This window comes from Helianthus annuus, chromosome 9, assembly GCF_002127325.2.
Source record: "Helianthus annuus cultivar XRQ/B chromosome 9, HanXRQr2.0-SUNRISE, whole genome shotgun sequence".
Lineage (NCBI taxonomy): Eukaryota > Viridiplantae > Streptophyta > Magnoliopsida > Asterales > Asteraceae > Helianthus > Helianthus annuus.
In genome coordinates this window covers 56,439,196-56,500,143 of record NC_035441.2, presented here as the reverse complement: position 1 = coordinate 56,500,143, position 60,948 = coordinate 56,439,196, and the positions used below count along the sequence as shown (strand labels likewise).

Below are 60,948 nucleotides of genomic sequence, written 5' to 3'. Positions count from 1 at the left end.
CATGCAAATTTTGACCGTTTATGAAGATTTAGTCAGTTCAGTTTTCAGTCAGGTTTCAGGTAAACGAAGACTTGAGCTCCAACATCGTACGATCGAAAATAAAGCAGAAATAAAATCTTTTTGGCTTTTATAAAGTTTATATTAAAACACTCCTAAAATCTTTTTGGTATTTTTGAAAGTAAAAGACAACAATTTAAAATCCTTTGAGTGTTATCAAACGACATCACCGCTAATGTCGTGCTGATATGCACCAAACGACGAAACTGTTTAAAAGAAAAACAATAAAAGTTAAGCAGTAAATAAATAAATATATACAAACATTCTTTTTGCGAGTTTCGAGGGTAAGAGAATCATATCAGTATACGGTCATGCCAAAACACTCTTGTTGTTCAGTTAGTTAACATTAAGATAAGCATCCTATAACAATTATCGGTATTGTTGTCCACTTAAGCTCAACTTATCAGATGTAATCATGGCGAGGGGATACGTTAAGGTATGATTTATACTTACCGACCGGTGTTCATCCACATCACGACACATTCCCGTATCAAGGTATGCACGAGAGTTCATCTTACCGGTGAGTATACCGATTATCATCTGTTTGACCGTATAAATTGTGAGATACTCACTTATTTTGATTTGAAAACAAGCCCTATGTGATATAATCACTTATTGATGAGGAACTTGATTTTCGTATGCATGAGGGCACAGGTGCAAGTCCGTGAACAGGTCAGTACTTCCGTACAGCAGAGAGACGAACTTGACACCCGGAAAAATGTGATATTTTATCACTTATTTGATTTGGACATGTGATTGTTTATCACTTATTGAGGTCGAATGCAGTATGTATATATGTACACGTATGTATAGTATCATGGAAGATCTAGACTTGCGTCCCCGTTATTTTTCGGTAAAAGATACAACCATGATACCCAGATGATAAGCAGCATAAAGACCGAATATCTCAGAACCTCGGCAATCTATCAAACGAAATTTCGGTACTAAGACCATATGCCAATGAATGATTCTCACCTGGTCTTCAGTCGATTAAGATTTATATCACCCTGCACACTTTAAAATGATTGTGAGCCTACCGATACATCTTATATAGAGCTGCTTATCGTTTTGCATTTAAGGTTTAAAGAGGTTAGGATAGACCACTGATGTACTATCATTTTCTCTTTTGCTCGCCAGGAAACTCATTTTTTTTTTCTATTGTTTTTGTGTTTTTGAAATTTTTCGATGTTTTTGGATTTTCCGATTTTTGGATTTACTCCCCCTAAAATCAACAAACTAAGATAAATTTAAAAACACAAAGATATTTACAAAAATGATTTTCCGATGATGGTTTACTCTAGTGCTTGACCTTAATGCCGTTTACCAAAATTAAGTTTTATCCGAAAAGATTTAACAAATTTTGGAAAAATGAGTTGGCATGTCGGTAAGCGGTGCGGACCTTGACAACATTGATAAGTTTCATATTGAAACAATCACGTGTGAGGTGATATCCGAGATCAACGTGTCAGGTCAAAGAGTGCTGTTCGAGATAATAATAGTTCACAAAGTAGCTTAAATATCGACAAGTATAGGAGAGATTAAGAATTTAAAGGCGTATCCTGCAACTGTTCCGTGCATTGCAAGGAATCTAAGCACTCCCCCAACTTAATATTCACCCGGTGTGAACTTCAAGGTCGAATGTGCAGCTACTGAGAAATCTCTTGACAGCAACAAGCTCATAAACCTCCGGGTCCGGCTGGTCTTCCACATTGTACCAGCGAAGGTCTTTGACTTTCTCTTTCAGAAATGGTGTGCGGATGTTCAATCCATGCAAAGGCATCGGCACACATTTCACTTCATTCGTTCCTGAGGACCCGATCAAAAGCAGAATGACCAAATTTTCGGCACATTCTTCATTTGGTCGAATTTTGCAACTTCATTCAGCCACATTTTCTTTTCATTCCTCTCTCTCCATCAAAGGCAACAATTTATTCTGTCACCTATCTTGTGCAAGGACATTCCACTATCAACAATCCTAAGACTATCAATAGTTCCTCCTGGAACTTCCTGCACACTCATTCAGAGATTAGTTGGAGAGAGGGACCCAAGCCATTGTGGTCTTGGGTCTTCCATTTTCATCAATGACAATAACTTCTTGTCTTTGATGGTTTGTAAATTGTGATGGTCCCCCTGATTCAGTAACCGATTTAGGTTTCCATGTCTGTTTTGTTTTATCAGTGTCATTCTTTAAAATTTTAACTTCATTACAGTTTGAAGTTTTTGAATTTGTTGATTTTACAGAAACAGATTGTTTTTGAACCACATCGGTTTTAATTGCTTTTTCAGTCCGTTTGACCTGTTGGCGTTTCTGCTTCTTCTCCCTTTCTTTTACAAGTCGGGGATCTTGTTTTGTGGAAACAGATGGCTTACGGTCAGTCTTGCCACGGGGATCATCAACCTTTCCTTTTTGCTTATGAAGATAAGGGCAATTTCGAATTATATGCCCAATGGTTCCACACTCAAAACATGATCTTCGTTCAACATACCTCGAAGAATCATGTATTCTCTTAGCCGATGATGTTGAACTTTGTGAACTCGAGGTACTAGGCTTTGAGCTGTTTTGTTCATTTCTTTTCAAAACAGTAGCTTTCTTGACAAAATCTAAGTTAGATTTATTTTCAAACGTTTCAATTTTGTCCGTTCCCGTCGATTTCACAAAGTTAACATTTTTCTTCTTCTTTTGATTCGGCTTCTTCTGGACTTGAGCCGGTGCCTTTCCTTTGGGCTTGGTGTGATTTTGCTGTTTTGGCATTGCTGGTAATTTCTTGTTGCCAAATTGTTTTCGAACTTCAGCCTTTGGGATTGGAGGACACTGTGTAACTATAACATGTGGTCCTTTCTTCCCCAAAAACTTACTTGTCGAATTTTCAAAGACTTTATCGATTAAGGATTGATTAACGTTCTTAATCGGAAAATCTTTGTCTGAGTAAATTTTATCATCACCAACCAAAGTGTACAGCAAGTTCACACTCTCCGACTCCTTCTCAGACGAGGACTCAGTTGCAACAGTCTTAGCGGGTGTGGCAGGGGGATCACATAGAATGTGATTCTCAAGAGGTATGTCCTCATTTTTGACTACCGCATCAGACTTTGCTCGAGCAACATCATCAGATTCATCATCTGAAGAATCAGCATCCTCAACCTCAACCGGAGGATCCTGTTTCTGTTCAGCAGTTACAGATGTATCTGCTAACACATCTGAATCTGAGGATACTTCTTTCTGGTATCCGAGTCCTGCTGCAAACTCCTTCACATCAAGAGGAACAGATGGTTCGAAGAACACTCTATCCTCCTCATCAGGCATGGCATCATAATTGTGTCTGACTGGTGGTGGACATTTTTTGTATCCTATGCATGTGACATCCTTCTTTTCTTTCTGAACGTCAATGATGTGATCCAACACATAGCTAGAGCTCAAATAACTGTCTAGCTTGAGTTGGATTGCCTCACTTTCCGTTTTTACACAGACCATTTCTTTTTGCATTGCCTCAAGACGTGAGATGTACAAATTAATGTCCGTTTGTTTTCTGGAAACCATTTTAGTCAATTCAGTTTTATCTTTCTTTAATGTCTCAATCATTGACTTAAATTCCTTTTCATGGTTTTCATAAAACATATTGGCTTCTGTGCATTTTGAAAGATCCACAGTCAACTTCTGATTGTGGATGAATGTCACATCATATTTTTCTTGCAAAGCCTCGTGTTTGCTTTGCAATGCACACCACTCATCATTCAAGGAACCATGTTTGTCTTGCAAGTCAAACAAACTAGCCTGTAAAGCATCATGTTTGGCTTGCAACTCAGACATGCTTGCCTCAAACTCAGCACATTTAGCCTGCAAGCTATCACAGTTATCACAGTTTACAGCAATGGGTTCATCGACACATACCTGACTTGAAGAACTGTCGACATTAGCCATAGAGGCTGAATGGAGAGAAGACGAAGTACAAGCAGCTTGATCCATCAGAACAGATCTTCTTTGAGTTTCTGCTGCAGCTTCCTCCAAAAGTTCATCAAAGTCAACATCATTCGAAACATTAAATGTCTCACCCACATGATCATCACCTGACCCAGATGAATCTTCATCAACACTCCTGCTGTACCCAGAAGAGTCTTCATCCTCAGAAGATTCACCACCATTGGCGGAAGATTCTCCACCACTGGTGTTAACTACATCCTTCACAACTTGAGCAAAGCAAGCTGTACCATTAGGAGCATCACCACCAAACTGGATTGACCAGTCGCAACCTTCATCCATCTGAACTACAAGTGCCCGGTTGGCTTGATTGTTGACAGGCACTAATGTACGTTCATTATTTCTGTTCTGGTTCTGCTGGTTGCCCTGGTTTCTGAAGGGGTTCTGGTTTCCATGCTGTGCTGGCTTTGCACATTCCCGTTTAAAGTGACCCCGTTCACCACAGTTGAAGCACTTTACAGCTTGCTTATCGAACCCATACTTGGTGTCTCGCTTACTTTCCAAGCTGGTTCTGCCAGTACTTTCCATCCAATCCTTTGCTCTTCTCACAGCACTCGCAAAGGCCCACTTGATATCCATCAAGTCCATCTCTTCTTTATCTATCTGCCGATAGTCTTCCTGTGTCAGATTAATGTTGCCAATCTGACCTTCTATCAACCCACAGTACGCGCTCACTATAGTGTTAAGTAGCTCCATGTGTTCCTTGGCTACTTCTACACTGACTTTGGAAAAGCTTGAAGTGTCGAGCTGTACTGTATTTGGCTTTGATTGTTGACCAGCAGATGATGTTCCTCCATAACATGCACGTTGTTGTTGAGCAGGAGGAGGTGGAGGTGGTTGGATTGGATTTCCAAATATGTCTGTGGTGGGAGGTGGCTTAACAGGAACTTGTATTGGATTGCCAAAACAATCTGTACTTGTGACAAACGCCGTTTGAATTGGAGCATGTGAACCAGTTCTTGCAGACGAAGAGCTGGAAGTTCCATAATACATTTCTGGATTCTGTGGCAATGGAACTCTCTTCGCCTTCAATGTTTCCTCCTGATCCTTGTTTTCCAAAAGCTGCACGAAGTCGTTAAAACTTGTAGTTCTCAACGCTCCGTTATACTTAAGGATTTCCAAGAAACTACTCCATTGCGGAGGTAAGGCATCAGCAAACTTCTTTACCACCTCTGCTTGAGTTGTTGTAACTCCAAAATTGTTCAATTCAGTAAGCAGGTGATAGAAACGACTTGTCATGTCTCCCAGAGACTCCTTATCCATGCAAGCGAAGCTGTCAAATTCTTTCTTGAGTAGATCATGACGCAGCTGACGTGTTGCTTCATTCCCTACTCCTCTTGTTTTCAACCCGTCCCACAACTTCTTAGTTGTCTTGAAGCTGACAAACTGGTGATAAATATCCTTGCTCAAAGCCTGGGTGAGAATGGCGTATGCTTTCTTTTCCAGATCATACGTTTTCTTTTTATCTTCGGGAAGATCAGCAAATGACGCAGTCTCTGAAGCAGCAACCTCTATGGCTTGATCGAAATCTGTGGTGAAACGTATCCACAGTTCCGTATTTTGACCAAGAACATATGTTTTAAACCTCTCAGCCCATCCTGGATATTCATTCAAACTCATCAGTTTTGGGGTCGATTCAAACTTCCTGTTTCGCTTTCGCTTAATAAGATACTTTGTACACTCGGAGTTTGACCCGTTACTAATGCCCATTGATTTGATGGTAAAGCATTTGCTTGTGAAGATGTAGATACTGGAGATTCGGCCCATGATGGTGATAGACTTGTACACGTGTATTTTCCACTATCAGGAGCCGGTGTACCCCACCATGAAGGAGTAACTCCTGAACTTGTATATTTACCACTATCTGGAGCAGGATTCCACCAACTCGGATTCATGATTAATGAGCAAAATAAATGCTAAGTGAGTAATCCGAAAGATATCACGGCCGAAGGATCCTGTTCCGAAAGATCTGAAATCACAGAAACTTGTTAACAATAACCTGACCACAATCGAAAGATCAACACTTGTTCGAAGGATCAACAGTACTCGAAAGATTACTGTTGAATCTCGAACAATGATGTCGAAAGATTCAAGAACTCGAAGGATTCTCCTTTGAAAGATCCTTATCTTTCGAGTTAAATCCCTATCTTTCGGACACTTATCTTTCGAATAGCTAACTTCCGAAGGATCACACTTGTTCGAATGATAAACAGTGTTCGAAGGATCACTGTTGACTTTCGAGCACTGGCTTCGAAAGACTCAAAATCTCGAAAGATTCACACTTGAAAGATCCTTATCTTTCGAGATAAAACAACTATCTTTCGAAAAGATTCCCTGATCGAAAGATATGTTTCAGACTTCGAAGGATGGGTCGAAGGATGATAATCTTTCGAGCCTTCCTTGATCGAAAGATGATCTTTCGAAGTCGAAGGATATCTTTCGAGAGGTTCTGACACAACTGACGTTGATGTGATAGGTTGGTGAAAAGGTGATGGGTTGGTGAAGGTCAACTTTCGGCAAAAGGGTATGGCAGACTGTACTATCTTACCAACCACGATTTTGAAAGATAATTTGCCCAAAAAGGAAACCTTATCTTCAAACCAGTCACCGGAGCTTTAACCGGAATAATCGCCGGAAAACACAAAGTCACCTAAAAACAAGTTTTAAGTTACCCAACCCACTTATGAACACTCCCGGTAAGTTTAAAACACGTTTTCCAGTTTAAAAGTGTAGAAAAACCAACAAAAACGGGTGTTAAACCAAGTGTTCAAACACACACCAAGAGCTTGAAAAACCCGGTTTTAAACAAGGTAAAGAGCCAAGCTCTGATACCACTTGTAGGTCCCTTTTCGCGGAGGATTACGAACCTAAACCTTGTTATACAAACCTACTAGCGAGTGCGGAATCCAAGCTAGCAAGCAAACCGAGTTAGTAGCAAGTAGAGAAACAAACACACAAGTTCACCGATTAACACAACTTGTATTAATGCAATGAGGGTTCGGTTACAAGCTCAATGTTTACAGAAATGTTCTATAAACTCTCAAAGTGTGTGTGTGAGTTCCGGACAGAATGCTCTCAAGAAGACTCTCTATCTCTCGGTATCTTTCTGTCTGTGTGTCTGTCTAACAAGTCTACTGAACTCAACACATTGCATGGGTATATATACCCAAACACAGCAGGTCTGCTCGAAGGATCCGATAGATGGTCCGAAGGATCATCTATCGATGACAACATGTTCGAAAGATGAGCATGGACCTCGAAGGATGATCCTTCGAGGTCTAATATTCGAAGCATATCTTTCGAGCACCTCGAAGGATCAACAGTATCCTTCGAGGCTATCCTTCGATACAGACAAACATCTTTCAACTGTTGACTAAGTCAAACCAGGAGGACGGTTGACTTTGTCAACTTACAGGACTGACAAGGACATCGTTTACATACAGACCGAATACAGACAAAGTACAGACACAAGTGCACCAACAAGAGGGGTCAATATCGTAATTATCAATAATAAAATAAAATATATTCAAATTCAAACTTGGTGACCGTTTCAAGATCCATCCATATTTCATTTCCTTATTTTATTGTTGCATTAATCACCGAAAGTTCAGTTTCTTCTCCTCAAAAATCGACGAAACGGTTAAAAGGTAAACACTCACAAACCTAATCGATCAATGATAGAGCCAGATTCACGGATGATCACCAAACTTCTCAATGGTTTTCCAGATTTTGTTACATCGCATTATATAAAATATCGACTGGTTAGCCAAATATGCCAAACGGCGATGCAAGGTAAACCTTTTGTTTGTTCTTCGTACGAATTCTTAGAAAAACGTTTAAAACAAGTCAAATAATCAAGTTGGAAAAGTTTGCCGGGAAGTGATTTTGAAGCAATAAGTGTACAACCCATATTATAGTCTATTTGTTTAATGACATATAGCCCCTGAGAGAACCAAAATGTTGTGGGTAAAAGGGGTTCCGGAGGTAGTTATGTAATGTAATTTGACAGCTACACTTGTATTTTTGTTCATAACCAACTCACACATATGTAAAACTTGTTTAAGAGTTACTGAACCATGTCGCTAGCTCTACCCTGTGGCTGGTTCACGCCCTTGATTTCTTGCTCCTAGAATATAGGCATTCAGATTCTGTGAACGCAACTCTGCACGTGTATCACTATCACGGTAAGGTTGAGTCATTAGCGAGCCATAAGAGGCGAGACCTCTAGTGGAAGAACTGCAACAACACAGAATAAAAATATCGATACACATATAACATTATTGGGTCAAAACAAAGTAACCAAAGTGTCAAAACAACAAACTACGTCCAGCACTATCAGGATAACCGTAAGGGTAAAAATCATTCAGTATCGAGCCAAGGAGGGAGTAGAGACCTTGGCCCGAAGTAGATAAATAAGTCAATGCATAATTTGGGGTATGTATCTTATCTCATGTAAAGAAATACCTTAAAATAACATGTCTGAGAATTTGTTGAGAATCACCCAAAGTGATATTTAGTTCATACTTTTCATATTTCATACAAAAATACTCATAACTTGGTTTTGACACAAATTAGAGGACCCACAATATGGGTAAATCCTCACGTCTGGATTACGTGGAGGGGAGCGGACGAGCACCCTATGTCCAGCCACATTGCAAGGTTTGTCGGGTTTATGTCTGGACTTACCGACTGTGGTCCACAACTTGAAGTGGGCCCCCTCAAGGGCTATATGTCATTAAAAAAAAACAACCTTCTCAAAACCTAAACTAACCGCGATTTCTATGTTCATTATAAATATACACACTCACAATCTCTCAACCATTTTGCTCTCCACACCCTTCCATTTTCATCTCAACAATTAATCTCGTCTTTGTTATCATTCAAAAATGGATGATAACAGTCGTGTTTTTCAAGATCTTTTAAGCAATGACACAAAACCAAACCAACATAATCAAAACTTCAGTTTCAAGAATTTATTCAACCGTGTGCCTCCAAACCCGAGTCTCAACTATGGTTATGCACAACTTCAGGGGGCACAAGTAAAGCAACAAATTCAACAAGACAGTTAGGGCACACATTCAATTGTATGTTATTTTTAACTAATTTAGCTTTTATATTTATTTTATGTGTGTTTTTATTTCGTTTTAAGCTTTTTATATATATGTTAAACTTTCTATTTCATTCTGTCAGATTAATTTAAATATATTGAATTACTTAAGCATATAATTTTAAATGAAATACGTACAAAATATAAATAATATAAAAGTAAGTTGATATATATGCATATATACAATATAAATATAAAAGCAGGTGGTGATGATGTGGAAGGTGAGGTGGAGTTTAAGGAGCTTTGTACATTGTGTGAAAAGTTGGGGGTGGGAAATCTGATGTGCCAGTTTGTGGAAGTATGAAATCTAATAACATTGTGGGTGCTCTTATTGTTAAATAGATATTAGAAACAAACACTGCAGGTTCTGGGTAGGAGTGAAGTGGTTCATTGTGTGAAAAAGTCGGGGGTCTGAAATCTAATGTGCCAGTTTGTGTAAGTCTGAAATATGATAACATTGTGGACGCTCTTATTGCTAAATAGATATAAAACTTACACTGCATGTTCAGGGTAGTCATAAGGAGGATTTGTGGAAGAACTGCAATGATCAGCAAAATAGAATGTGTTAGAACCTGTTAGATAATTTGGGTTATGCTATGACAGTCTAAAACATAGCACAATATAGAATGTGTTAGAACATGTCGAACATCATCAAGCGTATTTTTAATACGTTACATTTCTTATAAAAACTAACATTGCAGGTACTTCAAGGGAAGGCTGATGACGTGGATTTGTAAGCGAGCCACCAGAGTTGAGAAAACTGGTGAAAGATCTGCAACAACCAAACAAAAATAAAGAAATCATTACATATATCACTTAATTGGGGTATGTTATAATACAACGTCAGAATAGGTCCACGTTCACTAAAAGTGTAGTTTTAGTGCATACTGTTCATATGCAAAAGTAACAGTGCAGGTTCAAGGTCTGGTAAGGGTAACGGGAAGGATGATTTGTTTGCGAGCCACGTCTCCTTTAAACCTCTTTTCGCCAGGCCCATTAGGCTGTTCATCCGATAGTTGGCCATTAGCCTTCTCTATCCTGGGACTCATCAATATATAGGTACAATTAGATTAGATGTAGCATCCAACCTCTTTCCGCCAGGCCTATTAGGCTGTTCATCCGATCTAGGTACAATTAAGTGATATATTGATGTATCACTGGAACGGTATTCAGATCTAAAACATAATTCCTAAATGATGATAAGTCAAATCACATAACATTCACTAATGTAATGCTAACAGTAAAGCAAGAAAATTAATAGATAACGAAAAGCAAAGATGCCAAAGGTAAGTCCGCCCCTGATATATGACCCACAGCAGTTGATAGAGTCATTATGTCAAATATCAACATCGAATCAAAATCAGAGGATAACAGCTAGGTATCAATGGTTTATGCAACTGTAAGAATAGGCAGACTGAAAAAAAGTGCTTACTCTAAAGCAGCAGCAGCAGGATCACCCGGACTAAATCCCGCAAATTGGAACTGTGGCTGGTTAGAAGACCAACCCACATGCCCTTCTGCATGTGTAGTGCTATAAGGGTAAGGTTGATTCGTTAGCCAGGCATAAGAACCGAGACCTTCAGTAGGAGAACTGCAACCACCAGAAAATAAATATATTTAGCTATGTTATCTCTGGTAAAAATATAGTTTAAAATAGAATGTTTTAGAACGGGTTGAATATCACCCAGACTTTCTTTTTAATGCATGCATTAAAAACTAATAACTGGGTATTTACACACAACTTATATAAAAACTAAAATTGCAAGTTCTTCAATACTCAGGTTGATTCGTTAGCGAGTCTTGAGAGCTGAACTACAAGTTACAACAACCAAACTAAAATAAATAATTAATCACTTTAACATAATTTTGGAATTCTTATAACAAAAATGTCAGAATAGGTCAAAAATCGTTAAAAGTGTATTTTTAATGGACACGTTTCATATAAAAATCTTAGTAAGCCACGTATCCGCTAGGCCCATTAGATTGTTCACTGGATAGTTGGCCATTATCTATCCTGGGACCCATCAACGTTTATAGGTACAATTAGATTCGATGCAACATCCAACCTGGCTAGGGATGACGTGTCAGTGTAACGGTCATCTATGCAAATTATCAACATAGGCATCGATAAAGGAAAGTGACGCAACTGAAGGAACAGGCAGAATGAACACAAATAAGCAGGGTCGTACCCACCCCAAGCCGTGGTTGGGCGGGCACACCCTTTAAAAAAATCAGTTTTACTTTTCGTCGGAAATTCCGACCGCACCTCTTGTAAATTTTCACCTGCACCTCTTAAAAATTTTCAACCGCTCTACTTAGAAAAAAATATTATGAATTTATAAAAAAAATAAACACTGATTATTATTTAATCTATACTACCTTATTAAGAGAAATAGGTTTTTTACCCTTTTGTTAATTTTACATTGGGCACACATTTTGAAGCAACATGTACAAGAGAGTCAAACTATTTTAAAGGGGGTAAACTTATGCATTTTCCAAAAAAATAAGACACTTTAGAGGCATTTTAGTGATTTCAGCTTCTTTGTAACCTATAATTAAAATGACATGTGAAGAGTCTAATAATTATATAAAGCAAATGTTATGAATTACTATCTTTAATGTGTGACTATCCATATGTGTTCATTATAATATAATATAGTGACTCTCCATGTACTTAACTCTCATATTTGTAAGCCTATAAATAAAGGCTTATGTAGTTCATGCTTTACATTAATATAAGAAAACTATTCCCCATTCTCTCTTCCTTGTCTCTTTCTATTGTGCTAATAGGAGTAGTTGTTTTACTACACGTTATCAACACGACTTACTTTTGAAGTTGAGGCATATTTTCGTATGGTAAGTTAACACCATCTAATTAACTTGTTTTTGTTCATTCCCTCAAAGAAAACTTATATTGTAATTCATACGATTTTGGGCTGCATTAAGATTCATATACATTAATTTTGTCTGGATTCTCTTAAAACATTCACAATATCATAAATCCTATAATTTTGGGTTATGTGAGATTTACTACTACATCAAAAGAGTAAAGTATTTCTTACTATAATTTAACTTATTATTATTACTTTTGTAAATGTAAATTTTTCCATAAGTTTGATTTAACATCACACCTCAACATTATGAATTTCAATTGTTATGTACAAATAAAGTGTGGTAATTTATCGTCTTACAATGGTTGTGTTAGTTGTGACTTATTAATATTTGATGGTTATTACCTACAAAATACATGATTATTTCAAATGTGATAAATAATAATTCAAATACTTAACTAATTTTAAAGCAATTGTAACATATTATTGGATAAACATATTCCTGTTTATGAATGATTTGTTAAAAATAGGAAAAAAAAACTATTCATTACCTCATTTTATAGTAGGAAAGTAGTTAAAGAGAATTATTTTGATTATTTATGTCAGTTTTTTTATGATACTTATTATATACTATCTAAAAAAAATGTTATAAAGTTGGTTTACTGTGTTTTACCTATGAACACAATATAACTTGATTCATCATTATTTTGTTGGGGAACATCATGTTATATTTTTTATTCGATATCACATAAATTACTAATAAGGTGGAGGAGCTAGATATTTTGATATTGACTTAGAAATTGTTACTGTGGATTTTTGTTTGCTAACCATCAATTGAATATAGATAACGAAAAGCAAAGATGCCAAAGGTAAGTCCGCCCCCGATAGACGATCGAATCAAAATCAGAGGTCAATGGTTTACGCAACTGTAAGAGTAGGCAGACTGAAAAAGTGCTTACTCTAAAGCAGCAGCAGCATCACCCGGACTAAATCCGGCAAATTGGAACTGTGGCTGGTTAGAGGACCAACCCACATGCCCTTCTGCATGTGTACTGCTATAAGGGTAAGGTTGATTCGTTAGCCAGGCATAAGAACCGAGACCTTCAGTAGGAGAACTGCAACCACCAGAAAATAAATATATTTAGCTATGTTATCTCTGATAAAAAATATGGCCCTAACTATCTGCACACCCAGTTTGCCTATCTGCACACTTAGGGTTTACCTACGCAGCGTATTGGTCAATACGCAGCGTATAGGGTTAACCCTATACGCTGCGTATTGACCAATACTCAGCGTATATAAACCATGGATCTCAGTGCCTAATTACCAATCATTGCACAGAAAACAAGGTTTATATACGCTGCGTATAGCTCTCTACGCAGCGTATATAAACCATTAGACTTTTTTGGGTCATTTTGGTAGGTTTGAGGGATCATTTTTTCACAAAGTTTATATACGCTGCGTATTGACCAATACTCAGCGTATGTAAAGGTCTGAAAATGTCATTTATGCCCTTGTATTAAGGCTATACGAAGCCAAATACAAGGGTAGTTGTGTCATTTTCGTCTTATAGGCTGCGTAGTGATCTCTAAGGAGCGTATATAAAGCTCTATTTTTGTTTTTTTTTTTTTTTGTATTCCTTTGTTTATTTATAAAAAAAAAGGAAAATAACACCCGATACGATACTATACGATACGATATAACACCCGTATAAGCATATAGGTGTGATTTAGTTCCCGTATTGACCTCGTATAAGCCTATAAGTGTGATATCGTATCGTATAGGTGTGGTTTAGGTCACGTATTGACCTCGTATAAGACTATAAGTGTGATATCGTATCGTATAGCATAGTATATGTCCCGTATTGACCTCGTATAAGCCTATAAGTGTGATATCGTATCGTATAGCATAGTATATGTCCCGTATTGACCTCGTATAAGCCTATAAGTGTGATATTGTATGGTATAACGTAGTATATGTCATGTATTGACTTCGTATAAGCCTATAAGTGTGATATCGTATCGTATAGCGTCGTATAGGTCACGTATTGACCTCGTATAAGCCTATAAGTGTGATATCGTATCGTATAGGTGTGGTATAGGTCACGTATTTACCTCGTATAACCCTATAAGTGTGATATCGTATCATATAACGTAGTATAGGTCACGTATTGACCTCGTATAAGCCTATAAGTGTGATATTGTATCGTATTGCGTCGTATAGGTCACGTATTGACCTCGTATAAGCCTATAAGTGTGATATCGTATCGTATAGGTGTGGTTTAGGTCACGTATTAACCTCGTATAAGCCTATAAGTGTGATACCGTAGTATCGTATAGGTGTGGTTTAAGTCCCGTCTAATCCTATATGCATATACAAGACCTATAGGAAACCTATACGAGACTTATACTACACTATACGATACGATACGATACTAAACAATAACACCCGTATAGGCCTCTATACGAGACTTATATACTATACACTATACGATACGATATGATGCAATACGATACGATACGATACGATACGATGCAATACGATAAGATAATTTAATTTAAACGATAACAATATAATATATTTGTATTATTTACGAATAATATTCTTTTTTTATAAATAATTTTCTTTTTTAATAAATAAACAAAGGAATACGATAATTTAATTTAAACGATAACAAAACAATATATTAGTATTATTTACCAATAATATTGTTTTTTTTATTAATAATTTTCTTTTTTAATTTTTATAATTCATAATATTTATATTATTTTTTATTTTTATAATTTATATTTGTATTATTTACTAATAATATTGTTTTTTATAAATAATTTTCTTTTTTTTATAAATAAACAAAGGAATACATGATAAAAAAAATACAAAAATGGAGCTTTATATACGCTCCTTAGAGGTCACTACGCAGCGTATGAGACCAAAATGACACAACTACCCTTGTATTTGGCTTCCTATAGCCTCAAAACAAGGGTATAAAAGACATTTTCAGACCTTTATATACGCTGCGTATAGGTCAATACGCAGCGTATTTAAAGGGTGGTAAAATTATTTTTAACCCCAAACCTGTGGTAAAATTATCTTTTTAACCCTTATAGTTTATATATGTTGCGTATTGACCAATACTCAGCGTATGTAAAGGTCTGAAAATGTCATTTATGCCCTTGTATTAAGGCTATACGAAGCCAAATACAAGGGTAGTTGTGTCATTTTCGTCTTATAGGCTGCGTAGTGATCTCTAAGGAGCGTATATAAAGCTCTATTTTTGTTTTTTTTTTTTGTATTCCTTTGTTTATTTATAAAAAAAAAAGGAAAATAACACCCGATACGATACTATACGATACGATATAACACCCGTATAAGCATATAGGTGTGATTTAGTTCCCGTATTGACCTCGTATAACCCTATAAGTGTGATATCGTATCGTATAGGTGTGGTTTAGGTCACGTATTGACCTCGTATAAGACTATAAGTGTGATATCGTATCGTATAGCATAGTATATGTCCCGTAGTGACCTCGTATAAGCCTATAAGTGTGATATCGTATCGTATAGCATAGTATATGTCCCGTATTGACCTCGTATAAGCCTATAAGTGTGATATTGTATGGTATAACGTAGTATATGTCATGTATTGACTTCGTATAAGCCTATAAGTGTGATATCGTATCGTATAGCGTCGTATAGGTCACGTATTGACCTCGTATAAGCCTATAAGTGTGATATCGTATCGTATAGGTGTGGTATAGGTCACGTATTTACCTCGTATAACCCTATAAGTGTGATATCGTATCATATAACGTAGTATAGGTCACGTATTGACCTCGTATAAGCCTATAAGTGTGATATTGTATCGTATAGCGTCGTATAGGTCACGTATTGACCTCGTATAAGCCTATAAGTGTGATATCGTATCGTATAGGTGTGGTTTAGGTCACGTATTAACCTCGTATAAGCCTATAAGTGTGATATCGTAGTATCGTATAGGTGTGGTTTAAGTCCCGTCTAATCCTATATGCATATACAAGACCTATAGGAAACCTATATGAGACTTATACTACACTATACGATACGATACGATACTAAACAATAACACCCGTATAGGCCTCTATACGAGACTTATATACTATACACTATACGATACGATATGATGCAATACGATACGATACGATACGATACGATGCAATACGATAAGATAATTTAATTTAAACGATAACAATATAATATATTTGTATTATTTACGAATAATATTCTTTTTTTATAAATAATTTTCTTTTTTTTATAAATAAACAAAGGAATACGATAATTTAATTTAAACGATAACAAAACAATATATTAGTATTATTTACCAATAATATTGTTTTTTTTATAAATAATTTTCTTTTTTAATTTTTATAATTCTTAATATTTATATTATTTTTTATTTTTATAATTTATATTTGTATTATTTACTAATAATATTGTTTTTTATAAATAATTTTCTTTTTTTTATAAATAAACAAAGGAATACATGATAAAAAAAATACAAAAATGGAGCTTTATATACGCTCCTTAGAGGTCCCTACGCAGCGTATGAGACCAAAATGACACAACTACCCTTGTATTTGGCTTCCTATAGCCTCAAAACAAGGGTATAAAAGACATTTTCAGACCTTTATATACGCTCCTTAGAGGTCAATACGCAGCGTATTTAAACTTTGTGAAAAAATATCCCTCAAACCTACCAAAATGACCCAAAAAATCTAATGGTTTATATACGCTGCGTATTGACCAATACGCAACGTATATAACCCTTGTTTTCTGTGCAATGATTGGTTGTCAGGCACTGAAATCCATGGTTTATATACGCTGAGTATTGGTCAATACGCAGCGTAGAGGGTTAACCCTATACGCTGCGTATTGACCAATACGCTGCGTAGATAAACCCTAAATTTGCTAGGGTTTGGTGTGCCAATAGGCACTTTAGTGTGCCAATAGGCACACCCAAAAATATAGTTTAAAATAAAGGTATCAAAATGTATTGAAAAAAGACACGAAGTGTATTTTCATTCATACGTTTCATATAAAAACAATAAACTTGGTTTTTGACAAAAATTATAGTTAGGCAAATATAAAAAAACTAACATTGCACGTGCAGCACTATCAGGGTAAAGGTAAGGATCATTCACTAGCCAGCCAGAAGAGTACAGACCTCCACTTGAAGAACTGCAACAACCACAAAAATAAAAAATAAACCCATCAATCAATTCATATTATGTGTTATGTTATCTCAGGTAAAGAAAAACAAGCTTAAAATATATAAACTGTTCTAAAATGGGTCGAAAATCACCCAAAGTATATTTTTAATGCATACTATAATACTAATACTGGATTTTTACATATTTTATTGTTAAAAAAATACAAAAACTAACAATGCAGGTTCTTCTTGGTAAGGGTAAGTTTGATTCTCTAGCGAGCTATGATAGCTGAAACCTCCAGATAGCAACAACCAGATAAAATAAATATATCACTTTATGACTGAACATAACTTGGTTTATGCTATCTTAAGTAAAAACATAGCTTAAAATAGAATGTGTTAGAACGGGTTGAATATCACCCAGACTTTATTTTTAGTGCATGCATTAAAAACTAATAACTGGGTATTTACACACAAGTTATATAAAAACTAAAATTGCAAGTTGTTCAATACTCAGATTGATTCGTTAGCGAGTCTTGGGAGCTGAACTACAAGTTGCAACAACCAAACGAAAATAAATAATTATCACTTCAACATAATTTTTGAATTCTTATAACAAAATTGTCAGAATAGGTAAAAAATCGTTAAAAGTGTATTTTTAATGGACACGTTTGATATAAAAAACTTAGTAAGCCACGTATCCGCTAGGCCCATTAGATTGTTCATTGGATGTATAGATGGCCATTTTATATCCTGGGACCCATCAACGTTTATAGGTACAATTAGATTCGATGCAACATCCAACCTGGCTAGGATGACGTGTCAGTGTAACGGTCATGTATGCAAATTATCAACATAGAATCAACGTCAAAGGAAGATAGCTAGGCATCCAAAAAGGAAAGTATCGCAACTGAAGGAACAGGCAGAATGAACACAAATCAGAAAACATAAGAGAAATTAATGCTTACTCTAAAACAGCATAAGCAAGACCCCGACCAACTCCTTCAGATTGGAACTGTGGCTGCAAAAGAAATCATGGACACTGCATTAGTCGAAAACGATCTCAGCCATTGCAAAAAACACTAGCACTAGCACTAACACTAACGCGAACGCTAACGCTAACAATAACAATAACAAAGTGAGGATCCTTTTTACAGGTATAAGAAGTTGGTTCTATATCTGTTTACTCAATTTTCAAAGTAAAAGTGGTTTATGGTATTGAATATGAGAATGAATTGTATTGTATTGATACATAATACCCTATATATAGGGAAGAGATACAAACAACCCTAGCACTATTTTAGAAAACAATATATACAATCATAAATAAATATAAGATCATCATCATACTCAGTAAATCTCACCAATAGCAAAGCTAAGGTAGGGTCTGAGGAGGGTAGATGTAGACAGCCTTACCTCTACCCCGTAGGAATAGAGAGGCTACTTCCAGTGAGACCCCCGGCTCGATTGTAGTTTTGTATCAAGCCTTGGACCTAAGAAACATAACACTCAAACAATCGGGACAAAGACTGATTGGTGCATGTACCCCGTGTCTTTCAGCTATCAACGTCACCACATGACGCATGATTAACCGTCCGTCGGTTTTAACGTTATTTTCACGAAATTAGTAAAATAATGTTAATGTTAGTACCATTTCACTTTTGCCCCCGAGCGCTCACACATATATACATTATATGTGCACACCGCAAGCGGGGCATAAATAAATATAAGATAATCCTAAATAATATAATGTTACTATAAGGGGACCCGGGGTGGGAGAAAATCTCCCCGTGATAAACCTGTTTCACGCGTGATACATGCAAACAAACCACCGCCACTGCTCAAATTCCACGCGTGGATTTCAATTTGCGTGATATATTTCACGCGTGATGGAAGAAATGATGTGTGGGGGTGTGAGGGTTTATTGTTGGGTGTTGTGAGTGATGGGCATTTCCACTAAAAAGGGTTGTGAGTGATAGAATAATAGTTGATGACATGGCGGAACTTGATTGGATGTTGTGAGTGATGAGTGAGTGATGAGTGATCACCACCCTCTCCCCCTAAAGGTTACCGTTTATCAGCAATAAGAACACTACCCTAATTATAAAAATGTGCATGTAGTAAATTTATAACTAGAAAGTTCAAGTAATTAGTAAGGCAACAGCCAACAAGAAAGAAGATTTATAAAGCTTACTGCTTCAGGATAAATACGTTGAGACATTACGTCGCCACGATTGAGCAAGCCGTCAACGTTGAGCTCGTTAGATGGTCTGGGACTGTTTAGGAAAAGCCATTGACTCGTCTCAACGTTTCTACAGTTGGGACATCGCATCTCTCCCTTCGCACTAAATTCGTGATGAATGCAATCTATACCAAACACAATAGAAACACAAGTTACATTGACATAAATGAAGCATGTAGACATTTCAAAATCCCTAGATCTATGTTTGGCATGAATTCATTCATCTAATTCTTGAAATGATCAAAAACTACTAAAAAAGCGTTTTGGGCAAGTAAATGATTTTGTTTTTTTATAGATGTTTATCCAGGGGTTTGGCAATAAGACCATTACTATTTTTCCATTTTGTTAATCTCTAAACACCTGAAAGAAGGTAATTAAATCATGTTAAATATCTTTTTCAATTGAATTTTAGTTGCTAAACAAATCAAATCCTTAGCGGGTTGTGATACAATTAATAAACATAAAGATAATAATTACAATAAGCCAAAAAAAAAAAAAACAAAAAACAAAAAACCCACGTGCAGTATTATATTATATATTGGATTAATTTGGAAAACTCAAACCCCAATTAAACCGACCCAGATGAAAATGATGTCCGCATTGAAGCGTTGCTCGGCCACGATCGCCAGTAACATTCTCCCAGCAAATCGTACAAATATATGCATCCTGCAACCTCATGGATATATAATAATTAACAGCAACTCGAATCTGATGTTATCTAACAGCTGATTCAAACAGAAGAAAACTCTGTTTGATTGCCCAAAACCCCGCTTTTGAGGTCTGTTGTGCTTTAATTGAAAAGGGAAAATTGATGAAATGAAAGGTGAAATTGATGCAGAGAGAATCGAAAGAGATAAAGCTGGGATTGGGTCTGGTGCAACAGGAGTTGAAGGAAGAAAGGGTGATGGCGTTGTATGTCTACTCCAGTGGAGAGTTGAAGGAAGAAAGGGTGATGGCGTAGTAATAATTAACTTCTATATTTCACCAAACCTGATATTACAAAGTGTTATGTTATTAATAAATTTATGTTTGATTAATATAAAATATTTTTTATATGCTTTGATTATATAGACTATATACTTTCAAAAACATTTTAAAACTGAAAAAAAAAAAAAGAATAAAACTTGATATTACAAATTGTTATGTTATACCAAATTTATTTTAAGTTAAATATGATTATACCTACACATTTATCGCCTTTAATAAATACTTTCGAATTAAGAAATAAAATAGAATAGCAAGTGGTGAAATAAAAGAAGCTAAATAAGAATATTGCGGTCACACAAAACAATTGTGATATGTGATGAAACGAATTAAATATTGATTTTTAGAATAATTAAACCTGTCAAGAATTGGGATGTGGAGACACCTGAATGAATTGAAATGTGGAGAGATTTAGTTGACAACCGTGAGGAATGATTCTAAAAAAAATCAAGGGACCTTAAGCGATATTACTGAAACTTTAGGGACTGTTTTGGTCAAAGTCAATTGAGAGAGAGAGAGAGAGAGAGAGAGAGAGAGAGAGAGAGAGAGAGCGGAAGAGATCATCTTGGAGTAGCTGAATTTAGTTTCGACTTTAGAAAAATTCATTGAAACTGGATGTAAATCTAGTTTAGAATTAAGGATGAAATGGTTCGTATATTGATCTCAACTGCAACGTTTAGTGTAGGCATATCAACGCATAATATATAGATGATTGATTTTGATCCCACAATAAAAGAAAAAAGAAACATTTTACTCAAAACAAAAACATTGATCGAGTTGGATTTGCAAACAAACTTCATGAATATGTTACAATCAAATTAAGTATCCTAAAAACAAAACACAAGTAACTGACCTAGATGAAACCTGCTGCGCCGAACCACCATGAAATGAAACCTTCAGGCAAATCAAACAACAAACCTTTGGATTGCCTGACCCCTTCAACCCCATGTCTCATGCAAGAATCTCAAATACGATGTGTTATCTAATGGCACGACTTCCACATCCGTAACTCATTTCCATGCATGAGAAGCTCGCATATGCGGTCCAAGGCATGATAATTAATTGGCGGTGGACAACCTTGTACATGCTAATCAAAGATGAGATCGAAATAGAGAATGCTGGATTTGCTGGTCGGAGGTTTGATGGTTGTGATGCGACGACTTTGATGGATGTTGATCAAGGAAGTTAGATGTGATGTTTAAATAAAATATGACACCAAGTTAAAGTAGTCAATTCATTATATTATTTAAATTAAAGAGTCTTACTAAATCATGGATGCTTTCTTAGCTACCTACCTTGATTCCATTCACAAATAAAACAAAGGCACGTCCGAACAAATTGCTCATAAGATTGACAGAAATATGGCAATATGGGATGTAGCAAATGGATAATAATAAAGATTAGATGAAACTGAAATATGAAGTTAAAAATACGATAATGTGACCGTACCAAGTTCAAATGTCTACAATCTGAACTCTAACAACATATGCAACCTTAAGAAATTGATTGTGAAGTACCTATTACCAAATAAGAGTACTGGAAGTCGAAATAGCATGCATATAGATATTATTGAGCAGATCAAGGGTGGTACGGTTTTGAATCTCAAAGGGAGGAAGGAGGAGATCTCTATGCTAAAAGGGCGTGTTCCGAAAATATCTAAAATAGTATTATCTATTTTGTTAAGATAAGGGCCAATATTAAAATAATATATTTTAGTATGTTATAGGATAGTATAAATATAGATTCATGTTCTACGTTTGTAATTATCAGTTTATTATTAATAAAAGAGTTAATTGCCCGGTTAGTCCCTGTGGTTTGCCATTTCTTCACGTTTAGTCCCCACATTTTCAAAATAGCATGTTTGCTCCCTGTGGTTTAACAAATTGTTACTCGAATAGTCCCTGGATTGGATGACAGTAAGTTTGCTCAGTTAAAGAAGTGTGAAATGTCTTAACTACCCTTTATACATATATTAAAAAACCACAAATTAATTGATAAATAGTGTGGGGCCCAACCCCTTCTTCTTCTTCACCCAAACAAACACCTGCAAACCCACCGTCGCCAATCGCCACCGTCTCCCTCCCTTCCCACTACCCAACCCCTCATTCTCCACACCAACGCTTACTTCCACCTCCACCTCCACCTCCACCAACACTTGCAACCACTACCCACTTCTGCCTCCACCCAAACCCACACTTGCAACTGAAAATCATACTGGTCTGGTTAGGAGATATACAGAATCATAAAACTCATATTCGATTTCACAGAAATTCATCTATTATTGCAATAGGCAATTGCTCTGAATATACAGAATCTAACGAATGTGATTCCGTATTATCAACTAGTTCACCACAAAACTTATACACAATGTTAAAACTCGATGTCAATACATAACAAAACTAGGTCATCTGTATAAACGAGATATCATAATTTCAATTTCAGATATGAAAACTGTTGGTGCACTTGTGTCTGTACTTTGTCTGTATTCGGTCTGTATGTAAACGATGTCCTTGTCAGTCCTGTAAGTTGACAAAGTCAACCGTCCTCCTGGTTTGACTTAGTCAACAGTTGAAAGATGTTTGTTTGTATCGAAGGATAGCCTCGAAGGATACTGTTGATCCTTCGAGGTGCTCGAAAGATATGCTTCGAATATTAGACCTCGAAGGATCATCCTTCGAGGTCCATGCTCATCTTTCGAACATGTTGTCATCGATAGATGATCCTTCGGACCATCTATCGGATCCTTCGGACAGGACCTGCTGTGTATGGGTATATATACTCATGCAGTGTGTTAGTGTTAGACAGATGCACACAGACAATAGATAGAGAGCTTGAGAGCATTCTGCTGGAAACACACACACACACTTGAGAGTTTACATCTTTGGTTTTGTAAACATTGTGCTTGTAACCGTTACCTTCATACGTATTAATACAGTGGTGTTAATCGGTGAAATCTTGTGTGTCTGTTTCTCTACTTGCTTCATCTCGGTTTGCCTACTAGCTTGGATTCCGCACTTGCTAGTGGGTTAGTATAACAAGGTTTAGGTTGTTCTCGATCCTCCGAGAAAAGGGACCTACAAGTGGTATCAGAGCTTGGCTCTTTACCTTGTTTAAAACCGGGTTTTTTACAAGTTTTGGTGTGTTGAAACACTTGGTTTTGCACCTGTTTTTACTTGGTTTCTTGCATTTTCTTTGAGTAAAAACGTGTCTAAACTAACCGGGAGTGTTTAAAGTTGGGTTGGGTAACTTGGAAATTGGTTTTTAAGAAACTTTGTGTTTTCCGGCCAATTTCCGATGTGTTTCCGGTGACCAGACTTGGTGGATAAGGTTTGCCATTTTTGGGCATTGTTTTTGAAAGTCAAAAAGTTGGTGAAGATCTGTGTGCAGAACATACCTTTCTGCCGAAAGTACTTCACCAACCCATCACCTTTTTCACCAACCTATCACATCAGATCAGTTTGTGTCAGAACCTCTCGAAAGATATCTTTCGACATCGAAAGACTATCCTTCGACATCTGTCGATCAAGGAAGGCTCGAAAGATTGTTATCCTTCGACCCATCCTTCGAAGTCTGAATCATATCCTTCGAGAAAGGAATCTAATCGAAAGACAAGTGTCCGAAAGATAGGGATTTAGCTCGAAAGATAAGGATCTTTCAAAGGAGAATCCTTCGAGCTCTTGAATCTTTCGAAATCATTGTTCGAGACTCAACAGTAATCTTTCGAGTACTGTTGATCCTTCGAACAATAGTTGATCTTTCGATTGTGGTCAGTTTGTTGTTAACAAGTTTCTGTGATTTCAGATCCTTCGACCAGGGTCCTTCGACTGGGTGTGATCTTTCGGGTGCTCATCATCTTTCGTGACTTGGACATAGAATTTATTTTTCTTGTCAAAGATGAATCCGAGTTGGTGGGGAAATCCGACTCCAGACAGTGGAAAATACATGAATACCAGTCAATCTCCATCATGGGCCGAATCTCCGGTATCTACATCCTCACAAACAAATGCCACTCAAGCTGGTCAATGGGCGTTTGTTTCAAATCAAACTCCGAGTATTCAAAGTCTTCTACTAAGCGAAAGTGAAACCGGAAGTTTGAACAGGCCTCCAAAGTTGATGCATCTTAATGAATATCCGGGATGGGTTGATCGTTTCCATACATACATTCTTGGTCAAAATACAGAGTTGTGGTTGCGGTTCACTACGGAATTCGATCAATCTATCGAGGTTGCTGCTTCTTCGACAGCTACATTTGCCGATCTTCCTGATGATCAAAAGAAGACGTATGACTTAGAAAAGAAAGCATACGCTATTCTCACTCAAGCACTGAGCAAGGATATTTATCATCAGTTCGTCAGTTTCAAGACTACAAAGAAGCTGTGGGATGCATTGAAGACAAGAGGAGTAGGTAATGAAGCCACACGTCAACTACGACGAGATCTACTGAAGAAAGAATTCGATGGCTTCACATGTATGGATAAGGAGTCCTTGGGAGATATGACAAGCCGTTTCTATCACCTACTTACTGAGCTGACCAACTTTGAAGTCACAACGACTCCAACAGAGGTGGTAAAGAAGTTTGCCGATGCATTGCCTCCTCAATGGAATGACTTCCTGGAAATCTTGAAGTACAATGGAACGTTGAAAACTACAAATATCAACGATTTTGTGCAGCTTCTGGAGAACAAGGATCAGGAAGAAACGTTGAAGGCAAAGAGAGTTGCAGTGCCACAGAATCCAGAGATGTATTATGGCACCTCCACTTCTTCATCTGCAAAAGCCGGTTCACATGCTCCACTTCAAACGACGTTTGTCACTAGCACGGATATGTATGGCAATCCAGTGCAAGTTCCTGTAAAGCCGCCTCCAACCACAGATCTGTATGGAAATCCAATACAACCACCTCCTCCTCCTCCTGCTCAACAACCACAATATGCGTGTTATGGAGGAACATCATCTGCTGCAGGTCAACAATCAAAGCCAAATACAGTACAGCTTGACACTTCAAGTTTTTCTAAAATTAGTGTAGAAGTAGCTAAGGAACACATGGAGCTACTTAACACTGTAGTAAGCGCGTACTGTGGGTTGATAGAAGGTCATATTGGAAACATTAATCTGACACAAGAAGATTACAGGCAGATTGATAAGGAAGAGATGGACTTGATGGACATCAAGTGGGCCTTTGCGAGTGCTGTGAGAAGAGCAAAGGATTGGATGGAAAGTACTGGCAGAACCAGCTTGGAAAGTAAGCGAGACACCAAGTATGGGTTCGATAAGCAGGCTGTTAAATGCTTCAACTGTGGTGAACGGGGCCACTTTAAAAGGGAATGTACAAAGCCAGCACAGCACGGGAATCAAAATCCCTTCAGAAACCGAGGCAACCAGCAGAATCAGAACAGAAACACTGAGCGTTCATTGGTGCCTGCAAATAACCAAACCAACCGAGCACTTGCAGTTCAGGTGGATGAAGGTTGTGACTGGTCAATCCAGTTGGGTGGTGATGCTCCTGATGAAACAGCATGTTTTGCTCAAATTGTGAAAGAGTTAGTTCACACCAGTGGCAGAGAATCTTCTGCCAGTGGTGGTGAATCGTCTGAAGATGAAGACTCTTCTGGTTATAGCAGGAGTGCTGATGAAGAATCATCCAATTCTGGTGATGATTATGTGGGTGAGACATCGAATGCAGCAATCGATGCAGATATTGATGAACTCTTGGAGGAAGCTGCAGCAGAAACTCAAAGAAGATCTATTCTGGTGGATCAAGCTGCTTATACTTCTTCTTCTCTCCATTCAGCCTTTATGGCTAATGTCGACGGTTCATCAAGTCAGGTATGTGTCGATGAACCCACTGCTGTTAACTGTGATGAATGTGATAGATTGCATGTTAGATGTGCTGAAATGGAGAAAAGTATGTCTGAGTTGCAAAGCAAACATGATGCTTTACAAGCTAGTTTGTTTGACTTGCAAGACAAACATACTATTGTGAATGAGAATTTGAGTGACTTGCAAAGTAAGCATGACGCTTTGCAAGAGAAATATGATGTGACATTCATTCACAATCAGAAGTTGACTGTGGATCTCTCTAAATGCACAGAAGCCAACATGTTTTATGAAACCCATGAAAAAGAATTTAAGTCAGTAATTGAAACATTAAAGAAAGATAAAGCTGAACTGACTAAAATGGTTTCAAGAAAACAGACTGATATTAATTTGTATATATCTCGCCTTGAGATTATGCAAAAAGAGATGGCTTGTGTGAAAACCGAAAGTGATGCGATCCAACTCAAGCTAGACAGTTATTTGAGCTCTAGCTATGTGTTAGATCACATCATTGATGTTCAGAAGGAAAAGAGAGATGTCACATGCATAGGCTACAAGAAGTGTCCACCACCAGTGAGACATAATTATGATGCCATGCCTGATGAAGAGGACAGGGTATTCTTTGAACCTTCTGTGCCTCTGGATGTTAAGGAATTTGCTGCAGGACTCGGATATCCAAAGGAAGTATCCTCAGATTCAGTTGTGTCAGCAGATACATTTGTGAGTGCTGAACAGAATCAAGATCCTCCAGTTGTGATTGAGGATGCTGATTCGTCTGATGATGAATCTGACGATACTGTCCCAGCAAAGTCTGATGCGGTAGCCAAAAATGAGAACATACCTCTTGAGAATCACATTCTATGTGATCCCCCTGTACAACCCGCTAAGACTACTGCAACTGAGTCCTCATCTGCAGAAGAGCCGGAGAGTGTGAATTTGCTGTACACTCTAGTTGGTGATGATAAAATTTACTCAGACAAAGATTTTCCCATTAAGAATGTTAATCAATCCTTAATCTGCAAAGTCTTTGAGAATTCGACGAGTAAGTTCTTGGGAAAGGCAGGACCTAAAGTTACAGTTACACAGTGTCCTCCTATTCCAAAGGCTGAAATTCGAAAACAATTTGGTAACAAGAAATTACCAACAGTGCCAACACAGCAAAATCACACCAAACCCAAAGGTAAAACACCGGCTCAAGCTAACAAGAAGCCGAACCAAAAGAAGAAGAAGAATGTTAACTTTGTGAAATCGACGGGAACAGACAAAATTGAAAAGTTTGAAAATCAATCTAACTTAGATTTTGTCAAGAAAGCTATTGTTGAGAAAAGAAATGAACCAAGTAGTTCAAAACCTAGTACCTCGGGTTCACAAAGTTCAACATCATCGGATAGACGATCACATGATTCTTCGGGGTTTGTAGAACGAAGATCATGTTTTGAGTGTGGAACCATTGGGCACATTATTAGAAACTGCCCATATCTTCATAAGCAAAAAGGAAAGGTTGATGATCCCCGTGGCAAAACTGACCGTAAGCCAACTGTTTCCACAAAACAAGATCCCCGCCTTGTAAAAGAAAGGGAAAAGAAACAGAAAAGGCAACAGGTCAAGAAAATTGAAAAAGCAATTAAAACTGATGTGGTTCAAAAACAATCTGTTGCTGTAAAACCAGAAACTTCTACAATTTCAAACAATCAAAAAGTTAAAATTTTAAAGAAAGATACTGGTAAAACAAAACAGACATGGAAACCTAAATCGGTTACTGAATCAGGGGGACCATCACAATTCACCAACCATCAAAGACAAGAAGTGATTGTCATTGATGAAAATGGAAGACCCAAGACCACAATGGCTTGGGTCCCCATCTCCAACTAATTCATTTGAGTTCATGTGCAGGGTGCTTCAGGAGGAACTATCAGTAGTCACTGGATTGTTGATAGTGGGGCATCCAGGCACATGACAGGCGACATGAAGCTTCTCTACGACGTTAAATCTATTAGAGGAGGTTATGTTGCTTTTGCTGGAGATAAAGGTGGATATATAACGGGTGAAGGAATGATATCTAACGGGATTGTCAGCTTTGACAAGATCAATTTTGTGCAACAACTTGATCACAATCTTCTTAGTGTTTCTCAAATCTGTGACAAGAAATTTTCAGTACACTTTGACGCTAACGGATGTTATGTGCTGAAACCCGGCTTCAAAATTCCAAAAGAATGGATTCTCTTGTCGGCTCCAAGGATAAATGATTTGTACGTCCTTGACATGAGCCAAGCTATTACTACGTCTGCACAAGCAACTTGTTTCGTTTCCAAAGCCACAGAAAAAGACACTATCTCTTGGCACAGACGAATGGGTCACATTCACTTACGAAAAATGAATCATTTAGTTTCAAATGAATTGGTGAATGGTGTTCCCCTCAAAAATTTCCATCTTCAAGACGTCTGTGTTTCGTGCCAGAAAGGAAAGCAAACAAAGAAGAAGCACCCTACAAAGAAGATCAACACAGTGGCAGTTCCTCTTGAGCGTTTGCACATGGATTTGTTTGGTCCTGTCAAGCACAAGAGTATTCGGGGTGATCAATACTGTCTCGTGGTTACTGATGATTATTCACGATTTTCTTGGGTTGCGTTCATGGCACACAAGAGTGAAACCTTTGGTATTATCAAAAACTTGATCATTCAGATTGAGAATTTGTATAAGTTGAAGGTTAGGCGGATACGTAGCGACAATGGTACTGAATTTAAGAATCATTCCATGGCGGAGTTCTGCACTTCAAAGGGTATTCTTCATGAGTTTAGTGCAGCCTATACTCCTCAACAGAATGGTGTCGCTGAACGTAAGAACTGCACATTGATCGAGACTGCTAGGACAATGTTGGTAGAGTCGCAGCTACCCATTCCATTCTGGACTGAAGCTGTGGCCTCTGCATGCTACACATTGAACAGAGTTCTTACAGTCAAAAGGCACAACAAGACCTGCTTTGAGCTTCTTCAAAAACGGAAACCAGATTTGTCTTATCTCGAACCGTTTGGAGCTCCATGCACAATCATCGATCCTAACGGAAAGTTTGGGGCAAGAGCAATTGATGGATACTTTCTTGGGTATGCCACCCCTAACTTACGAGTCTGGAATCTAGAGACTAAAAGGGTCGAGGAATGGTCTGAGGTCAGAGTACAAAGGCACACCTTGCCAGTCAAAAATCCGGGTCAACCTTGGATGTTTGAGTACGATGACTTTTTCAATTCGATCAATGTTGAAGCCGTTGAAGAAAATGCTGCGGCTAGGATGTTTTTCGAGAGTGACAATGCAACAGTGTCACCGGTGGTTCGTCCAATTCTTGTTAATCAAGAACCATCTTCTTCGGTGAACAACAATACTCTCAACAATGAGGATTTTCATGATGCAAACGAATTGAACGAATCTTCAGAGGATGATGAATTTCTAGATGCAGATCAAGAAGCTCCTACAACAGCAGTTCATGGTACTTCAGAGGGTACTCCTCCAGTGGATACACATAGAACAGCTGAGACTACTGCATCATCCTCTTCGTCAATTCCGGGTCTTGAATTGGTTGTTGATCTTAATCTTAACAACCTGGGTATAAATGTTCCAGTTCCAGATAATCCAGAAACAAGGATTCATAATACCCATCCTCAACAAAACATCATTGGAAATGTGCAAAGTGGCGTACAAACAAGAAACATGTTGCGAAACAACAACAATGCAGGCTTGTATGCAGCTATTCGAGAATCTGGGCAACAAAACGACTGGTCCTTCGCGAGTTATGTCTCACAAGAAGAACCAAGAACGTGGAAAGAAGCCTTGAAAGATAATGCTTGGGTTGAAGCAATGCAGGAAGAACTGCAACAATTCCAGAAGCTGGGTGTCTGGAAACTAGTAGAGAAACCTGCTGAATATAAGAAGATTGGTACCCGTTGGGTGTTCAAATGCAAAAAGGATGACCGCGGAGTTGTTATCCGAAACAAAGCTCGCTTAGTCGTTCAAGGTTTTCGTCAGATTGAAGGGATCGACTACAACGAAGTCTATGCACCAGTGGCACGTCTCGAAGCAATTCGAATCTTTCTAGCCTATGCGTCCTTCAAAGGATTCAAGGTTTATCAGATGGACGTGAAAAGTGCATTCTTACATGGTGTGGTTGAAGAAGAGGTGTACGTCGAACAGCCTCCAGGTTTTGAAGATCCTATCCATCCCGATCGGGTTTGGTTGCTCAACAAAGCTCTTTATGGTCTTCATCAAGCACCACGAGCTTGGTATGCAACCTTATCACACTATCTGCTGGAGAACGGTTTTCGAAGAGGTCTTATCGACTGTACTCTTTTCATCAAGGAACAAGATGGAGATCTTCTTCTGGTACAGGTATACGTTGATGACATTATCTTTGGTTCTACTAATGATGTTTTGTGTAGGGAATTCGAGCGCATTATGCAGGATAAATTCGAGATGAGTGCTATGGGGGAAATGACTTTCTTCTTGGGCCTACAAGTGCAACAAACGGAGTCTGGGATATTCATCCATCAGACTAAATATGTTGGTGACATCTTGAGCCGGTTCCAGATGTCTGATGCAACGCCCATTGGTACCCCATTGCCAACTAATCACGGAATTACTCCAGACTTGAAGGGAGAAGCTGTTAGCCCTTCAATCTATCGCGCTATGATCGGATCTCTTATGTACCTCACAGCATCAAGGCCAGACATAATGTACCCGACGTGCATGCTTGCCAGATATCAAGTTAATCCGAAGGCCTCACATCTTGCTGCTGTTAAAAGGATTTTTCGTTATTTGAAGGCGTACCCTGACACCGGTCTGTGGTACCCTAGGGATAATAACTTTGAATTGGTCGCATTCAGTGATTCTGATTTTGGCGGATGTAAAATCGACGGCAAATCCACAACGGCTGGATGTCAGTTTTTAGGAAATCGCCTAGTCACATGGCAGTGCAAGAAGCAGACGTGTGTAGCTACATCAACATGCGAAGCTGAATACATTGCTGCCTCAAGTTGTTGCTCCCAAGTTCTTTGGATCCAACAACAAATGCGGGACTACGGTTTTGAATTCCTAACTACTCCTATTTACGTTGATAATTCTGCTGCTTTAGATATCACTAGAAATCCTGTGCAGCATTCAAAGACCAAACACATCGAAATCAAATATCACTTCATACGTGATTGCTTTGAGAAAAGGCTAATCGATGTTGTTAAGGTCCACACCGATGACCAACGTGCCGACTTATTTACCAAAGCATTTGACAAATCAAGATTTGACTTTTTATTATTGGTAAACGGCATTAAGGTCAAGCAAGAGTAAAACCAACATCGGAAAATCATTTTTGTAAATATCTTTGTGTGTTTTTAAATTTATCTTAGTTTATTGATTTTAGGGGGAGTAAATCCAAAAAATCTGAAAATCCAAAAACATCGAAAAATTTCAAAAACACAAAAACAATAGAAAAACAAAAATGAGTTTCCTGGCGAGCAAAAGAGAAAATGATAGTACATCAGTGGTCTATTCAAACCTCTTTAAACCTTAAATGCAAAACGATAAGCAGCTCTATATAAGATGTATCGGTAGGCTCACAATCATTTTAAAGTGTGCAGGGTGATATAAATCTTAATCGACTGAAGATCAGGTGGGAACCATTCATTGGCATATGGTCTTAGTACCGAAATTTCGTTTGATAGATTGCCGAGGTTCTGAGATATTCGGTCTTTATGCTGCTTATCATCTGGGTATCATGGTTGTATCTTTTACCGAAAAATAACGGGGACGCAAGTCTAGATCTTCCATGATACTATACATACGTGTACATATTTACATACTGCATTCGACCTCAATAAGTGATAAACAATCACATGTCCAAATCAAATAAGTGATAAAAATATCACATTTATCCGGGTGTCAAGTTCGTCTCTCTGCTGTACGGAAGTACTGACCTGTTCACGGACTTGCACCTGTGCCCTCATGCATATGAAAATCAAGTTCCTCATCAATAAGTGATTATATCACATAGGGCTTGTTTTCAATTCAAAATAAGTGAGTATCTCACAATTTATACGGTCAAACAGATGATAATCGGTATACTCACCGGTAAGATGAACCCTCGTGCATACCTTGATACGGGAATGTGTCGTGATGTGGATGAACACCGGTCGGTAAGTATAAATCATACCTTAACGTATCCCCTCGCCATGATTACATCTGATAAGTTGAGCTTAAGTGGACAACAATACCGATAATTGTTATAGGATGCTTATCTTAATGTTAACTAACTGAACAACAAGAGTGTTTTGGCATGACCGTACACTGATATGATTCTCTTACCCTCGAAACTCACAAAAAGAATGTCTGTATATATTTGTGTACTGTTTAACTTTTATTATTTTTAAACAGTTTCATCGTTTGGTGCATATCAGCACGACATTAGCGGTGATGTCGTTTGATAACACTCAAAGGATTTTAAATTGTTGTCTTTTAATTTCAAAAATACCAAAAAGATTTTAGGTGTCTTTTGATATAAACTTTATAAAAGCCAAAAAGATTTTATTTCTGTTTTATTTTCGATCGTACGATGTTGGAGCTCGAGTCTTCGTTACCTGACACCTGAACGAAAACCGAATTGACTAAATCTTCATAAACGGTCGAAATTTGCAAGTTTTGAAAGTTAAACTAAAATTGACAAATTTATTAAACTTTCAAACTGTCGGACGGTGTTTGATTGTGACATGGTCATTCGTGTGTCATTTGTTTATACTATGTTCCAAGCAGTTGTTCTCATTATGCGTTTAGATTTCTTGCATGTGCAGATCCTAAAGGCTAGGAGAACATGGTCGATGACAAGCTTCGGGATGAAGACACGACGAGAAGGCGATCAAAAGATGAAGATGATCGAGTAATCGCTGACCATCATCAACACCACAAGGATCTCACTTCATAAAGTTAAAGTATTTCACGAGCATAACTCAAGGGGGAGCTTATGTTAAGGGGGAGTTTGTCAACACACTTCCTACATGATTCGGGTAGTTTGTTGATACACTCTCTGCTTTCAAGACGTGAAGACTTTGAAGATCCTCCGACTTTGAAGACTTGAAAGGACATCAGAGTTTTGAGAACTCGAAGACCCAAGACCGTCGAAGTTCGAGACGAGTCTACAACTATAGAAGATAAAGACAAAGCTACAGCCAAGGGGGAGTTTGTTGGTGCACTTGTGTCTGTACTTTGTCTGTATTCGGTCTGTATGTAAACGATGTCCTTGTCAGTCCTGTAAGTTGACAAAGTCAACCGTCCTCCTGGTTTGACTTAGTCAACAGTTGAAAGATGTTTGTCTGTATCGAAGGATAGCCTCGAAGGATACTGTTGATCCTTCGAGGTGCTCGAAAGATATGCTTCGAATATTAGACCTCGAAGGATCATCCTTCGAGGTCCATGCTCATCTTTCGAACATGTTGTCATCGATAGATGATCCTTCGGACCATCTATCGGATCCTTCGGACAGGACCTGCTGTGTATGGGTATATATACTCATGCAGTGTGTTAGTGTTAGACAGATGCACACAGACAATAGATAGAGAGCTTGAGAGCATTCTGCTGGAAACACACACACACACTTGAGAGTTTACATCTTTGGTTTTGTAAACATTGTGCTTGTAACCGTTACCTTCATACGTATTAATACAGTGGTGTTAATCGGTGAAATCTTGTGTGTCTGTTTCTCTACTTGCTTCATCTCGGTTTGCCTACTAGCTTGGATTCCGCACTTGCTAGTGGGTTAGTATAACAAGGTTTAGGTTGTTCTCGATCCTCCGAGAAAAGGGACCTACAAAAACTCGAGCAGATTATTAGCAATAGGCAATTGCTTTACCAGAACTTTAGCGTGTGCCGGAATAGTAAGGCCACCGGAAGTTGAAATACAGATAGTAGTCTCAACGGAATTGGCATAAACATGATCGGATTGATGATCCGGAGGTGAACCGGAGCTTCTACACATGTTGCCGGAAAATGTTGGTTGGCGGTAAAAAAAGGATGAAGGGGGAGTGCTTCGCCGGAGAAGAATGGGAGGGAGGGAGGGGGTGTTTTGGCCGGAGAAGAAAGGAACGGATGAGGGAGTGTCGACGGAGAAGAAGAGAGGAGGGGTGGGGATGGGGTTGGGGTTGTGGACCATGACGGTGGTGTGTGTGGAGGTTATGGTAGTGGTTTTTCGAAGGCGTAGTCATCGATCAACGAAGATAAAGGGTGTGGATGTGGTGGGGGTGAGGGTGGTGTGTTGGTTGATAAGGTGTATTCTAGTGGGCCATACCAGATATTAATATTTTTAGGTATTATATTTATTTTCAGAGGTATTTTATTCAGTTTGTATGGACTTAATTGATGAAACTAACTCTCATCCATTTTAGGGACCATCTGAGTAACAAGTGGAAAAACCACAGGGAGCAAACATGCTATTTTAAAAAAATAAGGACTAAATGTGAAAAAGTGGCAAACCATAGGGACCATCCGAGCAATTAACTCTTAATAAAATAGAGTCACTTTGTACGAGCAGTTCACTGTGCAATCAGGTTTAGTCATAACGGGTTTGGGAAGGAACAAGGTTTAATAGATAAAGTGAGAGATATACAACTGGCCATATGGATTAGTGTTAGATAATAAATCATTTCATGTTTGTATTGACTGGTTGTTTATTATAGAGGTGCCCAAGGTGTAATTTGTATCTTTGTATATAGGCTCTTATATCATTCCATTATCATTAGAAAAAAAGATCCTTCACATTCTAAACTTGGTATCAGCCATACCATTTTAATGGTTGAGTTCTCTATCCTTCATCTTCCTATCCTTTTCATTCATCTTCTTGTCTAATCATATTCTCTTTTATTTCCAAACTCCCTCCTCCCTAACCTTTCTGTTCTACGAGTCTCATCTATGGTTGCATCATCATCTACAATCAACCTACCCCTCACCGGATTAGCACCCATGCTTGCCATAAAATTATCATCATCGAACTTCATCTACTACTGGCACACCCAGAGGCTCCCGATATTATCTCAACAACGCCTTCTCTATCACGTTGATGGCTCTCAAACCGCACCTCCCCCATTACTCAAAAATAATGACAAAGATGTTGATAATCTTGATTTTATTACTTGGGTTCAAAACGAACAGACAGTAATTATTCTCAATGCCTCGCTAACCAAAGAAGCTCTCTCGGTTACGGTTGGCTTATCGACTGCCCGCGATATTTAGGTTGCCCTCGAAGCATGCTTCTGTAATACATCAGTGGAACGTGTTCAAAATCTAAGGGATAACCTTCGTGCTTTAAAGAAATGAGACTAGACGGTTGTTGAATACGAGTGTGCCTTTAAGGTAATATGTGATAAACTTCATGCGATAGGTCACCCTGTCGACTCAATGGACCAAGTCCACTGGTTCTTGTATGGTCTTGGACTCGCTTTTGAAAATTTCTCAATTAATGTTCGATCGATGCGTTCAATTCCCAGCTTTATTGATCTCTTAGCCAGCGCCAAAAGTCATGAGTGGTTCGTTAAAAATCTTCGCAATGATCTGCCTGTAACCACCACTACAACAAAAATGGTTTTTTAGGACCTTTTATGTGGGACGCTTGTAAAAGAGGGTCCTAAAAAACTATTTAATAAAACCAATGAACTTTTGGGGTCCTTTTATAATATACTCTACTAAACCGGTGTCCTAAAAACTATTTAATAGGATGGATGATTTTTTGGGGTCCTATTATCATATAATTTAATAGGACACCTAAAATGTAGATCCTAATAAAGTACTTTATAAGACATTTAATTGTTAGTGTTCCATTATGTGGTACTGTATTAGGACACTTGATCATCTGGGGTCCTATTATAACATAACTTAATAGGACACATTGTAGTTAAGTCATAAATGTTCAGTGTTATAGGACCCTTTCTAGTCGAAGTAATATTAGAACTTAACTTAATAGGACACTTGACACGTGGGTCTTATAACTTTAAACTTTATAGGAAGCTTAACCATTGTGGTGTTATTATAATGCACCATAATAGGACAGTTGATATTTGAGTCAGAAAACATTAGTTTTATAGGACGCTTATTCGCTAGAGTTTTATTATAATATAACTTAAAAAGACACTTGACACTTGGGTCTTATAAATTTAACCTTTATAGGACGCTTAATCATTGTGGTGTTATTATAATACACTGTAATAGGACACCTGATATTTGAGTCATAAAACATCAGTTTTATAGGAGGCTTATTCGCTAGAGTTCTATTATCACTACTAGAAAATGAGGTAAATGCAACTTTTTAGATGTAGTTGTTTTCAATTGCATTGTATTTGACTCTAATGCAACTTCGTTCAAGATAAAGGTTGTATTAGAAGATTTAATGCAAACTTTTTTCATAAAAAGTTACAAAGTTTAATAGAAATTGCAACCTTTAATTTTAAAGATGCAAATTTTACTAAAAAAGAAACTTTTTTCCTTGAAAAGTTACTAATTTTATTAATATTTGCAACTTTCGGTAGAGTTGCATAACTAAAACTTAGATGCAATTGTTATGTTAAAAGGTTACGTAATTCAAATAGAAAAAAATATAGATAGTTTTGATTTGTATATAATAGATTACTTTCATTGTTATTTTGATGACATTTTAATATTAACATAATACTTTTTATATGTTAAAATATAAGGTATTATAAATTTTTACCGAATGAAATAAATAAAATACTTTAATCGTTTTAGAAAAATTATCGATGGATTTCATGAATCCAAAAGGTTAAAAGTAGGTTTTTTTTAGCAATTTGACACAACAATGAACCCACAAAAACCTCACCAAAAATATTGTCTTCATAATCTACTTTTAATTTTAAAACTATATAAGTTTATCCTATAATTTTCAATTTTAAAAAAATAATACCATACTTTTCTATTTAATATCTAAACCTTTTTATTTAGTTACTTTTCTTTCAAAGTTCCCTCCTAAAATTTATGACAGTAGACATCTAATTTTGTGTGGGAAATAATAATTGAAGGAAAATTAGGAGGGAAAAACTAGTTTTAAGAAGAAACTATTTTTTTATCTTTAGTATATTAAAAATTAGGAGGGTGAATCTGGTTTTATGGAGAAATCGTTAATCTATTAATCTTTACTGTATATCAAATTAAAATTAAAATATACAACAACCTCTTAGATTAATTAAATACATAATATCATTATAAAAATAAAAATATTATATATAAAGAAGTTATAATCTAATTAGAAAACTGAAAATCTTAAATTAATATTATTATCTGTATATTTAAATCTATTTTATATATAGTTTGTGTATTTTAATCTAATTTAAAATATAGTTTACGTAAGAACTTATTAATTTTATATGTAATAATAAGTGTTATAGAAAATATATGATTGATCAAGTTTGACTTTATATACCAACTAGTATTTTGACCGCCGCGCGTTGCGGCGCGCGACGGGTGGAAACGATACTAAGAGAACACATGATTCGTAAAATGCAAAGGTTGCAGGTGTTGTCCTTTATGTTTAAAATTGACGAGTTTTGTCCTTTATGTTTTCATATCATACACGTTTTATCCTTTAGGCCTAAACCGGTTAGTTTTTTCAGTTAAATTTGGTCATGTGCATTGCACATGAGGGCATTTTTGTCAATTCAAGGTTTGCAGAAGCTTTGAGCTGTAAATCTGACGTTGAACTTACCTTTGAATTGACAAAAATGCCCTCATGTGCAAAGCATATGACCAAATTTAACTAAAAAAACTAACTGGGTTAGGCCTAAAGGACAAAACGTGTAGGATATGAAAACATAAATGACAAAACTCGTCAATTTTGAACATAAAGGACAACGCCTGAAAAATTGGTATAAAGATAAAGGACAATTCTTGGAATTCACTCTAATGTTTATAATTATAATATATAGTTTCTTCGTCCACGCCCCTTCCCCAAAATTGTTTCATCTCCCTCTCATTCGTATATCTAAATCTAGGTTTCTCCAGCAAAAGGGTATATGGAATTGAGAAAATGTCATCGGCTCCTTCCCTGTGACGGCGTTAATCTGTCTAGCGGTCACTTTTTCTCGCCTGCTCTGGCCAATTTCTCAATTGTATCTTGTTCGCTTTACATTCTCATTCTGGTATGTGAGTGAATCAGTAGTTTTCTTCACTTTCCATTTTCACAGATTTTAGAGGTATGCCCTACTCTCATTTCTTTTATCTTGAGAAACTTACAAATATGTCTTATATTGTTGGTTAACCGAGTAGATCGTTGTTTATAGATGTTGAATTTAAGAGAGCATTTTTGGTGTGTTTTCAATTGCGTCTTTATCATACCATGGAGTTTATTGGATTTATGTTTAGATATGCTATGTGAATCTCTACGAACCCGTTGCTTAAATCATTGTACTTATTAGACATGTTTGGTATGAATTCTTTTGGCACAAAACTATTTTTTTTTTTGCTCTTATATCCCATTGCTGAAATTTATCTAGGGTTTTCTATGGATATCTTGGAGTGACTAATGATTCCATCATGTTTAGTAACTCAAGTAAATAGTTAAGTATCTGGTACTTAGGCTTAGAATGACAAAACTAGAATTCCAAAAATATGAAATTTGTGGAAAGGGTTTTGTAATGTAAGTGCATATCTGTCATTCTATGTGTGGTCATTGTATATTTTTACATATTGATTACAAATTTGACGTTATTTTTTTTACAGAGATAGGGGAATGAAAGCATCATATTGTTCTACAAAGGAGAAATGGAACAAAAGTATCACATGGTTCTGTTCCTTTTTTAATTCAAAGCTTCTTATCTTCATTCCTAGTATTGAAAATTTCTTACATGGTAAGTTTAACATAATACTCTTATATACATGTGTGTGTATGCTGAAACGAAAGAAATATCTATAATTTGTTTTGCATCTTAGGACTCTATGGATGATTTGAAACTTTGAAAGGCGCCTCAAATTGGTGTATCGATGTTTTGTTGAATAGGACGTAGATATGGCTTCTTGTTGGAATATGCAGATTTTCAAATGTTTTGTTGCATGTTAGTGGCTGTAGGTCCCTTTTCTCGGAGGATCGAGAACAACCTAAACCTTGTTATACTAACCCACTAGCAAGTGCGAAATCCAAGCTAGTAGGCAAACCGAGATGAAGCAAGTAGAGAAACAAACACACAAGATTTCACCGATTAACACCACTGTATTAATACGTATGAAGGTAACGGTTACAAGCACAATGTTTACAAAACCAAAGATGTAAACTCTCAAGTGTGTGTGTGTGTTTCCAGCAGAATGCTCTCAAGCTCTCTATCTATTGTCTGTGTGCATCTGTCTAACAAGTCTACTGAACTCAACACATTGCATGGGTATATATACCCAAACACAGCAGGTCTGCTCGAAGGATCCGATAGATGGTCCGAAGGATCATCTATCGATGACAACATGTTCGAAAGATGAGCATGGACCTCGAAGGATGATCCTTCGAGGTCTAATATTCGAAGCATATCTTTCGAGCACCTCGAAGGATCAACAGTATCCTTCGAGGCTATCCTTCGATACAGACAAACATCTTTCAACTGTTGACTAAGTCAAACCAGGAGGACGGTTGACTTTGTCAACTTACAGGACTGACAAGGACATCGTTTACATACAGACCGAATACAGACAAAGTACAGACACAAGTGCACCAACAAACTCCCCCTTGGCTGTAGCTTTGTCTTTATCTTCTATAGTTGTAGACTCGTCTCGAACTTCGACGGTCTTGGGTCTTCGAGTTCTCAAAACTCTGATGTCCTTTCAAGTCTTCAAAGTCGGAGGATCTTCAAAGTCTTCACGTCTTGAAAGCAGAGAGTGTATCAACAAACTACCCGTATCATGTAGGAAGTGTGTTGACAAACTCCCCCTTAACATAAGCTCCCCCTTGAGTTATGCTCGTGAAAAGACTTTATCTTTATGAAGTGAGATCCTTGTGGTGTTGATGATGGCCAATGGCAACTCGATCATTTTCATCACTTGAGCGCCTTCTCGTCGTGTCTTCATTCCAGAGCTTGTCATCGACTATGTTCTCCCAGCCTTTAGAATCTGCACATGCAAGAAATCTAAACGCGTAATGAGAACAACTGCTTGGAATATAGTTAACATACACTCATGACACACGAATGACCATGTCACACTCAAACACCGTCCGACAGTTTGAAAGTTTAATAAATTTATCAATTTTAAATTCTAACTTTCAAAATCTGCAAATTTTGACCGTTTATGAAGATTTAGTCAGTTCGGTTTTCAGTCAGGTTTCAGGCAACGAAGACTCGAGCTCCAACATCGTACGATCGAAAATAAAGCAGAAATAAAATCTTTTTGGCTTTTATAAAGTTTATATTAAAACACGCCTAAAATCTTTTTGGTATTTTTGAAATTAAAAGACAACAAGTTAAAATCCTTTGAGTGTTATCAAACGACATCACCGCTAATGTCGTGCTGATATGCACCAAACGATGAAACTGTTTAAAAATAATAAAAGTTAAACAGTACACAAATATATACAGACATTCTTTTTGTGAGTTTCGAGGGTAAGAGAATCATATCAGTGTACGGTCATGCCAAAACACTCTTGTTGTTCAGTTAGTTAACATTAAGATAAGCATCCTATAACAATTATCGGTATTGTTGTCCACTTAAGCTCAACTTATCAGATGTAATCATGGCGAGGGGATACGTTAAGGTATGATTTATACTTACCGACCGGTGTTCATCCACATCACGACACATTCCCGTATCAAGGTATGCACGAGGGTTCATCTTACCGGTGAGTATACCGATTATCATCTGTTTGACCGTATAAGCTGTGAGAAACTCACTTATTTTGATCTGAAAACAAGTCCTATGTGATATAATCACTTATTGATGAGGAACTTGATTTTCATATGCATGAGGGCACAGGTGCAAGTCCGTGAACAGGTCAGTACTTCCGTACAGCAGAGAGACGAACTTGACACCCGGAAAAATGTGATATTTTTATCACTTATTTGATTTGGACATGTGATTGTTTATCACTTATTGAGGTCGAATGCAGTATGTAAATATGTACACGTATGTATAGTATCATGGAAGATCTAGACTTGCGTCCCCGTTATTTTTCGGTAAAAGATACAACCATGATACCCAGATGATAAGCAGCATAAAGACCGAATATCTCAGAACCTCGGCAATCTATCAAACGAAATTTCGGTACTAAGACCATATGCCAATGAATGGTTCCCACCTGATCTTCAGTCGATTAAGATTTATATCACCCTGCACACTTTAAAATGATTGTGAGCCTACCGATACATCTTATATAGAGCTGCTTATCGTTTTTCATTTAAGGTTTAAAGAGGTTTGGATAGACCACTGATGTACTATCATTTTCTCTTTTGCTCGCCAGGAAACTCATTTTTGTTTTTCTATTGTTTTTGTGTTTTTGAAATTTTTCGATGTTTTTGGATTTTCAGATTTTTTGGATTTACTCCCCCTAAAATCAATAAACTAAGATAAATTTAAAACACACAAAGGTATTTACAAAAATGATTTTCCGATGTTGGTTTACTCTTGCTTGACCTTAATGCCATTTACCAATAATAAGAAGTCAAATCTAGATTTGTCAAAAGCTTTGGTAAATAAGTCGGCACGTTGGTCATCGGTGTGGACCTTAACAACATCGATTAGCCTTTTCTCAAAGCAATCACGTATGAAGTGATATTTGATTTCGATGTGTTTGGTCTTTGAATGCTGCACAGGATTTTTAGTGATATCTAAAGCAGCAGAATTATCAACGTATATAGGAGTAGTTAGGAATTCAAAACCGTAGTCCCGCAATTGTTGTTGGATCCAAAGAACTTGTGAGCAACAACTTGAGGCAGCAATGTATTCAGCTTCGCATGTTGATGTAGCTACACACGTCTGCTTCTTGCACTGCCATGTGACTAGGCGATTTCCTAAAAACTGACATCCAGCCGTTGTGGATTTGCCGTCGATTTTACATCCGCCAAAATCAGAATCACTGAATGCGACCAAGTCAAAGTTATTATCCCTAGGATACCACAGACCGGTGTCGGGGTAAGCCTTCAAATAACGAAAAATCCTTTTGACAGCTGCAAGATGTGAGGCCTTCGGGTTAACTTGATATCTGGCAAGTAGGCACGTTGGGTACATTATATCTGGCCTTGATGCTGTGAGGTACATAAGGGATCCGATCATCGCGCGATAGTATGAAGGACTAACAGGTTCACCCTTCAAGTCAGGAGTTATTCCGTGATTAGTTGGCAATGGGGTACCAATGGGCGTTGCATCGGACATCTGGAACCGGCTCAAGATGTCTCCAACATATTTAGTCTGATGGATGAATATCCCAGACTCCGTTTGTTGCACTTGTAGGCCCAAAAAGAAATTCATTTCCCCCATAGCACTCATCTCGAACTTATCCTGCATGATGCGCTCGAAATTCCTACACAAAACATCATTAGTAGAACCAAAAATAATATCATCAACATATACCTGTACCAGAAGAAGATCTCCATCTTGTTCTTTGATGAAGAGAGTACAATCGATAAGACCTCTTCGAAAACCGTTCTCCAGCAGATATGTAGATAAGGTTGCATACCAAGCTCGTGGCGCTTGATGAAGACCATAGAGAGCTTTGTTGAGCAACCAAACCCGATCAGGATGAACAGGATCTTCAAAACCTGGAGGCTGTTCGACATATACCTCTTCTTCAACCACACCATGTAAAAATGCACTTTTGACGTCCATCTGGTAAACCTTGAATCCTTTGTATGAGGCATAAGCCAGAAAGATCCGAATAGCTTCCAGACGTGCAACTGGTGCATAGACTTCGTTGTAGTCGATCCCTTCTATCTGACGAAAACCTTGAACGACTAAACGAGCTTTGTTTCGAATAACCACTCCACGGTCGTCTTTCTTGCATTTGAAGACCCATCGAGTGCCAATCTTCTTGTAATTCTCAGGCTTTTCAACAAGCTTCCAAACACCAAGCTTGTGAAATTGCTGTAACTCTTCCTGCATGGCTTCAACCCAAGCACTATCTTTCAATGCTTCTTTCCACGACTTTGGTTCTTCTTGTGACACGTAACACGCGAAGGACCAGTCATTCTGTTGGCCAGATTCTCTTATAGCTGAATACAAACCAGCATTCCGGTTGTTTCTCAGCTGATTACGCGTCTGCACACCGCGATGGACATCTCCTATGATATTCTGCTGGGGATGGGTATCATGAATCCTCATTTCAGGATTATCTGGCACACGAGCGTTGATACCCAAATTATTCAGATTAAGATCAACAACCAACTCTACACCTGGAATGTGGGTAGAAGTGGATGCATTCCCTTCAGCAGTATCTATATTCTGCGTATGAGGTGTGTCACCAGAGGCACCTTGAACAGGAGCAGCTGGAGCTGAAGATCCTTCGGCTGCATCATGGTATTCATCATCTTTAGAAGAGTCATTATAGTCAGCAGCATCTTCAAAAACCTCATTTTGAACCATATTGTTGACAGACGTAGAAGCTTGAGGGTCAACAACAATAGGTCTAACCAATGGCGAGACAGCAGCGTTTTCACTTTCCAACAACATTCGAGCCGCTGCTGATTCTTCGTCAAAGGTTGGCAGATTGAAGGAGTCAAATAGCCCATCATAATCGAACATCCACGGATCGCCCGGAGCCCTAACAGGACTCGTGTACCTTTGAACCCTAACTTCGCTCCATAGCTCAATCTTCTTGGTAGCTAGATTCCAAACACGAAAATTAGGAGTAGCATATCCAAGGAAGAAACCCTCGATAGCTTTTGCACCAAACTTTCCATCCGGCTCAATCATAGTACAAGGAGCACCAAACGGTTCAAGGTAAGAAAGATCCGGTTTCCTTCTCTGAAGGAGTTCGAAACAAGTCTTGCCATGTCTCTTAACTGTAAGAACTCTATTCAACGTGTAGCAAGCAGCCGATACAGCCTCCCCCCAGAATTGAATAGGGAGTTCCGACTCTACTAACATTGTTCTTGCAGTTTCAATAATAGTTCGATTCTTCCTCTCAGCGACACCATTTTGTTGTGGAGTATAACGAGAACTGTACTCATGAAGAATGCCTTTAGAAGTACAAAACTCATCCATAACTTGATTCTTGAATTCAGTTCCATTGTCGCTTCGGATCCTTTTCACTTTCAACGTATAGAGATTTTCCAACATTGTAAGAAGATCCTTGAGGATGCCAGGAGTTTCACTCTTGTGTGCCATAAAAGATACCCAAGAAAATCTAGAGTAGTCATCAGTAACTACTAAACAATAAGCATCACCAAACGTTGTCTTGTGCTTCATAGGTCCAAAAAGATCCATATGAAGACGTTCGAGAGGCATGCTGACAGTGTTGATTTTCTTCAAAGGGTGAGACTTCTTCGTTTGCTTCCCCTTTTGGCACGAGACACAGATATCTTGTAGATGAAAACTTCTCACGGGCACACCATTCACAAGATTATTTTTCACCAAATGGTTCATTTTTCTCAAGTGAATGTGTCCCATTCTTCTGTGCCAAGATATAGACTCCTTTTCTGTGGCTTTTGAGACAAAACAAGTAACTTGTGCAGATGTTGTAATCGCCTGGCTCATGTCGAGAATATAAAGATCATTAACTCTCGGAGCCGATAAGAGAATCCATTCTTGTGGGATTTTGAATCCAGGTTTCAGCACATAGCAGCCAGCGTCATCAAAAATCACTGAGAACTTTTTATCGCAGATTTGCGACACACTGAGAAGATTGTGATCAATTTGCTTCACATAATTGATCTTATCAAAGCACACGATGCCGTTGGAGATACTTCCCTCTCCAGTGATGTACCCGCCTTTATCACCCGCAAAAGCAACATACCCTCCTCTAATATTTCTCACGTCATACAGGAGCCGTAAGTCGCCAGTCATGTGCCTGGATGCTCCACTATCAACAATCCAATGACTATTAATAGTTCCTCCTAGAACATCCTGCACATGTCAATTAAACACATCAGTTGAGAATGGGGACCCAAGCCTTAGTGGTCTTGGGTCGTCCCTTGGCATCACGATACGTAAGCTCTATCTCTTGATGGTTTTCAAGAACAACTGCTCCCCCTGAATTGTCACCCGATTTAGGTAACCAAGTTTGTCTGTGCCTACCAGTTTTTGAAGATTCTGGTTTTACAGGTTGTGACACACTTGGTTCCTTTTGCACTGTTTTAACTTCAGATTTTAAAGCTTTTTCAACAGTTTTTATGTTCTTACGTCGTTGTTTAGTTTCTTGTTCTTTTACCGTTCGTTTATCTTGTTTAGGTGAAACTGACCGACGTTGAGGGTGAACTGTTTCAGGTGGAGTTTTCTCAACAAATTTCTTCTTTGGAGCATTTGGGCAATTTCTGATAATGTGCCCAATTTCTCCACATTTGAAACAAGTTCTCCTTTCAACAGACTTAGGAGAACTTGATCGACTACCAGATGTTGAGCATGTAGAACCTGAGGTACTTGCTCTTTCATCACACCCGTTTGTGTGTTGGGTGTAATTGTTATCACTGTTACGTTTCAAAATCTTGACTTGTTGTACAAAATCAGTGTTTGATTTGTTTTCAAAAGTCTCAATTTTATCTGTACCTTTTGATGCTACAAACTTAACATCTTTTCCTTTCTTCATGTAACGAGCTCCTTTTGATTCAATCTTAGCCTTTGGCTTTGGAGCTCGTTGTTGTTGTTTACCCTTAGAAGCAGTAGGTTGTTGAGTGGTTGGAGATTTTTGATTACCAAACTGTTTCCTAATCTCAGCCTTAGGAATTGGATCACATTGTGTTACCACAATTCCCGGAAGTGTTTTTCCCAAAAATTTGTTTGTATTGTCTTCAAAGACTTTGTCAATCAAAGATTTATTTACATTTTTAATTGGAAAAACATGATCTGAGTAGATTTTATTATCTCCAACCAAAGTGTACAACACATTACTGCTTTTAACAGTAGACACACTTGTCTTATCAACCTTGACAGGATCAATCACTTGCTTCTCAACAGATGGAACCTCAGGAGTATCAGGATCACAAAGGATGTGATTCTCTCGTGGAATATCTACTCCTTTCATCTTGCTAAGTGATTTATCCTGATCACTTACAGCCACATCTGATTCATCATCCGATGTCTCATAGTCCTCGATAATTGGAGGACTTTGCTTCATGGATGGTGAAGTTTCTTGTTCCTTAGAGGCTGTGTTTGAAGAATTGTCCGGTTTGAACCCAAGGCCAGTAGTAAACTCCTCAACATCAAGAGGCACACTAGGTTCATACCGAGGCATTTCTTCCTCATCAGGCATCTTGGTATAGTTGTTCATCAAGGGGGGCGGACATTTGTTATACCCTATGCCTTTCTGATTTCCCTTTAGTTGTTGAACATCGATGATGTGATCAAGCACAAATTTGGAGTTAGAGTAACTATCCAATTTCTGTTTAATCGCATCATGTTCGCATTGGGCAATGGCTAATTGCTTTTTAGTTTCTTCCACAAGGTTAATATATTCATTTATACTTACTTGCTTGTGGTAAACTACTTTGTTAACCTCGGACACATTTTTCTTTAATGTTTCTATTACAGATTTAAATTCTTTTTCATTCCGGGTTAAAGCCATGTTTGCCTCTTTGCATTTCGACAGTTCAACAACCAAATTCTGGTTATGACTATGAAGCTTTTCTGATTCAAGCTTCATCTCTGCACATGATTTACAGATACTAGGAGCAGGTGGTTCAGAAGTTACCTGACTGGTAGAGGCTGAGCCGTTTGCCATAAAGGCAGTTTAAAAAGAAAAAGCTCCATCTTCAGAGAATAGCTTTTCCATTTCCTTTGATGCAGTAACAGCCTTCCTAATCAGAATTGATTTCTGACATTTAAGCTCATCAGCTTCATTTAGTAGCTCCTGAATATCATCATCTCCTTCTTCATTCACATCAGGCTCTGAGTGATTATCCCCAGAAACAGAGCCTTCTTCATCTGAACTGCCAGAATAACCAGAACTGTCATCGCTCCCAGAAGATTCTTCTTTATGAATATGCTCGATCACCTTAGCATACAATGCAGTTCCACTTCCCTGATCACCTTCACCAAACTGAACTGACCAGTCACATCCTTCATCAGCTTGAACAGCCAAAGCCCGATTGTGATTGATAGTTCCAGGCTGTCCCTGATTGTTGTTCACTGCCACCATCCTCCGTTCACGGTTTTCTTGTTGGGCATTCACATTCGTCTGGTTTCTGAATGGGTTGTGATTGCCGTGTTTTGTTGGTCGAGTGCACTCACGTTTAAAGTGCCCTTTCTCGCCACAATTAAAGCACGTGACGGCATTAATATCAAACCCATACTTCGTGTTTTTCTTTCCTTCCAACGAAGTTCTTCCAGTTCGTGCCATGAAATCTTTCGCCCTTCTAACCGCACTAGCAAAAGCCCATTTAATATCCATCAACTCCATTTCTTCCTTGTCGATCTGATCATAATCTTCATTAGTCATGTTGATGTTTCCAAGCTGACCTGCTACCAAACCACAGTATGCACTTACCATGGTGTTGATAATCTCCATATGTTCCTTAGCGACTTCAATGCTAAGGTGTGAAAGATTTGAGTTGTCGACTCGGATTGTGTGATGACTTTGGGGTTGAGGTTGAGGATTGCTTGTAAAGTGAGCTTGCTGTTGTTGATGTTGAGGTTGTGGTTGTGGCTGTGTTGGAACAGGAATATAGGACCTCGGATCGAATTGAGGTTGTGGTGGAACAGCTGTTGACTGAGGAAACGGAAAGGAACTTGAACTTGTATTTGACACAAATGCAGTCTGCAGCTTAGGTTGCTGTTGCTGAGCTGCAGCAGATCTTGCCAAAACATCGAATCCTGGAAGATACATTTCCGTATTCTGAGGAGCTGGAGCACGCCTTGCTTTCCTAATTTCTTCATCATTTTTATGTTCCAGCTTTTGAATGAACTCATAGATGTTGACTTGATCTAGAGTTCCAGTATGCTTCAACAATTCAATGAAAGAACTCCACTTTGGAGGTAAGGCATCAGCAAATCTACTCACCATTTCTTGTTGAGTAGCGACAACTCCATAAGCACACATCTCACTAATCAAATGATAGAAACGTGTGATCATATCATTCAGAGTCTCGTTTTCCAAAAACTGAAAAGACTCAAACTCTTTCTTCAACAAATCATGCCGAGATTTTCGAGCAGCTGCATTGCCTTCTCCTCTAGCAACTAAGGCATCCCACAATGCTTTCGTGGTCTTGCAATATGAGAACTGATGGTAGATGTCTTTATTGAGTGCTTGAGTAAGTGTGGCAAAGGCCTTTTTCTCCAATTCATAAGCCTTCTTGTCATTTTCAAGCATATTTGCATAACCCTCTGAAGTTGACGCAGCAGTTTCAAGATTAGTATTGAACGCATTGATGAAACACGTCCAAAGATCAGTGCTTTGCCCTTGGACATATGTGTGAAAACGGTTTTTCCATGATGGAAAATCGTTCATATGGTTCAACTTAGGTGGACGATTGTTGCTGCCAGTTTCACTTTCACTAATCAGAAGGTTCTGAAGACTTTGACTTTGATTGGATACCAAAGCCCATTGACTTGGACTAATTGATGGCTGTGGAACCATACTCTTTGCCCAATCTGCAGCAGTGACTAACTCTTGATTGTTTCGTGAGTCCAAACTCCAATCCCATGGACTTGTACAGCTCATTTTGATCAAATATTAATTACCAAACCTACACACCACAAACTGTTAAGTACAAAAACAGATATGAATTGAAAGATGCAACCTGTTCGAAAGATCAATACTTGTTCGAATGATCAACAGGGTTCGAAAGATCCTTGTTGAGTTTCGAACAAAAACTTCGAAGGATGACTTCGAAAGATTGACTTATACGAAGGATCCTTATCTTTCGAAAGATGATTTCGAGAGATTCTCCTTATGTTTCGAACACAGGTCTCGAAAGATGACACAATGAAAGATCCTTATCTTTCGACCAACTATCACGAAAGATTCACAGTTCGAAAGATCCTTATCTTTCGAATACTGATCTCGAAAGATTCACAATGAGAGATCCTTATCTTTCGAGATGAATCCTTATCTTTCGGACTACTATCTTTCGAAAAGATTCCAGAAACGAAGGATGATCCTTAGACTTCGAAAGACTACTCGAAAGATGCTAATCTTTCGAGCTGTCCCTAATCGAAGGATGAACTTTCGATATCGAAGGATATCTTTCGGAAGATTCTGACACAACTGACACAAGGTTGACGGGTAGGTGGGAAAGGTGATGGGTTGGTGCACAACTTTCGGCAGAAGGTATGTGCAGACCTGACTTTTCACCAACTTTTTGGATATTCAAAAAGTTTACCCAAAATGGACACAACCCTATCCAGAACAGTCACCGGAGATACCACCGGAAAAATGGCCGGAAAATCAAAGTCTCTTAAAAACAAGTTTTCAAGTTACCCAAACCAACCCCGAACACTCCCGATAGGTTTAGTATCCGTTTTTCAGTTTCAAAATGCAAGGAAACTACCAAAAACGAGTGCTAAACCAAGTGTTCAAACACACCAAGAAACTCGAACAACCCGGTTTTAAACAAGGTAAAGAGCCAAGCTCTGATACCACTTGTAGGTCCCTTTTCTCGGAGGATCGAGAACAACCTAAACCTTGTTATACTAACCCACTAGCAAGTGCGGAATCCAAGCTAGTAGGCAAACCGAGATGAAGCAAGTAGAGAAACAAACACACAAGATTTCACCGATTAACACCACTGTATTAATACGTATGAAGGTAACGGTTACAAGCACAATGTTTACAAAACCAAAGATGTAAACTCTCAAGTGTGTGTGTGTGTTTCCAGCAGAATGCTCTCAAGCTCTCTATCTATTGTCTGTGTGCATCTGTCTAACAAGTCTACTGAACTCAACACATTGCATGGGTATATATACCCAAACACAGCAGGTCTGCTCGAAGGATCCGATAGATGGTCCGAAGGATCATCTATCGATGACAACATGTTCGAAAGATGAGCATGGACCTCGAAGGATGATCCTTCGAGGTCTAATATTCGAAGCATATCTTTCGAGCACCTCGAAGGATCAACAGTATCCTTCGAGGCTATCCTTCGATACAGACAAACATCTTTCAACTGTTGACTAAGTCAAACCAGGAGGACGGTTGACTTTGTCAACTTACAGGACTGACAAGGACATCGTTTACATACAGACCGAATACAGACAAAGTACAGACACAAGTGCACCAACAGTGGCAATTCTTGCAAGAAACTAGTGAAGGTTAGCCTATATGCAACATATAAACACAATATTATTTTTAGTTCTCTGCGTAGTGCTTGTTATATTGATTACTGGCGTTATCACTACGCCAAAATAGGGATACAGGCACACCAAAAAAGTGTGACTATATGTCTTTCGCCACACATATTTTTTTCGTACCAAGTGTGACCAAAGCTCGAGTCATTGTAGATATCATACGGCCACATACACTTTTTAGTGGCCTTAGAACTTAAAAAGTGTGGCTAAAGGGTAACAACATTTTTGGTTAAAATCTGGAAATTTCCTCAATTAAGTGTGGCTATAGGGTTGCAATAGCCACACAAATTTAATGAAAGTGTGTCTCTTTGTATTATATAGTCACATATATTTATTAAAAAGTATGTTTTAGCCGCATCAATTAAATAAAAGTGTGACAAAAAGAGTTGTAATCAAACATTTTATCTATTAAGTATGGCTAAAAGGTAGCAACGGCCACATGAATTTATTATATGTGTGGCCGGTTCTATTACATTGTCACATGAATTTATTGTAAGTGTGGCTATTGTCTAACTTTTGGTCACATATATATGTTTTTCCTATGACATTTGTTATTAGTTCGTCACACATTAAAAACAAAGTAATGATGGTGTGGCTATCGTCTAACATTTTGTCACACATATTTGTTTTTCCCATGACATTTAATATCATTCCGTCACACAAACAAAAAACAAAGTGATGAAAGTGTGGCTAATGGTTATGTATAGCCACATTAAATTTTGTAATTATAAGTATGACTGTTGTCTAACATTTGGTCACATATAACTTTCTTTCCCATGACGTTTGGTATCATTTTGTCATACAACAAAAAAACAAAGTAACTACGGCGTGACTAGTGGTTATTTATAGCCATACCAAATATTGTAATTTTAAGTGTGGCTATTGTCTAACATTTGGTCACACATAATCTTCTCTTTTTCCATGACGTTTGGTATCATTCCGCCACACAAACAAGAAACAAAGTGACTATGGTGTGGCTAGTGTTTATTTATAGTAACATGAAATTTTGTGTGTCGCATGTCCGGTCAATTCGCGTCTCAGTGTTACCATGTTGCATCCTTTGCTGCCACCGCTCCTTCAGAAGAGCATTTAGCACAAGCTTTCCATGCTTAATGACTTCTGATACGGGTGCGTCCTCACATATGTTACCCTCAAACTCTACTCTTCTAAATGCCACACCAACCCAAGGTAATGAAAAGGTTTCTTTTGTAAATGGTGAGTCATTACCTATTACTCATATCAGTAATACTAAACTCTTTGGTAAGCTTTCTCTAAATGATGTCTTAGTGGTATCGAACAAAACAATAAAATCTTTTATCTATTGGCAAACTTACTCAAGATAATGCAGTTGATGTTCTCTTTTCTCATCCTTATTTTTACATTCAGAATCGCAAAACCAAGCAAACGCTAGCCCGGGGGTGCCGTGAAGACGACCTTCATGTTCTTCGCAATAATAATTAAGTCTTTGTGTCCACTCACGCATGTCCTAAATCTTCTTTTGAACAATAACATGCTCGTCTTGGCCATATTAATTTTGATATCATTACTTTACTTAAGAAAAATGGATGTTTGTCCTTTACGTCAATCTTACCTAAACCATGCTTATGTTCCCCGTGTGAACTTGCTAAATCAAAAGGCAACCCTTTACTCTTAATGATAAACGAGCCTCATCTCCACTTGATTTAATTCATTGTGACTTATGGGGACCATCTCCCATTAAATCATTGGATAACTTTTCTTATTATGTGGCATTTATAGATGATTATTCGCGATTTACTTGGTTGTGCCCCTTACGGGTGAAATCAGATTTTTTTGAGGCATTATCCATCTTTGTTCCATTTGTGCAAACCCAATTTTCGTCAAAAATAAAAAATTTTTCAAAGTGGTGGCACTGAATTTACTAACCACCGTGTTCGTACACTTTTTGAACAAAATGGCATATTTCATCGTTTATCGTGCCCATATACACCACAACAAATTGGTCATGTTGAACTTAAACACAGATATATCGTTGTAACGGGATTGGCTATGTTATTTCATGTTAAATTACCCGTTTAAAATTGGGTTGATGCTTTTCAAATTCTGTTTTTATAATCAATCGTCTTCCGGCCACATTACTCAATGGAAAATCACGCTTCAAATTCTTTTATAATCAAAAACCAAATTATTCCACACTGAGACCCTTTGGGTGGCGGGTCATTCCGTTTCTTCGTGATTATGCTCCTAACAAAATGTCACCGTGAAGTATACCTTGCATTTTTATTGGTTACTCTTCCAAATACAATGGGTATAGATGCCTTGACATGTGCACCTCTTGCATTTACATTACTCGTCATGCCCGCTTTGATGAGTTAATTTTCCTCTAACCCAAATGACAAATGCTTTACCCATTAATGAACTTGATGTCTCAAATTTTCTCGACATTGCTAGAGAACCCTTACCCACAAATACAATTTCTTCTACTACACATCGTTTACATCAGGTTAATGATACCTCACCTAATATTTCTACAAATGCTAATATACCTACATTTCCTATAAAAATTTACCAACGCAATCCATCTATAAATGAAACACTTGTCCCAAACCACATTACAGCGCCTTCTAGCCCTCCAATCGTTCAGCCCATAAGCCCCACACATGTGCCCAGCCCAATGCCAAACTCCCTCGGCCCTATTATTCAGCCGCCTACAGATCCCGTTCACACAAACCCAGACTCGTTAAATTCGACTCACTATGACCTTGACCCAATATCTCCAACTTCGACCTCTTCCAATGTAACAACTGTCACGAAAATCCATAATTAGGATGATAATTAGGTAATAAGGAAACCCTAATTGAAAAACCCACGTGATTCTGCATAAACCCTAAAATTTTCATTACAATCAGAATCAGGATCAGGGTCCCTAAAACCCAGGGGGGATAAACCCTATTTGATAATATCTAAACGATTTTTTGCGTGGAAGTTAAGTTTCGGTTGAAACTGATTCAGCAAAGCTATACCCACAGCAAGGCTACCCTAGGCTATATAGGTATCCCAGGCGAGTCGCGACAGGGTCAGGAATATCTTCCGCGACACGCGGGGGAGTCCAAATTCAAGTATAAATAGAAGGGGTTGGGACTTGATTTCAGACGTTAATTCGACGAAGAAATACTCTCTGTAGGTCGAGATATCACTATTATACCACAATTAAACACACACTAATCACGAGGTGCTGCCGCAATCAGGGTAATAACTCAATCGCTATTACGATTCAACGTCCGATTGATTATAACTATCCAACGATAGTCCGGGTGCTGCTCAATTGAGCTTGTACTTTGATTATTCGTCGTGATTTCGACTTGAATATTAGAGTGCTGTTCGAATTCGGACTATGCTCTGTTATTCGTTGTGAATCCGATTGAATTATCGAGTATTGCACTGATTAATCGTTGTGAAGGTTTAATCTCGTGAATTGACGTAACTGCTGTATTAGTTACTAACCTGTGTGTGTGCATTGTGTTAAATTAGGTTTAAGCAAGGCTAATCAGTAGGCTTATATCTATTGCTCGTTAAATCTTCAAAGTGAGTCATTCTTCTTTTTAAACTGTTTTCTCACAGTTTGTGAGTAAGTATTACAATACCTCAAATTATTTTCAAGGTTATAATTACAGGGATTAAGTCTTTGTAATCACCAAATTACAGCTGGTATGTGGGGTATTGTGCACATTACTGTTATTATCACTCTATGTGAGTAAATATTACTCTATGTGAGTTATTTCTACTCTGTGTGAGTACACCGTCACTATTTGGGCAACGGGACCCAATAGTGGTATGACCACAGTCACAGAAATGAATCGAGTGACAAATACCCATTCTTGATAATTGGTTGATAGAAACATTGTAATCGCTCTTAATACTGTAAATTATAACTAAAGGGTCGTTTTAGAAAATAGAATGATTCACTCAGTATTTCCCTGCTGACAAAACCTTTTTCAAACATGTTTCAGGTGATCTGTGTGATCCAGGAAAAGTGCAGTAAAGCACTATCAAGCTCAGAGAAGTGGCTCAGTGTAAATAAACCAATAAAACGTGTTTTGAAAAATAAAGATTTCTGGGTGAAATCAACTATTGTACAATATGGGATTTATCCCTTAGACTTTGTATAATATATTAAGCGAGCATATTTTACGGATAAAAGATCCTGTTATAAAAAGACTTCCGCTGCCGCATAAATTAAATACCACGGGAACTGCCTCGCGGTCCCCCGACTCCGTCCAGGGTGGGTCGAGGGGCCGTGACAGCGAAGGTGGTATCAGAGCTAATAATTAAATTGAGCCACTGATCGAGCCACTGATTAAGCCTAAATTAAGCATTTTTGACTACAGTGCTTAATTTTACTAATTGTTATTCGGTGATTATATATTAACTAGCTATTCTTAGTTACAGTATGGGTAAACAAAAGCTATCTGCTATCTACCACAAACTAGATGAGGCATCTTCTTCTAGAAACCCAGTAAACCTAGAAGAAGGAATTTTTGTCCGCAAGGCAAACTATGAGAATCCACTTTCCCCAGAGAAAAGGGATTCAATACTTAAAAAGAGTCAGGAGACAAAGAAACCCCGAACCAAGAGAGTTAGGTTTAACCCAGAAGTTCAAGAGTTGGGTAATAATACACCTTGGGAAGATAAAATAGACGGGAAATGGGCAAATCTCTATATGCTAGCTACTGTAGCAGAAAATGCTAATCTTTAAATATCCGATAAGTTGGGTCTAGTAAGAGAAATCACAATCCCGTAAATAAATAAAGTCCTAAGTGTGTTTATTTCTGTTGTTCTTTGTATAAATTAGTATGCAATAAAACTTCAGTATTTTGTTTGTTAAACTTTGTTCCAAAGTTTTAACATTGCATTTTACATATATGCTATGCAGCATGAATGAGATGTCGGAAACATTCCAAAATCTCAACTTATATCCAGTGCCTATCGAAGTCTCTCACGACTTTACTGGTTACATTGCTGACATAGAAGAACCTGTGGAATTCCAAGCTCCACCACTGGAAAAAGCCAAACCCAAAAAGAAGAGAAGATATGTAGGGTGGAGGAAAGTGTGCCGTAGGAAACCTACCACTAGGAAACTCCCTAAAATAGAAAATCCTGTGATCATGAACAAGGGAAAGGAAATAGAAACTGGAGAAAGTCCAAAACCACCTGAAAAGCAAATAGGAATAGATCTGAAACAGAAGGGAATAGAGATTGGCGAAAGTTCTAAACAGTCTGAGGAAATCACGTTCCAGGACGAAATAGATCGCCTACTGGAAAATTGTGATGTTTTAGAGCCTATCAATGATAATCTCTTTTCTTACCCGGCTACAGTTCAATTCCCACTAAACCTTGGACTAGCTATGCCAGACCCACTAGTTCATACCAGACCATTAGGCCAAATGGAGGAATGGTGGACCAACGACTGGCAATTTCAAAATATAGTTAACAGTCCTTATAGCTTCCTTCCACAATTTGACCCAGAACCACTCCCAAATCCTCCCATGAGTAATGAAAACCTAGCTGAACTCCGTCAGTTCGGTGAAGAACTGATAGGTACAGGTAATAGGATCAGGGAAATGGGAGAGCATCTAACTTGGAAGTACGATGAGAGGGAGCATCATTACTAGAACCGTCAGTTAAACCACAGAAAGCCGTATTGTATAATAAGTAACTTAAAATTCTGTAAAATGGGCAATAAAACTCTGTAAAATACGGTGTGTATGGATGCATATACAATCTACTAACAAAGTAAAAGTCGAGAAATCGACAATTTTGGTTATACTTGTATGTTGTGATAATCTATGTGTACCTATGTGAATTTTGTCATTGATAAATTAGACACTAATAATTTTACCAATTAGCAGATGGAAAACGCTAACAATGAACCAATTAATGAAGTAAATCAATCTGAGCAAGAACAAGAAGATCAATATATAACTCGACAAGATATCGAGCATTTTATCGCCCAAGGGATAGCTCATGCTATTCCAGAAATTGTAGCTGCTGTTCGAAAACCTGCGGAACCACAATTAATTCCTAGTAAACGTATTCCAGAAGATAACGGCAGTAACAGCATAAATGGAGGCGGTAATCATGACGATCATGATCCGCAACAGGCCCCACTCCCTAAAAGAATGAAAGTTGCAACGCCTGGTTGCACTTACAAAGAATTTCTTGCTTGCAAACCCGTTGAATTTGCAGGTAACGAAGGGGCAACTGCAACACTGCGTTGGTTAGAAAAAAACCGAAGCAGTAATAGCAATAAGCAAATGTGCCACAGAGGATCAAGTGATGTATGCATCAAATCTATTCAAAGAAGGAGCACTCGAATGGTGGAACACGGTCCTCCAGGCAAAAGGAAGAAGGATAGCCTATGCAATAAGTTGGGAAGAATTTAAGAGTCTTGTAGAAAGAAAATTCTGTCCCGAATACGAGAAGGAACAAATGGCAAACAAGTTCCTAAGTCATCGTATGCTAGGAATAGATTATCGGGGATATACTTCGACATTCTTTGAATACGCAAGGGTAGTGCCATCACTGGCTTCGCCAGAACCGGTACTTATCTCTCGTTACATCTGGGGGTTAATTAGTGAAATCCGAAACATCGTTAAAGCTGCGAGACCTCGTACTATTGACGATGCTGTAGAATTAGCTAATACCCTAACAGATGAATTGGTACGCACAAGAGAGGAAGATCGCAAAAAGGAGTTGGCCTACAAGATTACCCAAGGATTTCGTGTGGGTAATGCCAAGAAGAGAGGAACCGGACAATCCTCATCATCTCCTTTCTGCAAAGTTTGCAAAAAGAAGCATTATGGACAATGCAACATGGTTTGCAATTTTTGCAAAATGAAAGGACATCGGGAAGAAGACTGCAGGAAGAAAACAAAAGTTTGTTATAATTGCAGAGAGAGGGGACACTTTCAATTTGAATGTCCTAAGTTAGCTAAACCTATAGTTAACCAAGCCAAACCAACCGAAGGAACAACTAAGAGAAATGCTCGTGCATTCCAGCTGACCACTTAAGAGGCCGAACTCATTCCAGATGTGATAGCTGGTACGTTCTTAGTTCACAACGTCTTTGCAAAAGTATTATTTGACTCTGGTGCGAACCAAAGTTTTATAAGTACTTTATTTTGCCAAGATCTTAAGTTACCATTAACCACTCTTAGACAAATCTTCACAGTAGAAACCGCAGAAGGAAATTCTGTGAAAATAAATAAAATCTGGCAAGAAGGAAAAATAGAATTATTAGGCCATAAGTTTTCTGCAAATTTGTTACCAATGAATTTAGCAGGATTCGATGTAGTATTAGGAATGGATTGGTTAATAGCCAACCATGCACGAATCCTATGTGACAAAAATGCAGTAGAAATTCAAACATCTACAGGAGAAGTAATTTTAATTACTGGAGATAAACCTCGAAAGCCACTGAAATTTATCTCAGTAATGAAATTGGCTAGTTATTCAAGAAAACAGGAAATGGTGTATATGATTTCCATAATCATTAACACTAAAGATAAAGAACTTCAGGATATCCCGGTAGTGTCAGAATACCCAGACGTTTTTCCAGAAGAATTACCTGGATTACCACCTGATAGAGAAGTAGAGTTTAGAATTCATTTAATTCCAGGTACTGCACCAATAGCTAAAGCACCATATAGATTAGCACCTACCGAAATGCTAGAATTGAAAAAGCAATTAGATGAATTACTAGGCAAAGGATTCATACAACCAAGTTCATCCCCTTGGGGTGCACCGGTACTGTTTGTGAAGAAGAAAGATGGATCGATGAGAATGTGTATCGATTATAGAGAGTTGAATAAGGTTACAATTAAGAATCGATACCCACTACCTAGGATTGACGATCTTTTTGACCAATTGCAAGGAGCTAGGTATTTTTCAAAGATAGATTTAAGATCTGGATATCATCAGTTGAAGGTACAAGAAGAAGACATACCTAAAACTGCTTTCAGAACTAGGTATGGTCATTATGAGTTTACAGTCATGCCCTTTGGATTAACGAATGCCCCAGCAGCATTCATGGACATGATGAATCGAATCTGTAAACCATACTTGGATAAATTTGTGATCGTTTTTATCGACGATATACTTATTTACTCCAAAAGCCAAAAAGAACATTGTGAGCATTTACATGTTCTCTTAACTTTGTTAAGAAACGAAAGGCTTTATGCCAAATTCTCGAAATGTGAATTTTGGCTGCAAGAAGTACAATTCTTAGGTCATGTGATAAATCACGAAGGTATCTATGTAGATCCTGCTAAGATAGAAGCAATTACGAAATGGAAAGTTCCACAAACAGCTATGAAGATAAGAAGTTTTCTAGGCTTAGCTGGATACTATAGACGATTTATCAAGGATTTTTCTAAGATAGCCGTACCATTAACTAAGTTAACCTGTAAAGCTGTTAAGTTTGAATGGGGACCTAGACAAGAAGAAACCTTTAAGATTTTAAAGTATAGGTTGACGAATGCACCAATCTTAACTTTACCTGAAGGAACAGAAGATTTTGAGGTATACTGTGATGCTTCAAAATTAGGATACGGATGTGTGTTAATGCAACGTAAGAAGGTGATTGCGTATGCTTCTAGACAATTGAAAAAGCACGAAGAAAATTATACGACTCATGATCTAGAATTAGGAGCCATAATTTTTGCCCTTAAGATATGGAGACATTATCTGTATAGAAGTAAGTTTACTGTTTATACCGATCATAAGAGTCTAAAATATATATTTGGACAGAAAGAGTTAAACATGAGGCAAAGAAGATGGATGGAGATGCTAAGCGATTAAGACTGTGATATTCAATATCACGAAGGAAAGGCAAATGTAGTTGCAGATGCCTTAAGTCGTAAGTGTTATGAGAAACAGAAACGAGTCCGTGCTCTGAGGTTAAATCTACAAGTAGATTTAACGGCACAAATCAAAGAAATTCAGAAAACAGCGATCCAAGATGATGCTGAAGGAATGAAAGGTTACCTAAAAGAACTAGAACAAGGAAATGATGGAATTTGGAAATTCCATAAGAAACGAATTTGGGTACCTAAGAAAGGAGAGTTAAGAAATAAGATTTTAGAAGAAGCTCATAAATCTAGGTATACCATGCACCCAGGAAACAATAAGATGTACCAAGATTTAAGAACTAATTTCTGGTGGATAGGAATGAAAAAGGATATAGCTGAATACGTATCCAAATGCTTGACTTGTTCACAAGTTAAAGCTGAACACCAAAAACCTTCAGGACTACTACAACAGTTAGAAATGCCGGTATGGAAATGGGAACTTATAACAATGGACTTTGTTACAAAGTTACCCAAAACCAAAAGAGGTAATGATGCGATTTGGGTAATTGTAGACCGATTAACCAAGTCAGCTCATTTCTTACCAATGAAAGAAACCTTTAGTATGGAAAGGTTAGCACAACTCTACGTAGACGAAGTAGTATCCCTACATGGAGTTCCACTCTCCATTGTATCGGATAGAGATAGTCGTTTTACATCTCATTTCTGGAAAAGTTTTCAGAAAGCAATGGGAACTCGACTAAATCTAAGTACTGCATATCATCCACAAACAGACGGACAGAGTGAAAGGACAATACAAACGCTAGAAGACATGCTCCGAGCATGTGTAATTGACTTTGGTGGTAATTGGGATAGCCATTTGCCATTAATTGAATTCTCCTATAACAATAGTTATCATTCAAGCATCGAAGCTGCACCATTCGAAGCATTGTACGGACGTAAGTGCAGAACCCCAGTATGTTGGGCAGAAATCGGAGAAAGTCAATTAGCAGGTCCTGAAATTGTACAAGAAACTACTGACAAAATAACTCAGATCAAGGAAAGATTAAAAACGGCTCGAGATCGTCAGAAGAGCTATGCAGACAATCGTCGCAAGCCACTCGAATTCCAAATAGGAGATAAGGTACTTTTAAAAGTTTCTCCTTGGAAAGGAATAGTACGATTCGGAAAGAAAGGAAAGCTAAGTCCGAGATATGTTGGACCATTCCCAGTGATTCAACGAATCGGACCAGTTGCTTATCGTTTGCAACTACCAGAAGAACTGGCTGGAGTACATGATGTATTTCATGTATCCAATCTCAAGAAATGTTTAGCAGATGAATCTCTGGTAGTACCTCTTCAAGATATAGAGGTGAACGAAAAGTTGAAGTTTATAGAGAAACCACTACAGATCGAGGACAGAAAAGTCAAGTTTCTCAAGCACAAACGACTAGTATTGGTCAAAATCAAATGGAATTCAAGGAGAGGACCAGAA

The 60,948-nt window shown here is 37.9% G+C and overlaps 1 protein-coding gene across 3 annotated transcripts; it reads right to left on the bottom strand.

Moving 5' to 3' along the window:
- Positions 1–7,910: 7,910 nt before the first annotated feature.
- On the bottom strand, positions 7,911–21,505 carry LOC110877774. Of its 3 annotated transcripts, none has more exons than XM_022125978.2 (9): positions 21,236–21,505; positions 19,351–19,523; positions 18,125–18,177; positions 17,105–17,185; positions 12,931–13,086; positions 10,573–10,731; positions 9,835–9,912; positions 9,637–9,678; positions 7,911–8,269 (listed from the first exon to the last, which is right to left on the bottom strand). In XM_022125978.2, the coding sequence occupies exons 1-9, from the start codon at positions 21,264–21,266 to the stop codon at positions 8,122–8,124; spliced, it is 921 nt and encodes a 306-aa protein (XP_021981670.1). In that variant the 5' UTR covers positions 21,267–21,505; the 3' UTR covers positions 7,911–8,121. The 3 variants fall into 3 exon arrangements, with proteins under 3 accessions (XP_021981670.1, XP_021981669.1, XP_035833118.1); XM_022125977.2 differs by lacking the exon at positions 21,236–21,505 and adding an exon at positions 19,977–20,280; XM_035977225.1 differs by lacking the exons at positions 10,573–10,731; positions 21,236–21,505 and adding an exon at positions 19,977–20,280.
- Between the last annotated feature and the right edge of the window lie 39,443 nt (positions 21,506–60,948).

Coding starts and splice junctions, on each gene's coding strand:
- LOC110877774 (XM_022125977.2), bottom strand. CDS start 20,076: ATGAGGTTGCAGGATGCATATATTTGTACGATTTGCTGGGAGAATGTT. Junction 9,679..9,834: donor TCCCTTGAAGTACCTGCAAT/GTTAGTTTTTAT, acceptor TGATCATTGCAG/TTCTTCCACAAATCCTCCTT. Junction 8,270..9,636: donor GACTACCCTGAACATGCAGT/GTAAGTTTTATA, acceptor GTGTTGTTGCAG/TTCTTCCACTAGAGGTCTCG.